Source organism: Hemitrygon akajei, unplaced genomic scaffold, assembly GCF_048418815.1.
Source record: "Hemitrygon akajei unplaced genomic scaffold, sHemAka1.3 Scf000075, whole genome shotgun sequence".
In the NCBI taxonomy this organism is placed as follows: Eukaryota; Metazoa; Chordata; class Chondrichthyes; order Myliobatiformes; family Dasyatidae; genus Hemitrygon; species Hemitrygon akajei.
Genome location: NW_027331961.1, coordinates 3,419,008 through 3,491,096, shown reverse-complemented (window position 1 = coordinate 3,491,096; position 72,089 = coordinate 3,419,008). Strand labels below are relative to the sequence as shown.

The window sequence follows — 72,089 nt, the reverse complement described above, 5'->3', positions numbered from 1 at the left end:
GATGGGGGAGAGAGATCCCACAGGAGGAAGGGGGATGGGGAAGAGAGATCCCACAGGAGGTAGGGGGATGGGGAAGAGAGTTCCCACAGGAGCAAGGGGGATGGGGAGAGAGATCCCACTGGAGGAAGGGGGATGGGGGAGAGCGATCCCACAGGCGGAAGAGGGATGGAGGGAGAGAGATCCCACAGGAGGTCGGGAGATGGGGCAGAGAGATCCAACAGGAGGAAGGGGAATGGGGGAGAGCGGTCCCACAGGAGGAAGTGGGATGGGGAGTGAGATCCCACTGGAGGATGGGAGATGGGGGAGAGAGATCGCACAGGAGGAAGGGGGATGGGGGAGAGAGATACCACAGGAGGAAGGGGGATGGGGGAGAGATATCCCACAGGAGGAAGGGAGATGGGGGAGAGAGATCCCACAGGAGAGAGGGTGCTGGGGTCAGAGGTCCCACAGGAGGAAGGGGGGTGGGGGAGAGAGCTCGCACAGGATGAAGGGGATTGGGAAGAGAGATCCCACAAGAGGAAGGGGGATGGAGAGAGAGATCCTACAGGAGGAAGGGGGATGGGGGATTGAGACCCCACAAGAGGAAGGGGGATGGGGGAGAGAGATCCCACAGGAGGATGGGAGATTGGGAAGGGTGAGCCCACAGGAGGAAGGGGGATGGGGGAGAGAGATCCCACAGGAGAAAGGGTGATGTGGAAGAGAGATCCCAGAGGAGGAAGGGGGATGGGGGAGAGCGATCCCACAGGCGGAAAAGGGATGTAGGGAGAGAGATCCCACAGGAGGACTGGAGATGGGGCAGAGCGATCACACAGGAGGACAGGAGATGGGGCAGAGAGATCCCACAGGAGGAAGGGGGATGGGGAACAGAGATCACACAGGTGGATAGGGGATGGGGGAGAGAGATCCCACAGGAGGAAGGGGGATGGGGAAGAGAGATTCCACAGGAGGAAAGGGATGGGGGAACGAGATCCCACAAGAGGAACGGGGATAGGAAAGAGAGATCCCACAGGAAAAGGGGGGATGGGGAAGAGAGATTCCACAGCAGGAAGGGGTATTGGGGAGAGAGATGCCACCGGAGTAAGGGGGATGGGGGAGAGAGATCCCACAGGAGGAAGGGGGATGGGGAGAGAGAGATCCCACAAGAGGAAGGGGGATTGGGAAGGGTCAGCCCACAGGAGGAAGGGGGATTGGGGAGAGGTATCCCACAGGAGGAAGGGAGATGGGGGAGAGAGATCCCACAGGAGGAAAGGGATGGGGGAACGAGATCCCACAAGAGGAAGGGGGATTGGATAGAGAGATCCCACAGGAGGAAGTGATGGAGAATAGAGGACCCACTGGAGGAAGGGGGATGGGGGAGAGAGATCCCACAGGAGGAAATGGATGGGGGAACGAGATCCCACAATAGGAAGGGGGATAGGGAAGAGAGATCCCACAGGAGGAATGGGGATGGGGAAGAGAGGTCCCACAGCAGGAAGGTGGATGGGGGAGAGAGATCCCAGAGGAGGAAGGGGGATGGGGGAGAGAGATCGCGCAGGAGGAAGGGGATGGGGAAGAGAGATCCCACAAGAGTCAGGGGGATGGAGAGAGAGGTCCCACAGCAGGAAGGGGGATGGGGGAGAGAGTTCCCACAGGAGGAAGGGAGATGGGGGAGAGAGCTCGCACAGGATGAAGGGGATGGGGAAGAGAGATCCCACAAGAGGAAGGGGGATGGAGAGAGAGATCCTACAGGAGGAAGGGGGATGGGGGAGTGTGACCCCACAAGAGGAAGGGGGATGAGGGTGAGAGATCCCACAGGAGGATGGGAGATTGGGAAGGGTGAGCCCACAAGAGGAAGGGGGATGGGGGAGAGAGATCCCACAGGAGAAAGGGTGATGTGGAAGAGAGATCCCAGAGGAGGAAGGGGGATGGGGGAGAGCGATCCCACAGGCGGAAAAGGGATATAGGGAGAGAAATCCCACAGGAGGACTGGAGATGGGGCAGAGCGATCACACAGGAGGACGGGAGATGGGGCAGAGAAATTCCACAGGAGGAAGGGGGATGGGGAGAGAGATCCCACTGGAGGATGGGGGAGTGAGATCCCACAGGAGGAAGTGGGATGGGGATCAGAGATAACACAGGTGGAAAGGGGATGGGGGAGAGAGATCCCACAGGAGGAAGGGGGATGGGGAAGAGAGATCCCACAGGAGGAAGGGGATGGGGGAGAGCGGTCCCACAGGAGGAAGGGGGATGATGAGAGAGATCCCACTGGAGGATGGGGGAGAGAGATCCCACTGGAGGAAGGGGGATGGGGGAGAGAGATCCCTCAGGAGGAAGGGGGATGGGGAAGAGAGATCCCACAGGAGGAAGGGGGATGGGGAAGAGAGTTCCCACAGGAGCAAGGGGGATGGGGAGAGAGATCCCACTGGAGGAAGGAGTATGGGGGAGAGCGATCCCACAGGCGGGAGGGGGATTGAGGGACAGAGATCCCACAGGAGGATGGGAGATGGGCCAGAGAGATCCAACAGGAGGAAGGGGAATGCGGGCGAGCGGTCCCACAGTAGGAAGGGGGATGGGGAGTGAGATCCCACTGGAGGATGGGAGATGGGGGAGAGAGATCCCACAGGAGGAATGCGGATGGGGGAGAGAGATCCCACAGGAGGAAGGGGGATGGGGGAGAGATATCCCACAGGAGGAAGGGAGATGGGGGAGAGAGATCCCACAGGAGTGAGGGTGCTGGGGGACAGAGATCCCACAGGAGGAAGGGGGATGGGGGAGAGAAATTCCACGAGAGGAAGGGGGATGGAGAGAGAGATCCTACAGGAGGAAGGGGGATGGAGGAGAGAGATCCCACAGGTGGAAGGGGGATGGAGGAGAGAGATTCCACAAGAGGAAGGGAGATGGGGGAGATAGATCCCACAGGAGGAAAGGGATGGGGAAACGAGATCCCACAAGTGGAACGGGGATAGGGAAGAGAGATCCCACAGGAGGAAGGGGGATGGGGAAGAGAGATTCCACAGCAGGAAGGGGTATTGGGGAGAGAGATTCCACGGGAGGAAGGGGGATGGGGGAGAGAGATCCCACAGGAGGAAGGGGGATGGGGAAGGGTGAGCCCACAGGAGGAAAGGGGATGGGGGATAGAGATCCCACAATAGGAACGGGGATAGGGAAGAGAGATCCCACAGGAGGAAGGGGGATGTTGTAGAGAGATCCCACTGGAGGAAGTGATGGAGAATAGAGGACCCACTGGAGAAAGGGGGATGGGGGAGAGAGATCCCACAGGAGGAAAGGGATGGGGGAACGAGATCCCACAAGAGGAACGGGGATGTGGAAGAGAGGTCCCACAGCAGGAAGGGGGATGGGGGAGAAAGATCCCACAGGAGGAAGGGGGATGGGGGAGAGAGATCGCACAGGAGGAAGGGGATGGGGAAGAGAGATCCCACAAGAGGAAGGGGGATGTGGCAGAGAGATCCCACAGGAGGAAGGGGGATGGTGAACACAGATCACACAGGAGGAAAGTGGATGGGGGAGAGAGATCCCACAGGAGGAAGGGGGATGGGGGAGAGAGATCCCACTGGAGGACGAGGGATGGGGGAGAGAGATCCCACTGGAGGACGAGGGATGGGGGAGAGAGATCGCACAGGAGGACGAGGGATGGGGGGAGAGCGATCCCACAGCCGGATGGGGGATGGGGAAGAGAGATCCCACAGGAGGAAGGGGATGGGGGAGAGCGGTCCCACAGGAGGAAGGGGGATGGGGGAGAGATATCCCACAGGAGGAAGGGAAATGGGGGAGAGAGATCCCACAGGAGTGAGGGTGCTGGGGGACAGAGATCCCACAGGAGGAAGGGGGATGGGGGAGAGAGATTCCACGAGAGGAAGGGGGATGGAGAGAGAGATCCTACAGGAGGAAGGGGGATGGAGGAGAGAGATCCCACAGGAGGAAGGGGGATGGGGGAGAGAGATTCCACAGGAGGAAAGGGATGGGGGAACGAGATCCCACAAGAGGAACGGGGATAGGAAAGAGAGATCCCACAGGAAAAATGTGGATTGGGAAGAGAGATTCCACAGCAGGAAGGTGTACTGGGGAGAGAGATCCCTCAGGAGGAAGGGGGATGGGGGAGAGAGATCCCACAGGAGGAAGGGGGATGGGGAAAATGATCCCACAAGAGGAAGGGGGATGTGGCAGAGAGATCCCACAGGAGGAAGGGGGATGGTGAACACAGATCACACAGGAGGAAAGTGGATGGGGGAGAGAGATCCCACAGGAGGAAGGGGGATGGGGGAGAGAGATCCCACTGGAGGACGAGGGATGGGGGAGAGAGATCCCACAGGAGGACGAGGGATGGGGGAGAGCGATCCCACAGGCGGATGGGTGATGGGGACAGAGATCCCACTGGAGGAAGGAGTATGGGGGAGAGCGATCCCACAGGCGGGAGGGGGGTGGAGGGAGAGAGATCCCACAGGAGGAAGGGGGATGGGGGAGAGATATCCCACAGGAGGAAGGGAGATGGGGGAGAGAGATCCCACAGGAGTGATGGTGCTGGGGGACAGAGATCCCACAGGAGGAAGGGGATGGGGGAGAGAGATTCCACGAGAGGAAGGGGGATGGAGAGAGAGATCCCACAGGAGGAAGGGGGATGGAGGAGAGAGATCCCACAGGAGGAAGGGGGATGGGGGAGAGAGATTCCACAGGAGGAAAGGGATGGGGGAACGAGATCCCACAAGAGGAACGGGGATAGTAAAGAGAGATCCCACAGGAGGAAGGGAGATGGGGGAGAGAGATCCCACAGGAGGAAAGGGATGGGGGAACGAGATCCCACAAGTGGAACGGGGATAGGGAAGAGAGATCCCACAGGAGGATGGGGGATGGAGAGAGAGATCCTACAGGAGGAAGGGGGATGGGGGAGTGAGACCCCACAAGAGGAAGGGGGATGGGGGAGAGAGATCCCACAGGAGGATGGGAGATTGGGAAGCGTGAGCCCACAGGAGGAAGGGGGATGGGGGAGAGAGATCCCACAGGAGAAAGGGTGATGTGGAAGAGAGATCCCAGAGGAGGAAGGGGGATGGGTGAGAGCGATCCCACGAGGAAGGGGGATGGGGGAGAGAGATCCCACAGGAGGAAGGGGGATGGGGAAGAGAGATCCCACAGGAGGATGGGAGATTGGGAAGCGTGAGCCCACAGGAGGAAGGGGGATGGGGGAGAGAGATCCCACAGGAGTAAGGGGGATGATGAGAGAGATCCCACCAGAGGATGGGGGAGAGAGATCCCACGAGGAAGGGGGATGGGGGAGAGAGATCCCACAGGAGGAAGGGGGATGGGGAAGAGAGTTCCCACAGGAGCAAGGGGGATGGGGAGAGAGATCCCACTGGAGGAAGGGGGATGGGGGGAGAGCGATCCCACAGGCGGAAGAGGGATGGAGGGAGAGAGATCCCACAGGAGGACGGGAGATGGGGCAGAGAGATCCAACAGGAGGAAGGGGAATGGGGGAGAGCGGTCCCACAGGAGGAAGTGGGATGGGGAGTGAGATCCCACTGGAGGATGGGAGATGGGGGAGAGAGATCCCACAGGAGGAAGGGGGATGGGGGAGAGAGATACCACAGGAGGAAGGGGGATGGGGGAGAGATATCCCACAGGAGGAAGGGAGATGGGGGAGAGAGATCCCACAGGAGAGAGGGTGCTGGGGTCAGAGGTCCCACAGGAGGAAGGGGGGTGGGGGAGAGAGCTCGCACAGGATGAAGGGGATTGGGAAGAGAGATCCCACAAGAGGAAGGGGGATGGAGAGAGAGATCCTACAGGAGGAAGGGGGATGGGGGATTGAGACCCCACAAGAGGAAGGGGGATGGGGGAGAGAGATCCCACAGGAGGATGGGAGATTGGGAAGGGTGAGCCCACAGGAGGAAGGGGGATGGGGGAGAGAGATCCCACAGGAGAAAGGGTGATGTGGAAGAGAGATCCCAGAGGAGGAAGGGGGATGGGGGAGAGCGATCCCACAGGCGGAAAAGGGATGTAGGGAGAGAGATCCCACAGGAGGACTGGAGATGGGGCAGAGCGATCACACAGGAGGACAGGAGAAGGGGCAGAGAGATCCCACAGGAGGAAGGGGGATGGGGAACAGAGATCACACAGGTGGATAGGGGATGGGGGAGAGAGATCCCACAGGAGGAAGGGGGATGGGGAAGAGAGATTCCACAGGAGGAAAGGGATGGGGGAACGAGATCCCACAAGAGGAACGGGGATAGGAAATAGAGATCCCACAGGAAAAGGAGGGATGGGGAAGAGAGATTCCACAGCAGGAAGGGGTATTGGGGAGAGAGATGCCACCGGAGTAAGGGGGATGGGGGAGAGAGATCCCACAGGAGGAAGGGGGATGGGGAGAGAGAGATCCCACAAGAGGAAGGGGGATTGGGAAGGGTCAGCCCACAGGAGGAAGGGGGATGGGGGAGAGGTATCCCACAGGAGGAAGGGAGATGGGGGAGAGAGATCCCACAGGAGGAAAGGGATGGGGGAACGAGATCCCACAAGAGGAAGGGGGATTGGATAGAGAGATCCCACAGGAGGAAGTGATGGAGAATAGAGGACCCACTGGAGGAAGGGGGATGGGGGAGAGAGATCCCACAGGAGGAAATGGATGGGGGAACGAGATCCCACAATAGGAAGGGGGATAGGGAAGAGAGATCCCACAGGAGGAATGGGGATGGGGAAGAGAGGTCCCACAGCAGGAAGGGGGATGGGGGAGAGAGATCCCAGAGGAGGAAGGGGGATGGGGGAGAGAGATCGCGCAGGAGGAAGGGGATGGGGAAGAGAGATCCCACAAGAGTAAGGGGGATGGAGAGAGAGGTCCCACAGCAGGAAGGGGGATGGGGGAGAGAGATCCCACAGGAGGAAGGGGGATGGGGGAGAGAGATACCACAGGAGGAAGGGGGATGGGGGAGAGATATCCCACAGGAGGAAGGGAGATGGGGGAGAGAGATCCCACAGGAGAGAGGGTGCTGGGGTCAGAGGTCCCACAGGAGGAAGGGGGGTGGGGGAGAGAGCTCGCACAGGATGAAGGGGATTGGGAAGAGAGATCCCACAAGAGGAAGGGGGATGGAGAGAGAGATCCTACAGGAGGAAGGGGGATGGGGGATTGAGACCCCACAAGAGGAAGGGGGATGGGGGAGAGAGATCCCACAGGAGGATGGGAGATTGGGAAGGGTGAGCCCACAGGAGGAAGGGGGATGGGGGAGAGAGATCCCACAGGAGAAAGGGTGATGTGGAAGAGAGATCCCAGAGGAGGAAGGGGGATGGGGGAGAGCGATCCCACAGGCGGAAAAGGGATGTAGGGAGAGAGATCCCACAGGAGGACTGGAGATGGGGCAGAGCGATCACACAGGAGGACAGGAGAAGGGGCAGAGAGATCCCACAGGAGGAAGGGGGATGGGGAACAGAGATCACACAGGTGGATAGGGGATGGGGGAGAGAGATCCCACAGGAGGAAGGGGGATGGGGAAGAGAGATTCCACAGGAGGAAAGGGATGGGGGAACGAGATCCCACAAGAGGAACGGGGATAGGAAATAGAGATCCCACAGGAAAAGGAGGGATGGGGAAGAGAGATTCCACAGCAGGAAGGGGTATTGGGGAGAGAGATGCCACCGGAGTAAGGGGGATGGGGGAGAGAGATCCCACAGGAGGAAGGGGGATGGGGAGAGAGAGATCCCACAAGAGGAAGGGGGATTGGGAAGGGTCAGCCCACAGGAGGAAGGGGGATGGGGGAGAGGTATCCCACAGGAGGAAGGGAGATGGGGGAGAGAGATCCCACAGGAGGAAAGGGATGGGGGAACGAGATCCCACAAGAGGAAGGGGGATTGGATAGAGAGATCCCACAGGAGGAAGTGATGGAGAATAGAGGACCCACTGGAGGAAGGGGGATGGGGGAGAGAGATCCCACAGGAGGAAATGGATGGGGGAACGAGATCCCACAATAGGAAGGGGGATAGGGAAGAGAGATCCCACAGGAGGAATGGGGATGGGGAAGAGAGGTCCCACAGCAGGAAGGGGGATGGGGGAGAGAGATCCCAGAGGAGGAAGGGGGATGGGGGAGAGAGATCGCGCAGGAGGAAGGGGATGGGGAAGAGAGATCCCACAAGAGTAAGGGGGATGGAGAGAGAGGTCCCACAGCAGGAAGGGGGATGGGGGAGAGAGTTCCCACAGGAGGAAGGGAGATGGGGGAGAGAGCTCGCACAGGATGAAGGGGATGGGGAAGAGAGATCCCACAAGAGGAAGGGGGATGGAGAGAGAGATCCTACAGGAGGAAGGGGGATGGGGGAGTGTGACCCCACAAGAGGAAGGGGGATGAGGGTGAGAGATCCCACAGGAGGATGGGAGATTGGGAAGGGTGAGCCCACAAGAGGAAGGGGGATGGGGGAGAGATATCCCACAGGAGAGAGGGTGCTGGGGGACAGAGGTCCCACAGGAGGAAGGGGGGTGGGGGAGAGAGCTCGCACAGGATGAAGGGGATTGGGAAGAGAGATCCCACAAGAGGAAGGGGGATGGGGAGAGAGATCCTACAGGAGGAAGGGGGATGGGGGATTGAGACCCCACAAGAGGAAGGGGGATGGGGGAGAGAGATCCCACAGGAGGATGGGAGATTGGGAAGGGTGAGCTCACAGGAGGAAGGGGGATGGGGGAGAGAAATCCCACAGGAGAAAGGGTGATGTGGAAGAGAGATCCCAGAGGAGGAAGGGGGATGGGGGAGAGCGATCCCACAGGCGGAAAAGGGATGTAGGGAGAGAGATCCCACAGGAGGACTGGAGATGGGGCAGAGCGATCACACAGGAGGACGGGAGATGGGGCAGAGAGATCCCACAGGAGGAAGGGGGATGGGGAACAGAGATCACACAGGTGGAAAGGGGATGGGGGAGAGAGATCCCACAGGAGGAAGGGGGTTGGGGAAGAGAGATTCCACAGGAGGAAAGGGATGGGGGAACGAGATCCCACAAGAGGAACGGGGATAGGAAACAGAGATCCCACAGGAAAAAGGGGGATGGGGAAGAGAGATTCCACAGCAGGAAGGGGTATTGGGGAGAGAGATCCCACAGGAGTAAGGGGGATGATGAGAGAGATCCCACCGGAGGATGGGGGAGAGAGATCCCACGAGGAAGGGGGATGGGGGAGAGAGATCCCACAGGAGGAAGGGGGATGGGGAAGAGAGATCCCACAGGAGGAAGGGGGATGGGGAGTGAGATCCCACTGGAGGATGGGAGATGGGGGAGAGAGATCCCACAGGAGGAAGGGGGATGGGGGAGAGAGATCCCACAGGAGGAAGGGGGATGGGGGAGAGATATCCCACAGGAGGACGGGAGATGGGGGAGAGAGATCCCACAGGAGAGAGGGTGCTGTGGTCAGAGATCCCACAGGAGGAAGGGGGGTGGGGGAGAGAGATCCCACAGGAGGAACGGGGATGGGGAAGAGAGATCGCACAGGAGGAAGGGGGATGGGGAAGAGAGATTCCACAGGAGGAAAGGGATGGGGGAACGAGATCCCACAAGAGGAACGGGGATAGGAAATAGAGATCCCACAGGAAAAGGAGGGATGGGGAAGAGAGATTCCACAGCAGGAAGGGGTATTGGGGAGAGAGATGCCACCGGAGTAAGGGGGATGGGGGAGAGAGATCCCACAGGAGGAAGGGGGATGGGGAGAGAGAGATCCCACAAGAGGAAGGGGGATTGGGAAGGGTCAGCCCACAGGAGGAAGGGGGATGGGGGAGAGGTATCCCACAGGAGGAAGGGAGATGGGGGAGAGAGATCCCACAGGAGGAAAGGGATGGGGGAACGAGATCCCACAAGAGGAAGGGGGATTGGATAGAGAGATCCCACAGGAGGAAGTGATGGAGAATAGAGGACCCACTGGAGGAAGGGGGATGGGGGAGAGAGATCCCACAGGAGGAAATGGATGGGGGAACGAGATCCCACAATAGGAAGGGGGATAGGGAAGAGAGATCCCACAGGAGGAATGGGGATGGGGAAGAGAGGTCCCACAGCAGGAAGGGGGATGGGGGAGAGAGATCCCAGAGGAGGAAGGGGGATGGGGGAGAGAGATCGCGCAGGAGGAAGGGGATGGGGAAGAGAGATCCCACAAGAGTAAGGGGGATGGAGAGAGAGGTCCCACAGCAGGAAGGGGGATGGGGGAGAGAGTTCCCACAGGAGGAAGGGAGATGGGGGAGAGAGCTCGCACAGGATGAAGGGGATGGGGAAGAGAGATCCCACAAGAGGAAGGGGGATGGAGAGAGAGATCCTACAGGAGGAAGGGGGATGGGGGAGTGTGACCCCACAAGAGGAAGGGGGATGAGGGTGAGAGATCCCACAGGAGGATGGGAGATTGGGAAGGGTGAGCCCACAAGAGGAAGGGGGATGGGGGAGAGAGATCCCACAGGAGAAAGGGTGATGTGGAAGAGAGATCCCAGAGGAGGAAGGGGGATGGGGGAGAGCGATCCCACAGGCGGAAAAGGGATATAGGGAGAGAAATCCCACAGGAGGACTGGAGATGGGGCAGAGCGATCACACAGGAGGACGGGAGATGGGGCAGAGAAATTCCACAGGAGGAAGGGGGATGCGGAGAGAGATCCCACTGGAGGATGGGGGAGTGAGATCCCACAGGAGGAAGGGGGATGGGGATCAGAGATAACACAGGTGGAAAGGGGATGGGGGAGAGAGATCCCACAGGAGGAAGGGGGATGGGGAAGAGAGATCCCACAGGAGGAAGGGGATGGGTGAGAGCGGTCCCACAGGAGGAAGGGGGATGATGAGAGAGATCCCACTGGAGGATGGGGGAGAGAGATCCCACTGGAGGAAGGGGGATGGGGGAGAGAGATCCCTCAGGAGGAAGGGGGATGGGGAAGAGAGATCCCACAGGAGGAAGGGGGATGGGGAAGAGAGTTCCCACAGGAGCAAGGGGGATGGGGAGAGAGATCCCACTGGAGGAAGGAGTATGGGGGAGAGCGATCCCACAGGCGGGAGGGGGATGGAGGGACAGAGATCCCACAGGAGGATGGGAGATGGGCCAGAGAGATCCAACAGGAGGAAGGGGAATGCGGGCGAGCGGTCCCACAGTAGGAAGGGGGATGGGGAGTGAGATCCCACTGGAGGATGGGAGATGGGGGAGAGAGATCCCACAGGAGGAATGCGGATGGGGGAGAGAGATCCCACAGGAGGAAGGGGGATGGGGGAGAGATATCCCACAGGAGGAAGGGAGATGGGGGAGAGAGATCCCACAGGAGTGAGGGTGCTGGGGGACAGAGATCCCACAGGAGGAAGGGGGATGGGGGAGAGAAATTCCACGAGAGGAAGGGGGATGGAGAGAGAGATCCTACAGGAGGAAGGGGGATGGAGGAGAGAGATCCCACAGGTGGAAGGGGGATGGAGGAGAGAGATTCCACAAGAGGAAGGGAGATGGGGGAGATAGATCCCACAGGAGGAAAGGGATGGGGAAACGAGATCCCACAAGTGGAACGGGGATAGGGAAGAGAGATCCCACAGGAGGAAGGGGGATGGGGAAGAGAGATTCCACAGCAGGAAGGGGTATTGGGGAGAGAGATTCCACGGGAGGAAGGGGGATGGGGGAGAGAGATCCCACAGGAGGAAGGGGGATGGGGAAGGGTGAGCCCACAGGAGGAAAGGGGATGGGGGATAGAGATCCCACAATAGGAACGGGGATAGGGAAGAGAGATCCCACAGGAGGAAGGGGGATGGTGTAGAGAGATCCCACTGGAGGAAGTGATGGAGAATAGAGGACCCACTGGAGAAAGGGGGATGGGGGAGAGAGATCCCACAGGAGGAAAGGGATGGGGGAACGAGATCCCACAAGAGGAACGGGGATGTGGAAGAGAGGTCCCACAGCAGGAAGGGGGATGGGGGAGAGAGATCCCACAGGAGGAAGGGGGATGGGGGAGAGAGATCGCACAGGAGGAAGGGGATGGGGAAGAGAGATCCCACAAGAGGAAGGGGGATGTGGCAGAGAGATCCCACAGGAGGAAGGGGGATGGTGAACACAGATCACACAGGAGGAAAGTGGATGGGGGAGAGAGATCCCACAGGAGGAAGGGGGATGGGGGAGAGAGATCCCACTGGAGGACGAGGGATGGGGGAGAGAGATCGCACAGGAGGACGAGGGATGGGGGAGAGCGGTCCCACAGCCGGATGGGGGATGGGGAAGAGAGATCCCACAGGAGGAAGGGGATGGGGGAGAGCGGTCCCACAGGAGGAAGGGGGATGGGGGAGAGATATCCCACAGGAGGAAGGGAAATGGGGGAGAGAGATCCCACAGGAGTGAGGGTGCTGGGGGACAGAGATCCCACAGGAGGAAGGGGGATGGGGGAGAGAGATTCCACGAGAGGAAGGGGGATGGAGAGAGAGATCCTACAGGAGGAAGGGGGATGGAGGAGAGAGATCCCACAGGAGGAAGGGGGATGGGGGAGAGAGATTCCACAGGAGGAAAGGGATGGGGGAACGAGATCCCACAAGAGGAACGGGGATAGGAAAGAGATATCCCACAGGAAAAATGTGGATTGGGAAGAGAGATTCCACAGCAGGAAGGTGTACTGGGGAGAGAGATCCCTCAGGAGGAAGGGGGATGGGGGAGAGAGATCCCACAGGAGGAAGGGGGATGGGGAAAATGATCCCACAAGAGGAAGGGGGATGTGGCAGAGAGATCCCACAGGAGGAAGGGGGATGGTGAACACAGATCACACAGGAGGAAAGTGGATGGGGGAGAGAGATCCCACAGGAGGAAGGGGGATGGGGGAGAGAGATCGCACAGGAGGACGAGGGATGGGGGAGAGCGATCCCACAGGCGGATGGGGGATGGGGAAGAGAGATCCCACAGGAGGAAGGGGATGGGGGAGAGCGGTCCCACAGGAGGAAGGGGGATGGGGGAGAGATATCCCACAGGAGGAAGGGAAATGGGGGAGAGAGATCCCACAGGAGTGAGGGGGATGGGGGAGAGAGATTCCACGAGAGGAAGGGGGATGGAGAGAGAGATCCTACAGGAGGAAGGGGTTGGAGGAGAGAGATCCCACAGGAGGAAGGGGGATGGGGGAGAGAGATTCCACAGGAGGAAAGGGATGGGGGAACGAGATCCCACAAGAGGAACGGGGATAGGAAAGAGAGATCCCACAGGAAAAATGTGGATTGGGAAGAGAGATTCCACAGCAGGAAGGTGTACTGGGGAGGGAGATCCTTCAGGAGGAAGGGGGATGGGGGAGAGAGATCCCACAGGAGGAAGGGGGATGGGGAAAATGATCCCACAAGAGGAAGGGGGATTAGGAAGGGTGAGCCCACAGGAGGAAGGGGGATGGGGTAGAGAGATCCCACAGGAGGAAGGGAGATGGGGGAGAGAGATCCCACAGGAGGAAAGGGATGGGGGAACGAGATCCCACAAGTGGAACGGGGATAGGGAAGAGAGATCCCACAGGAGGATGGGGGATGGAGAGAGAGATCCTACAGGAGGAAGGGGGATGGGGGAGTGAGACCCCACAAGAGGAAGGGGGATGGGGGAGAGAGATCCCACAGGAGGATGGGAGATTGGGAAGCGTGAGCCCACAGGAGGAAGGGGGATGGGGGAGAGAGATCCCACAGGAGAAAGGGTGATGTGGAAGAGAGATCCCAGAGGAGGAAGGGGGATGGGTGAGAGCGATCCCACAGGCGGAAAAGGGATGTAGGGAGAGAGATCCCACAGGAGGACTGGAGATGGGGCAGAGCGATCACACAGGAGGACGGGAGATGGGGCAGAGAGATTCCACAGGAGGAAGGGGGATGGGGAGAGAGATCCCACTGGAGGATGGGGGAGTGAGATCCCACAGGAGGAAGGGGGATGGGGAACAGAGATCACACAGGAGGAAAGGGATGGGGGAACGAGATCCCACAAGAGGAACGAGGATAGGAAAGAGAGATCCCACAGGAAAAAGAGGGATGGGGAAGAGAGATTCCACAGCAGGAAGGGGTATTGGGGAGAGAGATCCCACAGGAGTAAGGGGGATGATGAGAGAGATCCCACCGGAGGATGGGGGAGAGAGATCCCACGAGGAAGGGGGATGGGGGAGAGAGATCCCACAGGAGGAAGGGGGATGGGGAAGAGAGATCCCACAGGAGGAAGGGGGATGGGGGAGAGCGATCCCACAGGCGGAAGGGGGATGGAGGGAGAGAGATCCCACAGGAGGACGGGAGATGGGGCAGAGAGATCCAAAAGGAGGAAGGGGAATGGGTGAGAGCGGTCCCACAGGAGGAAGGGGGATGGGGAGTGAGATCCCACTGGAGGATGGGAGATGGGGGAGAGAGATCCCACAGGAGGAAGGGGGATGGGGGAGAGAGATCCCACAGGAGGAAGGGGGATGGGGGAGAGATATCCCACAGGAGAGAGGGTGCTGGGGGACAGAGGTCCCACAGGAGGAAGGGGGGTGGGGGAGAGAGCTCGCACAGGATGAAGGGGATTGGGAAGAGAGATCCCACAAGAGGAAGGGGGATGGGGAGAGAGATCCTACAGGAGGAAGGGGGATGGGGGATTGAGACCCCACAAGAGGAAGGGGGATGGGGGAGAGAGATCCCACAGGAGGATGGGAGATTGGGAAGGGTGAGCTCACAGGAGGAAGGGGGATGGGGGAGAGAAATCCCACAGGAGAAAGGGTGATGTGGAAGAGAGATCCCAGAGGAGGAAGGGGGATGGGGGAGAGCGATCCCACAGGCGGAAAAGGGATGTAGGGAGAGAGATCCCACAGGAGGACTGGAGATGGGGCAGAGCGATCACACAGGAGGACGGGAGATGGGGCAGAGAGATCCCACAGGAGGAAGGGGGATGGGGAACAGAGATCACACAGGTGGAAAGGGGATGGGGGAGAGAGATCCCACAGGAGGAAGGGGGTTGGGGAAGAGAGATTCCACAGGAGGAAAGGGATGGGGGAACGAGATCCCACAAGAGGAACGGGGATAGGAAACAGAGATCCCACAGGAAAAAGGGGGATGGGGAAGAGAGATTCCACAGCAGGAAGGGGTATTGGGGAGAGAGATCCCACAGGAGTAAGGGGGATGATGAGAGAGATCCCACCGGAGGATGGGGGAGAGAGATCCCACGAGGAAGGGGGATGGGGGAGAGAGATCCCACAGGAGGAAGGGGGATGGGGAAGAGAGATCCCACAGGAGGAAGGGGGATGGGGAGTGAGATCCCACTGGAGGATGGGAGATGGGGGAGAGAGATCCCACAGGAGGAAGGGGGATGGGGGAGAGAGATCCCACAGGAGGAAGGGGGATGGGGGAGAGATATCCCACAGGAGGACGGGAGATGGGGGAGAGAGATCCCACAGGAGAGAGGGTGCTGTGGTCAGAGATCCCACAGGAGGAAGGGGGGTGGGGGAGAGAGATCCCACAGGAGGAACGGGGATGGGGAAGAGAGATCGCACAGGAGGAAGGGAGATGGGGGAGAGAGATCGGACAGGAGGAAGGCGGATGGGGTAGAGAGATCCCACAGGAGGAAGGGGGATGCTGAGGAGAGATCCAACTGCAGGAAGTGGGAGTGGGAACAGACAGCCCAGAGGATGAATGTGGGATGGGAAAGTGAGATCCCACAGGAGGATTGCTACCCGTGCCACGTGCTATTGAGGCTAGACATAATGCAGCTAAATACGTGGCTGAGGGGATGGTGCATGAGGGAGGGGTTCATGTTTCTGGACAATTGGGCTTTCTTCCAAGGGAAGACCAGTTCGAATTGGGCAGTTTGCATCTGAACTGGAGGGGGACTAACATCCTTTGCCGGTAGGTTAGCAAGTTCTGCTCCGGGGGTTTTAAACAAGGTTGCAGGGGGAGGGGGCAGAGTGTTAGAGCAGATAGCGATGTGGAGGGGGATAATGGTCATGCGAGGACTGCCTGTATAGACAGATATCAATGGTTTGTCCGAGATAGAAATGTTCTCAGGTGCATCTATTTCAATGCAAAGAGTATTGTAGATGAGTTTAGGGCGTGGAATGGCACATGATGATTTCGACATTTTTGCTATTAGTAAGACTTGTTTTGCAGGAGGGGCAGGACTGGCAGCTTCATGTACCGAGGTTACGTTGTTTCAGACGTGATAGAGGGGGAGGGATGAAAGGGGGAGGAGTGGCATTACTAGTCAGGGGAATCTCACAGCTGTGCGTAGACGGGACAGCCCGGAGGGCTCGTCTACAGAGGCCGTATGGGTGGAGCTGAGGAACGGGAAAGGAGTGACCACACGAATAGGGTATTATTATATACGGCCCAATAGTCAGAGAGAATTGGGGGAGCAAATCTCTAGAGAATTAGCACACCAATGTAAGAAACAGAAAGTTGTAATCATAGGGGATTTTAACTTCCCACATATTGACCTGGACTCCCACTCTGTGAAAGGGTTAGATGGCGTGGAGTTTGTCAAATGTGTTCAGGAAAGTTTTCTAAATCAATATATTGATGTACCAACGAGGGAGGGTGCAGTACCTGATCTATTAGGGAATCAGACAGGTCAGGTGACAGAAGTATGTGTAAGTGAACATTTTGGGTCCAGTGACCATAATGTCATTAGTTTCAAGATAATTATGGATAAGGACAGGACTGGTCCACCAATTAAGGTTCTGAATTGGAGAAGGGCCAATTTTGTGGAAATGAGAGAGGATCTGAGAAGAGTGGATTGGGATAAGCAGATTGGGTGTTTAGCAGGTATAGGCAACAAGGAACAAATGAGATACTTGAAGAATATAGAGAATGTAAGTGACTACTAAAGAAGGAAATCAGGAAGGCAAAAAGAAGACATGAGGTTGTGTTGGCAGATAATGTGAAGGTAAACCCAAAGGGTTCCTACGAGTATATTAAGAGTAAAAGGTTAGTAAAGCACAAAATTGGTCCCCTAGAAGATCAGAGTGGTTGTCTATGTGGTCTATGTGTGGAGCATCACGAGATGGGGAAGATCTTAAACAGTTTTTTTGCGTCAGTGTCTACTCAGGAAACTGGCATAGCGGATATGGAATTAAAGGAAACAAACAGTAGTGCCATGGAACGCGGCCAGTGAGTGAGGGGGCCAGTGAGTGAGTGGAGATTTGAGGCTTTGACAGGTCTTTACAATGCCTCCTGAGACGGTGATGTGCCTCTCCTGTGAGATGTGGCAGTCTTGGGGGAACTCCCCTCTCCCGCAGAGTCACATCTGCCAGAAGTGCTTGCTGCTGGGCGATCTGGAAGACCGTGTGAGGAATCTGGAGCAGCAGCTGGATGACCTTCGACTCATAAGGGAGAATGAGGCAGACATAGATGAGAGCTACAGGGAGGTAGTCACACCTAGGCTGCCGGAAGCAGGTCGTTGGGTGACAGTCCGAGGGGGGAAAGCGAAGGAGAGGAGACAGGTAGTGCAGTACACCCCTGTAGTCATTCCCCTGAATAATACGTTTACCGTCCTGGATGCTGTTGGTGAGGACGACCGACCAGGTGTGAGCTACGGTGGCAGGGCCTCTGTCACTGAGTCTGACCCTGTGATGCAGAAGGGTGGGACGGAGAGGAGGAGAGCTGTCGTCATTGGAGACTCTATAGTCAGTGGAGCAGACAGGAGATTTTGTGGGCGTGAGAAGGAAACCCGCATGGTTTGTTGCCTCCCGGGTGCCAGGGTCCGGGATATGTCTGACCAAGTACATGACATTCTGGTACGAGAGGGAAAGCAACCAGAAGTCGTGATACATATTGGTACCAATGACATAGGCAGGAAGAGGGTTGAGGTCCTGAAGGGTGAATTTCGGGAACTAGGCAGAAGGCTGAAGAACAGGACCTCAAGGGTGGTGTTCTCAGGATTGTTGCCAGTACTACGTGATAGTGATGGTAAGAATTGGAGGAGATGACAGTTGAATGCGTGGCTGAGGAGTTCCTGCAGGGGACAGGGTTTTAGATTTTTAGACAATTGGGATCTCTTCTGGGGAAGGTGGGACCTGTACAGATTGGATGGGTTGCACCTGAACTCAAGGGGGAGCAATACCCTTGCTGGTAGGTTTGCTAGCATGGTTCGGGAGGGTTTAAACTAATTTGCAAGGGGGATGGGACCCAGAGCGATAGAGCAGTGAAAGAAGTGCATGGAGTAAAGCCAGATCTGACACATAGAGAGGCTTTGAGGAAAGTGCAGCAGAATAAAGGCTATAAAGGCAGTAAGGTAGAAGGGCTAAAGTGTGTGTACTTCAATGCATGAAACATCAGGAACAAAGCTGATGAACTGAGAGCTTGGATACATACATGGAATTATGATGTAGTGGCCATTACGAAAACTTGGCTGGCACCAGAACAGGAATGGATTCTCAATATTCCTGGATTTAAGTGCTTTCAAAGGGATAGAGAGGGGGGAAAAGGGGAGGACGGGTGGCATTACTGGTCAGGGATACTATTACAGCTACAGAAAGGGTGGGTAATGTAGCAGGATCCTCTTTTGAGTCAGTATGGGTGGAAGTCAGGAGCAGGAAGGGAGCAGTTCCTCTACCGGGGGTATTCTATAGGCCCTCTGGTTGCAGCAGAGATACCGAGGAGCAGATTGGGAGGCAAATTTTGGAAAGGTGCAAAAATAACAGGGTTGTTATCATGGGTGACTTTAACTTCCCTAATATTGATTGGCACTTGATTAGTTCCAAGGGTTTAGATGGGGCAGAGTTTGTTAAATGTGTCCAGGATGGATTCCTGTCTCAGTATGTTGACAGGCCGACTAGCGGGAATGCCATACTAGATCTAGTATTAGGTAACGAACGGGGTCAGGTCACAGATCTGTCAGTGGGTGAGCATCTGAGGGACAGTGACCACCGCTCCCTGACCTTTAGCATTATCATGGAAAAGGATAGAATCAGAGAGGACAGGAATATTTTTAATTGGGGAAGGGGAAATTATGAGGCTATAAGTAGAACGCGGGTGTGAATTGGGATGATGTTTTTGCACGGAAATGTACTATGGACATGTGGTCGATGTTTAAGGATCTCTTGTAGGATGTCAGGGATTAATTTGTCCCGCTGAGGAAGATAACGAATGGTAGGGTGAAGGGACCATGGGTGACATGTGAAGTGGAAAATCTAGTCAGGTGGAAGAAGGCAGCGTACACGAGGTTTAGGAAGCAAGGATCAGTTGGGTCTATTGAGGAATATAGGGTAGCAAGAAAGAAGCTTAAGAAGGTTCTCCGAAGAGCAAGAAGGGGGCATGAGAAGGCCTTGGCAAGTAGGGTAAAAGAAAACCCCAAGGCAATTATGTGAGGAACAATAGGATGACAGGGATGATGGTAGGACTGATTAGAGATAAGAGTGGAGAGGTGTGCCTGGAGGCTATGGAAGTGAGCGAGGTCCTCAATGAATACATCTCTTCGGTATTCACCAATGAGAGGGAACTTCATGACGGTGAGGACAATATGAGTGAGGTTGACGTTCTGGAGCATGTTGATATTAAGCTAGAGGAGGTGTTGGAGTTGTTTGGACGGATAAGTCCCCGGGGCCTGTCGGAATATTCCCCAGGCTGCTCCACGAGGCAAGGGAAGAGATTGCTGAACCTCTGGCTAGGATCTTTATGTTTTCGTTGTCCACGGGAATGGTACGGGAGGATTGGAGGGAGGCGAATGCTGTCCCCTTGTTCAAAAAAGTTAGTAGGGATAGTCCAGGTAATTATAGATCAGTGAGCCTTACATCTGTGGTGGGAAAGCTGTTGGAAAAGATTCTTAGAGATAGGATCTATGGGCATTTAGAGTATCATGGTCTGATCAGGGACAGTTAGCATGGATTTGTGAAGGGCAGATCGTGCCTAACAAGCCTGATAGAGTTCTTTGAGGAGGTGACCAGGCCTATAGATGAGGGGAGTGCAGTGGATGTGATCTACAAGGACTTTAGTAAGGCATTTGACAAGGTTCCACATGGTAGGCTTATTCAGAAAGTCAGAAGGCATAGGATCCAGGGAAGTTTGGCCAGGTGGATTCAGAATTGGATTGCCTGCAGACGGCAGATGGTCATGGTGGAGGTAGAACAATCAGATTGGAGGGTTGTGACTAGTGGAGTCCCGCAAGGACCTGTTCTGGCACCTATACTTTTTGTGAATTTTATTAACAACCTGGATGTGGGGGTAAAAGGGTGGGTTGGCAAGTTTGCAGATGACACAAAGGTTGGTGGTGTTGTAGATTGTGTAGAAGATTGTCGAAGATTTCAGAGAGACATTGATAGGATGCAGAAGTGGGCTGAGAAGTGGCAGATGGAGTTCAACCCGGAGAAGTGTGAGGTGGTACACTTCGGAAGGACAAACTCCAAGGCAGAGTAAATGGCAATTTAGTTGGTAGTGTGGAGGAGCAGAGAGATCAGGGGATATATGCCCACATATCCCTGAAAGTTGCCTCATAGGTAGATAGGGTAGTTAAGAAAGCTTATGGAGTGTTAGTTTTCATAAGTCAAAGGATAGAGTTTAAGAGACGCGATGTAATGATGCAGCTCTATAAAATTATAGTTAGGCCACACTTGGAGTACTGTGCCCAGTTCTGGTCACCTCACTATAGGAAGGATGTGGAAGCATTGGAAAGGGTACAGAGGAGATTTACCAGGATTCTGCCTGGTTTAGAGAGTATGGATTATGATCAGAGATGAAGGGAGCTAGGGCTTTACTCTTTGGAGAGAAGGAGGATGAGAGGAGACATGATAGAGGTGTACAAGATATTAAGAGGAATAGACAGAGTGGACAGCCAGCGCCTCTTCCCCAGGGCAACACTGCTCAGTACAAGAGGACATGGTTTTAAGGTAAGGAGAGGGAAGTTCAAGGGGGATATTAGAGGAAGGTTTTTCACTCAGAGAGTGGTTTCTGCGTGGAATGCACTGCCTGAGTCAGTGGTGGAGGCAGATACACTAGTGAAGTTTAAGAGACTACTAGACAGGCATATGGAGGAAATTAAGGTGGGGGGTTATATGGCAGGCAGGGTTTGAGGGTCGGCACAACATTGTGGGCCGAAGGGCCTGTAATGTGCTGTACTATTCTATGTTTTATGGAACATATAGAGATTAAAGAGGAGGAGGTGCTTACTGCCTTACAGCAAATAAAGGTAAATAAATCCCCCAGGCCTGACATCATATTTTCTCGAACCTTGAGAGAGACTTGTGTAGAAATTGCAGGGGTCCTGGCAGAAATATTTAAAATGTCTTTTGCCACAATTGCTGTGCCGGAAGATTGGAGGGTAGCTCATGTTGTTCCGTTGTTTGAAAAAGGCTTCAAAAGTACACCAGGTAATTACAGGCCAATGAGCCTGACATCGGTATTAGGTAAATTATTGGAAGGTGTTCTGAGAGATCGGATATACAAGGATTTGGACAACCAAGGGCTGTTTAAAGATAGTCAGCATGGCTTTGTTCATGGCAGATCGAGTTTAATGAAATCTGTAGTGTTTTTCGGGGAGGTTACCAAGAATGCACATGAAGGAAAGGCTGTGGATGTTGTCTACATGAACTTTAGTAAGGCTTTTGACAAGGTTCCACATGGGAGGTTAGTTCAGAAGGTTCAGACAGTAGGTATCCATGGAGAGGTTGTAGATTGGATTCAAAATTGGCTCTGTGTGAGAAGACAGAGTGGTAGTGGATCATTGCTTCTCAGACTGGAGGCCTGTGACTAGTGGTGTGTCTCAGGGATCTGTGCTGGGACCATTGTTGTTTGTTGTCTATATCAGTGATCTAGATGATAGTGTGATAAATTGGATCAGCAAGTTTGCTGATGACACTAAGATTGGAGGCGTTGTGGACAGCAAGGAAGGCTTCCAAAGCTTGCAGAGGGATCTGGACCAACTGGCAACATGGGCCAGAAAATGGCAGATGGAATTTAATGCAGACAAGTGTGAGGTGTTCCATTTAGTAAGGACAAGTCAAGGTAGGACATACACAGTAAATTGTAGGGCACTGAGGAGTGCGCAGGAAGAAAGGGATCTGGGAGTTCAGATACGTAATTCCCTGAAAGTGGCGTCACAGGGAGACAGGGTTGTAAAGAAGGCTTTTGGCATCCTGGCATTCATAAATCAAAGTTGAGTATAGGAGTTGGAATGTTATGGTGAGGTTGTATAAGACATTGGTGAGGGCAAATTTGGAGTATTGTGTGCAGTTCTGGTGACTGAACTATAGGACGGATATCAGTAAGACTGAAAGTGTGCAGAAAAGATCTGCGAGGATGTTGCCGGCTCTTCAGGAGTTGAGTTACAAGGAAAGATTGAACAGGTTAGGACTTTATTCCTTGGAGCGCAGAAGAATGAGGGGAGATTTGATAGAATTTTACACAATTACGAGGGGTATAGACAGGGTAGATGCGAATGGGCTCTTTCCAAACGGATTAGGAGAGATAAATTACAAAAGGACTTGGCTTCAGGGTGAAAGTGGAAAGGTTTAGGGGGAACGTCTTCACTCAGAGAGTTGTGAGAGTGTGGAACGAGCTGCCATCTGATGTGGAAAATGCGGACACACTCTGAAGATTTAAGAATAAATCTGATAGATGCATGGATGGGAGAGGTCTGGAGGGCTATGGACTGGGTGCAGGTCAATGGGACTAGCGGAATAAAGTTTTGGCACAGAGCAGAATGGCCGAATGGCTTGTTTTCTGTGCTGTAGTGTTCTATGATTTTACGATTCTATGAAGGAATATGGGGAGGTCAGTTCCCACAGGAAGAAGGGGGATGGGGAAGAGAGATCCCACAGCAGGAAGGGCGATGGGGTAGAGAGATCCGACTGGAGGAAGGGGAATGGGGAGGAGAGATCCAACAGGAGGGAGGGGGATGGGGCTGAGATCCCACAGGCGGAAGGCGGATGTGGAAATGAGATCCCATAGGCGGATGGGGGATGGGGAAAAGAGATCTGACAGAAGGAAGGGGGGATGAGAAGGGATACCACTGGAGGGAAGTGAAATGGGAAGAGAGAACCTACAGGAAGAAGGGGAATGTGGAAGAGAGATCCCACGGGAAGAAGGGGGATGGGGTAGAGAGATCCCACAGGTGGAAGGGGAATAGGGAAGAGAGATTCCACAAGAGGAAGGGGGATGGGGAAGAGAGATTCGACAGGAGGAAGGGGAATGGGGAGGAGAGATCCAACAGGAGGGAGGTGGATGGGGAAGTGAGATCCCACAGGATGAAGGGGGTTTGCGAAGAGAGATCCCGTAGGCGGATGGGGGATGGGGAAGAGAGATCCCACGGGAAGAATGGGAATGGGGAAGAAAGATCCCGCAGGAAGGGGGGTGTGGAAAAGACATTCCACTGGAGGGTGAGAAAAGGGTAATAGAGAGCCCACAGGAGGAAGGGGGATGGGGACGAGAGCCCTAAGAATCGAAGGGGGATTGGGATAAAAAGTCCCACAGGAGGATTCCAAGGGTAAACGATAATCCTACAAGACGAGAGGATGCAGAAAATTTATGTACGTGTGTGCTGGGTCTGAACAGAGACCCAGAGGAGATGCGGCCTCGCTCTCTGTGTATCTGGTAGTGAGCAAAGTTACACACTATCAAGGGCAGGGGAGGACAATCTCACAATGGTATTTCTTTCCTTCTCACTGGGACAGTCTGCAGACGGTCTCTTGTCCCTCACTGGGAAGGGGGTGTGAATCTCTGACCCACCTGCTGCATTCAGTGTCGGTCTGGGTGTCAGTAACAGTGAGAAGGAACATTGTCAATGGACGTGTCACAGGCAGCAGGAAACACGGCCATTCCTGTGATTTACTACCATTAAACCAATGGTCGTTATTCACTGATCTGATGAAGTCTCCAACATCCCTTCACAAGGAACCACAGAACCCTCCTGTCCTTGGGGAATTACTGACCGATCCCCTGGGCATTTGTCACAATTCTTCACAATCTGATTTATCACAGTTTAACCCAAATCCCTTTACATTGAAATGACACAATAGAACAGTTTCACAGTTCAGAGTGAGAGTTAAATCAAGTTACCTCAACTCCTGGCACTTGTGCAGCCCGGGTCCCAGCCGCTGGATTCCTTCACACTGAATGTGGCATTTCTCCAGGTTGAGGTGTTTTATTGTATCACAGAGTCCGATGGCATGAGACAGGACCGCGCAGTCAATCGGGGTCAGTGTTATTCCACTGAATGAAAGTGTTTCCACAGATCCCAGTGCGGCCTGAGCCACTCCACGATTCTGAGACTCAAACAGGTAGTGCAATGTGTTCAGGAGGCTCCTTTTACCAGCTTCACTCCCTGTGTTTCCACTCTTGCGTTTAACCTCCTCCTTCACCCAGTCAATCACCCGGCAGGTTGTGTCATGATGAAATGGACCCAGAATGTCCACCAGGCCCCGAGCTGTCATTGGGGAGGAGAGACCAGCAACAAAACGGAGAAATACCTCAAATCGCCCATCTGTCGTGTTGTGGGCTTCAGTGAGGAATTTCAGGATATCCCCGGGATGTGGATTCAGGAATTGTGCGACTGCAGCTACAAACTCTTGGATGGTGAGGTGTGGGAATGTGTACACCACGCTCTGGGCAGAATCCTCTCTCTCCAAAAGCTCCATCAGGAACCCGGTCAGGAACTGGGAAGGCTGCAGACTGTAGTTGACCAAATCTCCATCTGTAAACACAATATTCTTCTCCAACACTCCTCTGAAGGCCATCTGACCAACCCTGAGTAACACATCACGGGGATTCTCAATCTCACGGCCGTGGTTTTTCAGGATGTTGTAAATATAGTAGGTGTACAGTTGGGTGATGGTCTTGGGAACTCGCTGTGGGTCCCTGACTCTTTGTGTGAAGAAGGGGCCCAGTGCCAGAGCGAGGATCCAGCAGTAGGAGGGGTTGTAGCTCATGGTGTACAGGATCTCGTTCTCCTTCACATAATTGAAAACAGCTTCGGCCACCGTCTGATCTTCAAAATGTCTGATGAAATATTCCTTCCGTTCCTTATCAACAAATCCCAGGATTTCAGCCCGGACAGCGATCTCTGCCTTTTCCAATAAATGTAACGCAGTGGGTCGGGTGGTCACCAGCACTGAACACCCTGGGAGCAGCTTGCCCTGGATTAAACTGTACACAATGTCAGACACTTCACACCACCACTCGGGATCTGGGCACTGGTGCTTGGGTTCTGTATCTCTCCGACTGTCCGCAAAATCGATTTTGTGTTTGAATTCATCTAAACCATCGAATATAAACAGTAATCCCTTTGCGTTCTTCCAGACTTCTCTCAGGATATTCCCAAAGTAAGGATACTGATCCAGAATCAGTTCCTTCAGGTTTATTAGACAGTTAATACTGTTTAAATCTCGGAATTTGAAACTGAAGACAAACTGGAATTGTTGGTATATTCTCCCCATGGCCCAGTCATAAACAATCTTTTGTACCATCGTTGTTTTCCCGATCCCCGGGACTCCGGCCACTGCTGCTGAACTCCCAGATTTGGATTTAGTCCGGGAAAAGCTGCTCTGTAATAACTGATCAGTACGGATTTTTTCCAGCTGTCTGCGGAGTTGTTTCTCTCTATAATCCTCATGGTCTCTGCCTCTTGCCAGCAGCTCATGTTCCACCAGTGTCCGATCTCGAACAGTAGAAATGACCGTGAGCTCAGCGTATCGATCAGCCAGCTGGAAAACCTTCACCTTCTCCGTCATCAGGATCGTGTTCACTCTCAGTGTTTCAGTTTGTGTCCGCAGAGTCTCCTTGTGTTTCTGTTGAACATCTTCCATGGGAACAGAGAACATATTCAAAACGTTAAATGGCTCATCTGACAAAGAACTTTATAACGGTATTTCAGTGTTTGAGATTACATGAATAAATTCAATGCTTCCATGGATATTAGGACAGAAAGTAAAATTCTGTTCGCAGACACGGAATTGACAGCAATGGATGTCCCGGAAAATGTCCAATCCTCATGTTCTGGTTCTAGTTATTTGTGAAGGTGAACATTCCCCTGATTGCACCTTCTGAGGAAGCTTAAAGAAGCATCACTCACCACTAACATCTTAACTGCTTTCTACAGAGGCGTGGTTGAGAGTGTGCTGACCTTTTGCATCACAACCTGGGACTCCAGCTGCAGTGCTGCCGACAAAAAAGCCTTGCAGGGGGTGGTTAGGGGAGCAGAGAAGGTTATTGGGGTCTCCCTACCTTCTGTCTAAGACCTCTTTCAACGTCGATGCCTCCAGAAGACACGGTACATCATTAACAAACCCTCACACCCTCTCCATGAACTGTTTGTTCTTCTGCCATCAGGCAAACGTTACAGGAGCATCAAAACTAAAACCACAAGGCTACTAAACAGCTTCCTCCCACAGGCAGTCAGACTGCTAAATAGCTGCTCTATCTGACTCTGCTTTGGACACTTTTAACTTCCACCGGACACTTATAAGTTGATTTAAAGCGACATGTGGCTGTTGTGTTTTACGATTTATTGTTGTGTTTATTATTTAGTGTTGCGTTTGTTATGTTATGATTGCACTGCTCCTGGGAAACGCTGTCTCATTCTACCCTGCAGAGCTGATGTACGGTTGGAACGACAATAAAGTTTTTGAATCTTGAATATCCTATTGCAATCCTGACTGCATTCCCGTTACAACAACATTTCACCATATTTAAAGCATTGTTTGCATCATTAACAGACGATGTTAATGTTGATCTGGTGTGGAACTATGGAGAGCAGGACACTGTGCATTTTGGCCAATCTGCACACTGGGGAGTCACAGGTGTCCACTGCTCTTGCATCAAAACAGAGGCAGAATACGCGGGAAATACTCAAGTCGGGCAGCGTCTGGGGGAGAATCACAGTGAAGTTGCGGATCGATAACCCATCGGAATGACAGGAATGAAAGTGGGTAGTTTTCAATCGCAGTGATGGAGGATTGGTGGAAAGGTGGAATCTGTGTTAATGGCAGAAGCCACAAGGGTCTGTCTCAGTGATGTACATCGTGTCTGTGGGAGAGGGTGGTGAAGTCTTGGCAACTGCTACTCATTAGTCTTGCTGTGGGGGTGTGGGGCTCTGTCTAATGAGGCCTCCGTCTGTCAGAGTCGACCATGGATGTCCTGCCCCTGCAAGCCGGGACACTCCGATATGGAGAGGAAGCTTCTGCCGATGTAGCAAGCTCCCTCTCTCCATGCATCTGATGTACACAAAGGAACGGCAGAGACTGACACAGCTTGGCACCAGAGGTGTCGCAGGAGATGCCAGTCTGCGCTGAACACTGTTTAACACTGACTCAGGGACTCCAGCTCCAGGCTTTTCCCATTGGGTTTACTCCCAAACTCTCCCCCATGAGGGGTTACAGTTACAAGGCAGTGGAGTTTTGAGATCAGAGTTTTCTTGTTCCTGGGTGAGCTGCCAATCACTGCCGACAAGCCCCATCTGCCCAAAGCGACTGGTTGTAAGGCACCAGTAACCCACCTCTGCCCCTTCTCCTGTCAGAAGAAACGGTTCCACCGGGATTAGTGGCTAAACCGCACGTGAAGGCCAAGAGCTGGACAGAGGCTACTCGCCACTGGGAGCATTTAATAGGTCGTGGCAGCTCATCCGCACTGACACCCCCCCTCCCCCCGGTTATAACTATCTTAAGCAAATAAGGGGCTCTGTATTATTGACAATGAATCGGTAAATTGGTTTATTATTGTGACATGCACCACTGTAAAATGGAAAACTTTTCTGCATACGATCCAAATAGATCATTACATCACATCGGTGCAATGCGGTTGTACAAGGAAAAATGGAACAGAATAGTTCAGGGAAACAGTGTTTCAGTTGCCGAGAAAATGCAGTGCAGGCAGACGATAAGGTAGAAGGCCAAAGGATCATTGGGAGGTCAGCGTTGAGTTTTTTTGGGACTATGTTCCTAAACTGTAGAATTCAACACCTTAAACTACAGTACTGTGCAGAAGTCTGAGGTGTATATTAGGACTGACACATTTTGTCTTTTATTTTCTAGTTTGCACTTTATCCCGTTGTGATGCAGTTTGAACGGCATCGTCTGGATGAAAGGTGCTTTATAAATAAGTCATTATTATTATTATTATTTTTTTTTTTTTTTTTTTTAGCCTAAACTGGTAAAACTTGAGGTACAGGTATAGCCAAGCACACTCATGTCTCAATTGATAGGAGATTTCAGACTATTCTCGTGGTGTATAGTGTTATGGGTTTTCGAAGATTTACACAAGTATCGCCGTGTGGGCCTAATTTATTAATACTATTTTGTAAAGCCTTTAGGATGATACCAGTTATTGATGTTACGATTGGGATAAATAATACCCTGTTCGTGTTCCATAGTCTTTCATTTTGCCCTTTCAATTCAACATATTTCTGGTATTTTTTTTACTAATTCATTTCTGTAAGTTATGTGTGTTTGGAATGGCTATATATATTTAAAATTTGCTTTTGCTTGTTTATCCTGTAAAATTACATCCGAACGCAGATCCTGTATTATCCTATCCGAAATAATGATCGGACGCAGTATGATATGAAGGACTCTAACTCTAAAAGTGGAAGAGGCTTGTACGTTTAGTAAATGATGGTGTTTTTCGTCAGTTGTAGTTTAAGCAATGTTTTTGTGAATGTTGTCCACCATTTCATTGTGCTTGTGCAAGTAATGAGATTCAGTTGAACTACTGCAGGATCTTGTAAAGTCGGATTGTTTGTAGTTTCTCTTATAATTTTCAGCATATCGTCTTGGACCTGTTAGTCGTTTATTCTGTATTATTGATAACTACATGTGTCAACAACCTTGTCCTGTATTGCTACAATGATCCCTTCTGTTTCTGGGAAGAGGTCTCCAACTCTGAGCCAGGGGCTCGACGCTTCCTTGTCGACGTCTAATCGGCTCAGATCGTGGGGATGTCCTCCGTGGGGAGTCAGACTCTTCCATTGGTTAACGTTTTCTACTATTATGATAGTTTCTTCACTTTTATGGGTTATGCTTTCATTTACGTTCAGTGATGTGTACCCCTTATTGGATTTGCATATGCTTGTACGGAGTGCTGAATCCTGCTTGCGTTATGAAAGTATGTCAATAGAGCTAATTGTAGATTTCAGAAAAGGCGAGATGAGGGAACACGACACACCAGTCCTCACAGAGGGATCTGATGTGGAAAGAGTGAGCAATTCCAAATTCCTGGCTGTCAATATCTCCGAGTATCTAACCTGGACCCAATATATCGATGCAACTACAGAGAAGGCACAACAGTGGCTATATTTCATCAGGAGTTTCCAACATCACTTGAATATTTCTACAGATGTAACTTGCAGAGCATTGTAACTGGCTGCATCACCGTCTGGTTCACGAGGAACGGAGTAAGGCGCACACTCAACGATTCAGGAGCAACTTCTCCTCTACCATGCAGTTTCCGAATGGACATTGAACCCATCGATACTGCCTCACTAATCTCTTTTTAAATTTCTATTTCTGCACTACTTATTTAGTTTAATATTTCATATAATCACACAGACATGCACAGCTATATATGTTCAACCTCCAGGCCCTGAGGCCACTTCGCTGCTCAGCCAGATCCACCGTCTGACAGGCCACATGTCTCGCATGGATAACTCCGGGTTACCGAAAGCAGTACTCTACGGAGAACTCTCTCAGGGCAAGAGAGATCGTGGTGCCCCGCGCAGGAGGTACAGGGACCAAATTAAGCAGAGGCTCTCTCAGGTAAATATGGAGGTCAACGAGTGGCAGCCGCTGATCCACGGAAAAGCCAGGAATTCTGAGGAACCCAGAAGAGCGACTGCTGAAACGAACAGGGGATGCAAGAAGGATCCAACTACCCAAGCGCCTGCATCCCAGCTGTCCCTCTGTCCCAACTGCTCCCGAGTCCACAGATCCAGAATTGGCCCCTACCGTCACCAACAATCGTGTCGTCATCCAGTACCACCACCCCCCCCAACCGCCCCCCCCCCCCCACACACACACACACACACACACACACACACACACACACACACACACACACACACACACACACACACACACACACACACACACACACACACACACACACACACACACACACACACACCCCTATTTGGGAAGAGAACAGGATTTAGGGTATGTTTCATGATCATTAATGCTTGGTGGAACCCCGGAATGTCCATGCCCTCAAACCCTTTTGTTCCCCGGATCTGGAGTACCTGGTGCTGCTGTGTAAACCTTTCCGGCTGCCAAGAGAGTTCCCGGCTGTTATTATCACAGCTGTGTAATAACAACATCCCCCAGTTGTGTGTTATTGTCACAGAGGGGAGATGATTTCATTCAGAAATCGGTCAGGACTTCCCAAACCACAAAATTTGTATCAACAGTTCCGTGTGAACAGCACTAGCCGTGTGACCGACTGCTTACATTGCCGGTGATCAGCAGGAGCTCAAGAAATTCAGCTCCGATCTGTGCAAAGTCATCCAGGTAGCGAAACGACAATACAGAGATCGTATTCAGGCACAGCTCTCCACCAACAACACACACAGCTTATGGCAAGTTCTGCACCCCAATGCAGACTTCAGAGCTAAGTGCAGTGGTGCTGCCAACATCGCTGCCTGTCTCCCAGAGGATCGAAGTCTCTTTACGCTCGGTTCGATATCGCCAACACTGAGACCCTGAGGAGAGCCGACAAAGCGACCTGCACATTGGTCATCTCTGAGGCTGAAGTTCGCAGGTGTTTCCAACGAGTGGACAGTCGCAAGCCTGCGGGACCGGACGGCGTCCCAGGGCGGGTACTCAGGATGCGCGAGGCACAACTGGCAGGTGTATTTACGGATATTTTTAATCTCACCCTCTCCCAGTGTAGAGTTCCCTCCTGCTTCAAATCATCCACCATTGTTCCTGTACCTAAAACAACTAAGGCAACATGCCTGAACGTCTGGCGTCCTGTCGCACTCACCTCAATAATAAGCAAATGCTTTGAGAGGCTGGTCAAGGACTGCATCTGCAGCTTGTTACCACCCACACTGGACCCCTACAATTCACCTACCGACACAACCGATCAACAGATGACACAACCGATCAGCAGATGACACACCCGATCAACAGATGACACAATAGCCACTGCTCTGCACACCTCCTTAAACATCTGGAGAAGAGGGATGCTTATGTGAGAATGATGTTATTAGACTACAGTTCAGCATTCAATACCATCATTCCCTCCAGGCTTGACAAGAAGCTCAGAGACCTCGGCCTTCACCCTGCCTTGTGCAGCTGGGTCCTGGATTTCCTGTCAGATCACCAGCAAGTGGTAACAGTGGGCTCCCTCACCTCTGCCCCTCTGACCCTCAACACAGGAGCCCCTCAGGGCTGTATCCTAAGCTCCCTCCTTTACTCTCTGTATGCGCATGACTGTGTCGCTACCCACAACTCCAATCTGCTAATTAAATTTGCTGAGGATACTATATTTATTGGCCAAATCTCAAATAATAACGAGGCAGCCTACACAGAAGAAGTCACAGTGGTGACAAGAAAACAACTTCTCCCTCAATGTCGCAAAAACAAAGGAGCTGGATGCAATGTTGCAAAGACAAGAGGAATGGAGACGGGCTAACCCCTATTGACAGCAATGGATCTGGGGTTGAGACAGTGAACAGCTTCAAGTTCCTCGGCATTCACATCACTGAGGACCTCACGTGGTCTGTACACATCAATTGTGTGGTGAAAAAAGGCACAACAGCACCTCTTTCACCTCAGACAGAACCAGAGAACATTACAGCACAGAAACAGGCCTTTTGGCCCTTCTTGGCTGTGCCGAACCATTTTTCTGCCTCGTCCCACTGACCTGCACCCGGCCCATATCCCTCCATGCACCTCTCATCCATGTACCCGTCCAAGTTTTTCTTAAATGTCAAAGTGATCCCGCATTCACCACTTCATCTGGCAGCTCGTTTCACACTCCCACCACTCTCTGTGTGAAGAAGCACCTTTCCCAATGTTCCCTTTAAACTTTTCCCCCTTCACCCTGAACCCATGACCTCTGATTTCTTTGCTCCCCTAGCCTCAGTGGAAAAAGCCTGCTCGTATTCCTTCTATCTATACCCATCATGATTTTATATTCCTCTATCAAATCACCTCTCATTCTCCTACATGCCAGGGAATAAAGTCCTAACCTATTCAAACTTTCCCTGTAACTCAGTTTCTCAAGTCCCGGCAACATCTTTGTAAACCTTCTCTGCACTCTTTCAACCTTATTAATATCTTTCCTGTAATTAGGTGACCAAAACTGCACACAATACTTCAAATTCGGTCTCACCAATGTCTTATACAACCTCACCATTACATTCCAACTCTTATACTCAGTACTTTGATTTATAAAGGCCAATGTACCAAAAGCTCGCTTTACTACCCTATCTACTTGTGAAGCCACTTTTAGGGAATTATGTATCTATACTCCCAGATTCCTCTGTTCTTCTGCCCTGCTCAGTGTCCTAACATTTACCTTGTATGTTCTAACTTGGATTGACCTTCCGAAGTGTAATACCTCTCACTTGTCCGCATTAAACTCTATCTGCCATTTTTCAGCCCATTCCTCCAACTGGTCCAAATCCCTCTGCAAGCTTTGAAAACCTTCCTCACTGTCCACTACACCTCCAATCTTTGTATCATCAGCAAATTTGCTGATCCAATTTACTACATTCTCATCCAGATCATTGAGATAGATGACAAATAACAATGGACCCAGCACAGATCTCCGTGGCACACCACTAGTCACAGTCCTACACTCAGAGTAGCAATCCTCCACTACCACTCTCTAGCTTCTTCCATTGAGCCAATGTCTAATCCAATTTACTACCTCTCCATGTATACCTAGCGACTGAATCTTCCTAACTAACCTCCCATGTGAGACCTTGTCAAAGGCCTTACTGAAGTCCATGTAGACAACATCCACTGCCTTCCCTTCATCCACTTTCCTGGTAACTTCCTCGATAAACTCTAATAGATTGGTTAAACATGACCTACCACGCACAAAGCCATATTGACTTTTTCTAAAAAGTCCCTATCTATCCAAATACCTGGAGATCCTATCTCTTAGTATTCCTTCCAATAATTTACCTACTACCGATGTCAAACATACCGGCCTATAATTTCACGACTTACTTTTTGAGCCTTTTTTAAACAACAGAACTACATGAGCTATTCTCCAATCCTCTGGCACCCGATCCGTGGATATCGACATAATATTTATGCCAGGGCCACTGCAATTTCAACATTAGTCTCCTTCAAGGTCCGAGGGAATACCCTGTCAGGTCCCGGGGATTTATCTACTCTGATTTGCCTCAAGACAGCAAGCACCTCCTCCTCTTTAATCAGTATAAGTTCCATGACCTCCCTACTTGTTTGCCTTGTTTCCAGTTTCTCTAGTAAATACAGATGCAAAAAACCCATTTAAGATCTCCCCCATTTCTTTTGGTTCCATACATAACCAACCACTCTGATCTTCAAGAGGACCAATTTTATCCCTTACTATCATTTTGCTCTTAACATACCTGTAGAAGCTCTTAAAATTATCGTTCACCCTGACTGCCAAAGCAACCTCGTGTCTTCTTTTAGCCCTCCTGATTTCTTTCTTAAGTATTTTCTTACTCTTTTTATACTCCTCAAGCATCTTATTTCCTCCCTTTTGCTATACATGTTATACATCTCTCTCTTCCTCTTTATCAGAGTTTCAATATCCCTCGATAGCCAAGGCTCCTTATTCTTATTCATTTTGCCTTTAACCCTGACAGGAACATACAAACTCTGCACTCTCAAAATTTCTCCTTTGAAGGTCTTCCACTTACCAATCACATCCTTGCCAGAGAACAACCTGTCCCAATCTACGATTTTTAGATCCCTTCTCAGTTCTTCAAATTTGGCCCTTTTCAGGTTTAGAACGTCAACCCGAGGGCCAGATCTATCTTTATCCATGATCAAGTTGAAACGAATGATGTTATGATCACTGGAACCAAAGTGTTCCCCTACACACACTTCCGTCACCTGCCCTAACTCATTTCCTAATAGGAGATCTAATATTGCATCCTCCCTAGTTGGTTCATCTATATATTGATTTAGAAAACTTTCCTGAACACATTTTACAAACTCTAACCCATCTAGACGTTTAACAGTATGGGAGTCCCAATCAATGTGTGGAAAATTAAAATCCTCTACAATCACAGATTTCTGTCTCCTGCAGTTGTCTGTTATCTCTTTGCAGATTTGCTCCTCCAATTCTCGCTGACTATTGGGTAATCCGTAATACAACCCTATTAATGTGGTCATACCTTCCTGTTTCTCAGCTCCACCCATATGGCCTCAGTAGACAAGCCATCTAATCTGTCCTGCCGAAGCACTGCTGTAACATTTTCCCTGACTAGCAAAGCCACCACCCACCCTTCATCCCTCTGTCTCTATCACGTCTGAAACATCGGAACCCTGGAACACTGAGCTGCCAGTCCAGCCCCTCCTGTAGCCAAGTTTCAGTAATGGCTATGATGTCATAATTCCATGTGTCAATCCAGGCCCTCAGCTCGTCTGCCTTTCCCACAATACTCCACGCTTTGAAATATACACACCTCAGAAGATTATTACCACCACACACAACCTTGCTATTTGTGACTTTGCATGAATTACCAACATCATTTATTTTTACCCCCGTTCCACTATCTACTCTGGCATCTGGTTCCCCTCTAGTTTAAACCCTCCCCAATAACACTAGCAAACCTCCCTGCAAGTATATTGGTCCCCTTGTAGTTCAGGTGTAACCTGTCTCTCTTGTACAGGTCCCACCTGCCCCTGAAGAGGTCCCGATGATCTAGAAATCTGAAACCCTGCCCCCTACACCAGTTTCTCAGCCACGTGTTCATCTGCCAGAGCATCGCACTCTTACCCTCACTGGCACGTGGCACAGGCAGCAATCCGGAGATTACTACCCTCTGTGTTCTGTTTTTCAACTTCCTACCAAGCTCTCTGTACTTACTCTTCAGGACATCCTGACTCTTTCTACCTATGTCATTGGTACCGATGTGTACCACGACATCTGGCTGATCACCCTCCCACCTCAGAATGCTGTGCAGGCGATCAGAGACATCCCTGACCATGGCACCCGGGAGGCAACAAACCATCCGGGAGTCTCTGTCACAACCACAGTATCTCCTGTCTGAACCCCTGACTATGGAGTCCCCTATCACTACCGCTCTCCTCTTCCTCCTCCCTCCGTTCTACACTGCAGAACCAGACTCAGTGCCAGAGATCCGGCGGCCGCAGCTTGTCCCAGGTAGGCCATCCTCCCCCCCCCCCCCAACAGTATCCAAATTGGTATACCTATTTTGGAGGGTAATGGCCACAGAAGAACCCTGCATTAACTGCCCTTTCTCCTTCGCTCGCCTGATGGTAACCCAATTACCTGTGCCCTATTCCTTAGATGTAACTACCTCCCGGAAGCTACTATCTATAATCTGCTCAGTCTTCCGAATGATCCGGAGGTCATCCAGCTCCTGCTCCAGTTCCCTAATCCGGTCTGTTAGGAGCTGCAGCTGGATACACTTCTTGCAGGTATCGTTGTCAGGGACACTGGATGTCTCCCTGACTTCCCACATCCTGCAAGAGGAGCATTCCGACATCCTGCCTGGCATATTCTCTAGTCTGAACGAAAAACAGAAAAACAGATGGTTGAGATGGTTGAGAACGTTTGGGATGGGCCCCTAAATGCTAACGATTTTCTATAGGGGCACAATTTTGTGCATCCTGACTGGCTGCATCACTGCCTGGTATGGGAACTGTACTTCTCTCAATCGCAGGACTCTGCAGAGAGTGGTGCGGACAGCCCAGTGCATCTGTAGATGTGAACTTCCTACTATTCAGGTCATTTCAGAGATAGGGGGTAAAAAGTGCCCGAAGGATCATTCTGGACCCAAGTCTCACCAAGCACAAACTGTTCCAGCTGCTACCATCTGGGAAATGGTACCGCAGCGTAAAAGCCAGGACCAACAGGCTCCGTGACAGCTTCTTCCACCAGGCCATCAGACTGATTAATTCACGCTGATACAATTCTATTTCCACAATTGTATACATAAATACAGACTCACTGCACACACTTTACTGTAATCGTGCTGCTGGCGCAGAAAAACAATTTTCACGACGTCTGTCCATGATATTAACCCTGATCCTGAAAATTTTTATCTGGCTGTTGTCTCATTTTTTTAGATCTGTTATTCATCATCCTCATACTGTCCTCGTTCATATCAATTCAAGTGCGCTCCAGTGTACATGGGGTTTTCCAGAAATTGCTATTTAAGTTCTTATTTTTTTGCATATTTTCCAGATCTGTTTCAGACCAGGATATTTTACCAAAATTATACGTCAATATGGGCACAGTGAGTGTTTACTACCTTCGTTATATTTTTACTGTTCAGCTCTGTTTGGCAGATTTTCCTGATCCTTGATGTAAATTCAAAGTTTGTTCAGCCAAGCAGTAAATTCAGATTTTCTTCAGCCTTGAAGTAAATTTTGTTGGAAGGTTTTCCTTTATCACACTATTATCTATTTTCTTTGCTTATTGATATCCTAAATATCCGTTTCATATTCTGTTGCATTGCATCCTGATGCTCTGTTTGATATTCTACCGGCTCTATTGCACCTTTCTTTATGTTTAATCATGTTCTGTACTTTTCTAGTCTAAAGTTCATGCTTATATATTTGGAAATTAGTTCCATTATTTCAATTGTTTGTTTCAGCTTTACTGATGCAAGAGCAAATAATTTCAAATCATCAATGTATAGCTGTGTCAAGGTATAATTCGTATATTTTTTCTGATTAGATACCTGATTTTTATCTGTTTCAGTAAATTATGAGTGGGCTTAAAGCTAGACAAAACCATAGTTGGGTAAGTGAGTCGCTCTGGAAATTCCCTCCATTTATTTTGATAATGGTCGTTGTTCCTCTGTGGTTGTTAATAGGACGATTATTGTACGCGAATGTTTCATCAGTTGTAGAAATTTCACAAGTATTGTATGAATTTTATATATATTTGGAACTTCTTTTAATCACACGAGGAACAGAATCAGATGTGTTTTTTTTGATTGACAATATAACACTGAAACTTTTCTGCTTTCCACAGCGTTTGAAATAGAATTACATAATCTGTTATCTGTTGTTCAAACCCGAATGGTATTCTGTCTGCTCTCCTGTGAGTATATTGTGGTTATCTAAGTTGTTATCTGAGTTTTTATTAGTTACGAGATGTACGATGCTATAATTTTAGATATAAAATTGTCTTATTATTATTAAGAGCCAATAATAACATAGTAGGTGAATATTTAGTAGTCTTATAAATGCAGAATAAAGCTGTCGTTGAGGCTGGTGGTACATGCCTTCAGCCTTTTATATGTTCTCCCCCATGGGAGTGTGACAGAGAGGATGTATGAGGTGGCTTGGGGTTCAGTAGCAAGGCTTTGGTTTGGGTTTGTGTCTTGCCAGCTTGATTGAGTTCCTCCAGGAGGTGACAAAGGAGATAGATGCAGTTACACATGGATATTGTCTACTTGTATATTGGTAGAGTGTTTGACAAAGTCCCACATGGGAGGCTCATACAGAATATTAACATGCTTGAGAACTGTGGGGAATTGTCCTGGCTGCCGGGGACACAAACTGGGAGAAATGTCTTGGCTGGCGGGTGGTGAATCTGTGAAATTATTGTCATAGACGGCTGAGGAAGACCCTTCATTGGATATATTTAAAATGCAGGTCGATATGTTCCTGATTAGGAAGAGTGTCAACGTTTACTGGGATGATAGGGGTAGAGAGGAATATGCAGGGTGTTGCCTGGGTTCGGTGACATGTGCTACTGGTAGAAGTTTGATAAACTTGGTTTGTTTATTCTGGAGTTAGAATAGAGATCTGACTGAGGTGTACAAGTTTGAGAGATATGAGTCTGGGTCGACAGCCTGTATTTTGTTGGTTTTTTTATACATATGACTGGTGTCTGGTACCAGAGGGCATTTGGTTAAGGTGAGATGGGGTAAATTTACAGCAATTGTGGGTAGTTTTTTAACAGAGTTGTGGGTGCCTGGAATTTACTGTCTGGGTCAACATGGCTTTGTGAAGGGAAGGTCGTGCCTCACGAGGCTAATTGAGTTTTTTGAAGAGGTAACAAAAAGCAATTGATGAAGGTACGGTAGTAGTTGTGGTCTACATGGATTTTAGCAAGGCATTTGACAAGGTCCCTCACGAGAGACTCATCCAGAAAATCATGAGGCACGGGATAAGTGGAACCTTGGCTGTTTGGATAAATAATTGGCTTACAGGAAGAAAGCAGAGGGTAGTAGTGGAATGAAAGTATTCTGCCTGGGGGTCGGTGACTAGTGGAGTGCCGCAGGGATCTGTCCTGGGACCCCTGCTATTTGTGATTTTTTATAAATGACCTGGATGTAGAGGTGGAAGAATGGGTGAGTGAATTTGTGGATGACATGAAGATTGGAGGAGTTATGGATGGGGCTGTAGATTGTCGAAGGTTACAAGAGGATATAGACAGGGTGCAGATTTGGGCAGAAAAGTGGCAGATGGGGTTCAATCCGGATAAGTGTGAGGTGATGCATTTTGGAAGGACAAACCAGAATGCTGACTACAAGTTTAATCGTTGGTTACTTAAGAGTGTGGATGAACAGAGGGACCTTGGGGTTCAAATCCATATATCCCTTAAAGTCGCGGCACGGGTTGATAGGATAGTTAAGAAATCCTATGGGATGCTAGGTTTCATTAATAGGGGGATTGAGTTCAAGAGTAGAGAGGCCAAGTTGCAAATCTACAAATCTCTGGTGAGACCGCACTTAGAGTATTGTGTTCAATTCTGGTCACCTCATTATAGGAAGGATGTGGAAGCTATGGAGAGGGTGCAGAGGAGATTTACCAGGATGTTGCCTGGTTTGGAGAATAAGTAATGTGAAACAAGGTTAGCGGAGCTGGGACTTTTCTCTTTGGAGCGTAGAAGGATGAGAGGGCACTTGATAGAGGTCTAAAAAATTATGAGAGGCATAGATAAGGGTGGATTGCTAGTACCTGTTTCCCAGAGCACCAATAGCAAACACTAGAGGGCATATGTACAAAGTTAAGGGAGGGAAGTTTAGGGGAGACATCAGGGGTAAGTTTTTTACAAAGGGTTGTGGGTGCCTGGAACAACTTGCCAGGGATGGTGGTTGAGGCTAAAACATTAAGAGTATATAAGAACCTCTTGGACAGGCACATGGTTGAATGAAAAATAGAGGGTCACGGGGTAGTGTGGGTTTAGTACTCCTTTTAAAGGAATACATGGGTCGGCACAACATCCGGGGCGGAAGAGCCTGTACTGTGCTGTAGTATTCTAGTGTCTAGAGTCTAGTGACTAGGGTCATGTCGGAGGCAACTATGTTATAGATGCTCCTAGTTATACATGAATGTGCAGGAAATGCAAGGAAATGGTCAATAATATAAGAAAGGATACCAAAGTTCTTTTTTTTTCTTTCCCAGATATATAAAGAGTGAAAAAAGGGAGAGGGTCGATATCGGGCCACTAGAAACTGCTGTTGTAGTTGCAGTAACGGGTGAAAAGGAAATGCCAGACAAACTCTGTGCAAGTCACTAGCAGAATTCCAAAAGGTAAAGATAATCAGCAAACAGAATTGCGTGTAGTGCTATTACAAAGGAAAAGGGGCTTGGAAGATGAAAGGTCTGAAGATAGAAAAGTCACCTGGACTGGGTCATAGAGTGTATCAGGAGCCTGCCTAGGGTGTGTTGGGATTCCCAGAGCGTTAGGACCTGGAGTGAAGGCTTCAGCAGAACCAACAGCTGGATTAATAGAAAAATATATTGTAGAATATTCAGGCTGCAAAGAGAGATTCGTTGAATTGTTACTTGAATCCAGAGATCAGTGAATGATTAATGGCGAATTTTGATTCCCGGGTTTTGCCAAGTCACAAACTAACACTTGAGATGTGGTTTGAACTGTGCATTTGATCACTCACCTATCAGCTGAGTGGGTAATTCAGATAAACCTTGGCCGATGTTCATGTATTCCTGTGGATCAGGACCTGTTTAAATATTTAAAAAAATCCATGGAAACAGAGCTAAAATAATTAAAATAACTAAAATGTTTATCTCAATGTGCCTTTGTGTTCAGTGCGTGGTTTTAACATACCGAGTTCCTGTATTTCCTTCAGTATTCTGTCCAACTTCGGTAACTCAGTCCTCCACATCAGAAAGGATTCCCACATCACCCTCCGGGCCTGGGAGCCTTTGCCATTCACCAAACTGAGGAAGAGTCTGGAACTCTCTGCCCGGTTTCCCTTCTCTGTCATTTCAGTGACTTTCTACAAAAGGAAACAATGAATTTATTGTGGAGCAGACAAACAGACATGGAGAATGTGCAGGAAAGTATCTGTTCATGGCACCAGTAGCTTCAGAACAGATGCAGTCACTGGGCTGTTGCCTCATCCTCTCTGGGTTCAGTCATTAACAGAGAAACAGTAACTGAAGGAAATTCTAAATCAATAGTGTGTAAGAATAAGGATTTCCTGACACCCTGCAGTAGATACAATGTGATTGATTTCCTCGATCTGTCAATGTGCAGCATTACATCAACAAGATGTGACAACAAGAACGGGAGAGAGGGGAGAGAGAGCAAAAACAAATGGATGGCGGGCATCACTGAATCGTGGCTGACAAAAGTTTATAGTTGGGTGCTTAAATCCAAGGATAAATATTGAATCGAAAGGATACACAGGTAGGTGAAAGTGTTGCGTCGAAGCTGCTGTCATTAAAAATGAAAAGTCCTGAGAAAGAGTTGATGTCGGATTAGACGATGAGGATGTTAAGAAACTGCGTAGGTAAAATGACCCTGATGGAAATTATATACAGGCATGTTAACAGTAGCCAGGATGTGGGCTACAAATTACAATGGGGGAGAGGAGAGGCATGGAAAAAGGTCAATGCTAAAATTGTCACGGGGAGTTTCAATATGCAGGTAGCTTTGGAAAATCAGGTCGGTGCTGAATCCCAAGTGAGGGAATTTATAGAATGCCTATGAGATGGCTTTTGAGAGAAGCCTATGGTTGAGCCCGCTATAGGAAAGACGGATCTGGAGTCTGTGTTGTGTATTGAACCAGATTTGATTAGGGAGCTTCAGCTAAATAAACCCTTAAGAGGCAGTGATCATAAAATAGCAGAACTCAGCCAGCAGGTTGAAAGGGAGAAAGTAAAGTTAGAGGTATCAGTGCTACAGTTGAATAAAGGAATTACCTCGGAATGAGAGAGGAACTGGGCAATAATAAATTCGAAAATGACACTAACAGGGACAATGGCAGAGCAGGAATGGCTGAAGTTTCTCGGAGGACAAACAATCACAATGATGAAGAATTATTCTAAAGGGAGGATGATCAACCATGGCTGACGAGGTAGTCAAAGCAGCACAAAGGCAAAGGAGAGGGCACAGAATATTACAAAATATCGTAGAAAGCTGGAGGACTGGGATGTTTCTACAAACCAACAGAAGGCAATTAAAAAGCCGTAGATAGAGAAAATATGAAATATGAAGCTAGGCTAGAGAATAATGTAAAATAGCTTACCAAAACGTCCGTCTGATATATGAAGATTGAAAGAGAGGAGAGTGGATATTGGACCACCGGAAAATGACAGTGGAGCGGTCCTGTCAGGGGACAAGGAAATGCCGGAAGATATTGGTCGGCATTTTGCGTCAGTCCTCACTGTAAAAACACTAGAACGTGCCAGATATTTGAGAATGTCAGGTGGCAGAAGTGAGTGTATTTGCAATTATTGCGGAGAAGGCGCTTGGGAAGCTGAAAGTTCTGAAGATAGATGAGTCCAGATCAACTCACCCGATTGCTTCTGAAGGAGGAGGCTGAAGAGATTGTGGAGACATTAGTAATGATCGCTCAAGAATCACTAGATTTTGGAATGGTTCCGGAGGACTGATCATTTTAAACTATAGGCCAGTTAGTCTGATCAGCGTTTGGGAAGATGTCAGCAGTCGATAATTAGGTTTCGGGGTATTTGGACGCACATGATAGGAAAAAGGCCAACATCCATGGAAGGGAATCTTGCCTGACAGAACTGTTGGAATTTTTTGAGAGAACAGCATGCTGGGTCGACAACAGAGAGTCAGTGCAAGTTGTTTACTTGGACTTCCTGAGGACCTTTGACCAGGTGTCCCACATGATGCCGTTTAACAAGGGCCGACAGTAGGACAAGAAAGGCACTGGCATGGATAGAGGATCCAAGATTTTCTCCAGACAGATTTGTCTGACTGCCAGGAAGCACAGAATGGGAACAAATAGGGCTTTCTCTGGTCGAATGTTGGTGACCAGTGGTGTTATGCAGTGGTTGGTTTTGGGACAGTTTCTTTTTCCGTTATGTCAATGATTTGTAGGCTTTATGGCCATTATTGTGGGCGTTACGAAGATATGGGGAGGGAAGGGAAGTGTTGAGGAAGCAGGGAATTCGCGGGAGGACATGGAGCTATGAGAAAATGGACACATCAGTGGCAATTGAAATGTAGTATAGTGAGGTACGTGGCCATATACTTTAGCAGAAATAATGAAGACGTAGACTATTTTTGAATCTGGGAGAAAATTCAGAAATCGGAGTTGTAAAGAGTCTCTGGAGACCTGGTGCAGGATTCCGTGCAGGTTGAGTCTGTGTTCGGAAAGGCAAATACAATGCTAGCATTCATTTCGAGAGGATCAGAATATAAGAACAAGCACTGGCCAGACCGCACTCGCATATTTTGATCCCCTAATCAGAGAAAATATGTGATGGCGTTGTGAAAAATCCAGAGAGGAATCTAAACGAACAGAACCAGTGATATTAAACCAGATTTTGATGGGAATGGATCCTGGATGCACCTGTACTGGCTGGAGTGTGGAAGAATGAAGGGGAATCTAATTGTAACCTGTGGAATATCGAAAGACATTGAGAGGATGTGGAGAGGTTGCTTTTACGTGGGAGAGTCTAGAACCAGACGGAACAGCCTCAGATTAGAGGGACGTCCATTTGGAATAGAAATGAGCAGATTATTTAGCCTAGGAGTAGTGAATCTGTAGAATTCATTGGCACTGACAGCTGCGGAGACCAGGTCATTGGGTACATTTAAATCAGAGGTTGGTACCTTCTTGACTAGTCAGGTCAGCAAAGTTCACTGGGAGAAGGCAGGAGAATGGGGTTGAGAGGGATAGTAAATCACCCATGATGTAATGGCAGAGCAGAATCGATGGGCCTAATGGCCAATTGTGTTCTGATGCCCTATGGTCTTATGATGTGTAAAGACAAAAGAAGATTAAGAAATGTCAGTGCGGCTATCTTATAATGGAGATGGTTACTGCCTGGCACTGATACCGTAAAATGGTAATGACTTCCTGAATGCAGGCATGGGCTTCCTGATTAACTGAGGAATTATGAATTAAACATTGAATAGTCTTCAAGCAACATACACCTATGATGGAATTAAGGTAACTGAATATGGATGGACTTAGGACATTGCTCTGAGAAATAAGAGAGGCAGCGTTTAAGGGTAAGCACAACATTGTGGGCCGAAGGACCTGTACTATGCTGTACTGTTCTATGTTCTATGTCCCGGATTTGAATGATTGATCTCCTAGAACAGATATCAGTAGGGAATAATGGACAACAATTATGAAATAAATCAGCATAATTCCCTGATGGCCCACTGCACTGTGAAATAATCCCTCAGTTTCACTGCTACCAGGTCCGAGGAGTTACAGTTGTGAAAGAAATTTAACCAGTAAAGCAGTCGTCTCCAGATGATGAATTTATAGATCAGCATCATATTTACAGATTACCTCTTGCCTTTGGATAATGCCTGTGTGATTCATTACAGACAGCGCCAATGAATCCCAACGAGAACAGAGTTACTCACGGGTGTAACACACTTGATTTTCTAATACCACTCATGGCTGAATAGGTCAGATCTAGGACAAGACAATCACTGTTTGTGAGCTCCAAGGAGAGTGACCTGAAATGGTGTGTCCCTGTCTCTCATTAGTCAGATATTCAGCAAGTTAGCAGTTTTTATTTTGTTTGCCCCTTCCCTTTCAGGAAATCCTACTGATCTTCTTCCCTTTCAGGACAACCTGTTGATTTTTTGGGATCATGAGATATCAGCTAGATTACCAGATTTATTTTATGTTTTGTGCTTTCTTCTGCCCTTTTAGATCAAACTATTGATGTTTGTGGTCATAAGATATCAGCTTTGTGCGTGATCTTTCACATCTATTCAATCTCAGAGTTTTTCGAGGAAGTTACCAGGAAAGTTGATGAAGGCAAGGTTGTGGATATTGTCTACATGGACTTCAGCACGGTATTTGACAAGGACCCGTATAGGAGGTCGGTCTAGAAGATTCAGTTGCTTAGCATTCAAAATAAAGTAGTAAACTGGATTAGACACTAACTTTTTGGAAAGAATCCGGACTGTCACTATAGACTGTTGCATTTCTGTTTGGCGCCTGTAGCTCGTGCAGTGTCATGGGGATCGGTGCTGTGCTATTGTTGTTTGTCATCTATATCAATGATCTGGATGAAATTACAGTTAAGAGCATCAGCAAATTTGCTGATGACTCCAACATTGGGAAGGTGCAGTTGACAAAGAGGTAGATTGCAAAAGCTTGCAGTGAGGTCTGGACCAACTGGAGAATGGGTTTAAAAAGGGCCGATGCAATTTAATGCTGACAGGTGCAAGATGTTGCACTTTGGATGGACCAATCAGGGTAGATCTTACACAGCGACCGGTAGAATAAAGTGATTTGGGAATACAGGTGCATAAGCCATTGAAAGTGGCAGCAAATGTTGATAGGCTCTGAAAGTAAGTTTCTTAGCACATTATCCTTGGTAATTGAAAATATCGTGTACGATATGATGTTGTATAAGACGTTGGAGAGGCCTAATTTGGATATTATGTGCAGTTCTGCACACCTACCTGCAGGACAGATGGAAATGTTTGAAAGAGTACAGAAAAAAAAACATTATAAGGATGTTACCTGGACTGGAAGACCTAAGTTATAAGAAAAGAGTGAACTGATTAGGACTTTATTCATTGGGACATGAAAGATTGAGCGGAGATTTGATAGAAGTATACACAATTACATTGGGATATAGATGGGAAAAATGCAAGCAGGCATTTTGTACTGAGGTAAAGAGGTACTACAACAAGAGGTTATCACTAAAGGGTGAAAGGTGAAAAGTTCAAAGGGTACAAAAGTGAAACCGGTTTACTCAGAGGGTGGTGAGAGTGCGAAACTAGCTAGCAGGGCAAGTAGTGCAAGTGCTGAAGAGAATTCTGAAAAGATGCTTGCGTAATGAGCGTATAGAGCGCCATGGCCCGGTGCAGGTCAATGGGAATAAGTAGATTCTGTAGTCTGGCATGCAATAAATGGGCCAAAAGGCCTGTTTCTGTACTGTACCTTGCTGTGACTATGACAAGTCAGCCACACATTGTTTGGGAACTCACGGAACCAAGACAAGCTGTGGTTAGCTGGTTTCCCTCCCTCAGGTACCGCAGTGAAGCCGGTTGGCCCAATTGACAGTTTACTACTCATCCTGGATTAATGAGATGAGGGGAAGCTACCCGACGGTTCAGCCAAGATTTGAAATTAGTTTCAGACCGAATGCCTTTTGGAAGTCCAGATATGCAGCCACTGCTCTTACTTCACACTGATAAATACAGCAGGTGATACAAGAAAAGGTGATGCTAAACCTGCAGTTCCCAGTGCTCCCCACCTTAAAAACTGAAACCAGATCTGCGAGAGACAAGTCAGTGATCAAAGTCTCCATTCCCAAGTCGATCTCCTAAAACGTGCAGGAGTTTAATGTTGATCCCTATTCCCTCTGATACCAGCAGATCAGTGACAATACACGGACTGCACTCACCGCATTTTCTTCTCTACTGAAATGTCCCTCCTTTGTCAACATCCAACCCAGTCTCTCAACCTTTTCTTCAATTGCTTGTTTGAGTCTGTCCCTGTAGAACTTTGTCAGTTGGTACAGTCGATATTCCTCCCCATGTGCCAGGAGGTCGGAGATTGTAAACTCTGGCTCTGTGAATATAAAAAGGGAAATGTAGGCTTGAACTCAGATATCCCTCGTCTCCACCGCTCTCACCCAACTCAACCAAAAACCGTGTCTTGAACCTGCCTACAGATACAAAATTGGATTAATTCTCCATCTCCAACACCATCACACTGAGCACGGAGTCCCCCTAGGGCTGTGTGCACAGACCACTGCTGTTCACTCTGCTGACCCACGACTGTGCTGCAACACACAGCAAGAACGACGAGTCAGCTTACAGAGAGGAGGTGCAGCAACTAACGGACTGGTGCAGAGCCAGCAGCCTGTCTCTGAATGTGAACAAAACAAATTTCTTGGTGTTCATCTAGCGGAGAATCTCACCTGGTCCCTCAACACCAGCTCCATAGCAAAGAAAGCCCAGCAGCGTCTCCACTTTCTGCGAAGTCTGAGGAAAGTCCATCTCCCACCCCCCATCCTCATCACATTCTAAGGTGGTTGTATTGAGAGCATCCTGAGCAGCTGCACCACTGCCTGGTTCGGAAATTGCACCATCTCAGATCGCAAGACCCTGCAGCGTATAGCGAGGTCAGCTGAGAAGACCATCGGGGTCTCTCTTCCCGCCATCACGGACATTTACACTACACGCTGCATCCGTAAAGCCAGCAGCATTATAAAGGATCCATGCAACCCTCATACAATCTCTTCTCCCTCCTGTCATCTGGGAAAATGCACCGAAGCATTCGGGCTCTCACGGCCAGACTATGTAACAGTTTCTTCCCCCAAGCTATCAGAATCCTCAATACCCAGAGCCTGGCCTGACACCTTACTGCCCTATTGTCACGTATATTATTTATTGTAATGTCTGCACTGTTTTGTGCACTTTATGCAGTCCTAGATAGGTGTGTAGTTTAGTGTAGTTGTTGTGTGTTTTTTTCTTTTTCTCTGTTGTTTTTTACGTAGTTCAGTCTAGTTTTTGTAATGTGTCATGCAACACCATGGTCCTGAAAAGCGACTCATTTTTCCTGTGTACTGTATCAGCAGTTATGGTCGAAATGGCAATAAAAAAGTGACTTGACTTGACTTGAATGTAACACTTGCCTTAAAACCCAACAAACAATGTCCGAGGTTAATAGAAGGGCCAGATTTAATGCAAACCAGTCATCCCCCATCCCACCCACTCACCTATTTCAGTTTTGGATGGGCAATAAATGCTGGGACGGTAGGTAATATTCACTTCCCAGAGATACCCTTTCCATCCTGGCGAATACATTTCCCCTGATTCACATCCTGGAAACACTCTTCTCATCTGCTCAGTTGCATTTCCTCCATTGCACATTCTGGAAATCCTCAGAGCAGGTAGTGCATTTCCTGTAGTGGGGTAACGGCTGCCGACTACACCACATGTACCACACCCACACATTCCCTCTCTCATCTGATCAGCCCTCGAAAAAGGCCTCACCTTTGTCCTCCTCCCTGCCACATTCTGAGAACCCGTCAGTCTCATATTTCACTCACCTGCTCCTTGTTGAGGACTGGACAATTCCATGTTTAATGAGCGTCCGAGCCGACAGACGGTCGCCTCCCTTGTGCCGGTTCCAGGGTCCTGATCGGTGTCTCTGACGTCACTGTCTCTGAGCTGAATTTGCTCCTCCTCCTCTGCGGCCGGACCGCATTCCATTGGGACATCGCTCTCAATCTGACCCTGCTTTGGTACCTTGCTTCCCGTGTCCCGATCATCTTCCCTCGATGATTCGCCTGGTAAAGTCCTCTTCAGTACTTTCCATACTAGTTTCAATTTTCAACATGAAATAAATAATGAATTGCAGGTTATACAAGTGATGCACCATCAATAACCCACTCTGAGACGTAAGAAGCGAGATATCGGCTTTTATTGACTGGAAGAATGAACAACACTACATCCTGGAGAATGAGGCCGGGCATCAGGCCTCAATCGCCTTTATACAAGGGTCTGTGGGAGGAGCTACAGGAGCAGTCCAGACAGGTATATGTAGTTCACCACAACAAGTATGATATAGATCTGAGCAAAACTGATTCAGATTGCAATGGAGCCGAGACTCTGGCTGACCAGATTTGGAGTGGAACTGTGCTGATTAATGTGAATCGTACATCCTGTCAGGTGATCATCCCGATAAGCCGGTGACCGGACACATTTACTCCCAGTAAAATAGCACAATAAGCACAGTAATACTAATCACAGCAGTTGAACACACGGATGACCACGGGATCATAATACATCGGTGTCCGGTGATGCTGGGAAATATCACTGTGATTATCTTCCACAAGTTAAAATCTCCCTCAGTCACTAACTGTCCAGTAGTCTGTGTCACACAAAGACCAGCAACGGGATTACACATGGTCCAGTCTGCTGGATCACACATTCTCCAGTTGCTTTGTCACACGAGGGGCTGGAGACTGGACAAGGGGACTGGAGTTGCTTTCTCCAGTGCCCTTGGTCACAGACTGACTATTCCCTTGAGACGCACGTCGTCCGGTCCCCGGGGTCGCAGGCTGATCATTCCCTTGAGATCTATGCTGACCTCTCCCCTGGTTCCCATCTTATCCCCCACCTGCTGATCATCATGTAACAACTATGCATGTCATTGGCTAAGTCTTGGTTATAGAGCTTTGTGTGTAGTTGCAGTTGCTAATCTATAGGATGGAGGTGATGAAGCTGGAAAGTGTTTAGTGAAGAATGAACACTACGGTACTGGGCTAGGGTGTTGTTTTTTGTGTTATATGGTTGGGCTGGGACAGCTTGCCCTGGAGCTCAGGAGCTTGAAGGGAAACCTTACACACACACACACACACACACACACACACACACACACACAGTAATCGTGTGCAGATAGGGTAGATGGTCACAGACTTTTTCCCCGGGTAGGGGCGTCTGAGACTCGAGCGCAGAGATTTAAAAGGGACCAAACGGGCATTTTTTCACGTGGTTGCTGATGGGTATAAATGACATGCATCCAGAGGAGGCCGCAAACACAAATAAAATTACAAAATTGAGAGCATGTGGGCAGGAAAAAGGGGAGAAGAAGTTTACGAGGGAAGTTTGGGAAAACTGCAGGAAAATGGGACATTTAGATCAGCATGAATTATATGGGCCGAAGGACCCGTTTCCAGGCTGGAGCATCGTTTTTATTCCAGCTGGAATCTCAGATTTGAGCACAATCGCAGTGTCTACAGGTGACACAGACATTTGGTCATTGGTTATGCCGGGTTTCCCAGCCAAGATCCTAGGAATTTAAATTCATGTGGAAGATCATATCAAGAGGGAAATAGTTAGAAACTCAGGGTCACCATTTCTCCACATCCCAGACATTCAGTGGGGTGTTAGAACTCCGAAGCAGATCACAAATGTATCTACAATGAGCTGCCTCCTGATCCTCAGCCATTCCCAGCACCGGCAATGATCTCCGCTCCGCTACAGAAAACAGATTTCGGTGACACCCCTCCTCCTTTGCGTAGCAGGCAAGAAAAACCAGGGGGGAGTTGGTAGCTTTCCTTCCAAAACCTGAAATGCTGTGTTATCATAGAATCTCGGAAATCCCGGAAATGCTCCTATCATCTGCTTCTGAATTTTATAAATGAAAGTTGAAGATGTCTTACATATCAGGGCCTGTCTGGAGGTAAAACGGACCCTGACCCTGAACATTTACATAAACCACGAGATCTCTGTCACATTCTTGTCTGTGTTTCACTCACGACCACCTGATTCAGGAGCCCCTGCTCCTTTCACACAGCTGAAGCTTTGTATGATGAGCGGAGTGATTCGACCATTACTGGTGTCAGGTCCCTGCGCTGGAACTGTTGGGTTGATCAATTACTCAAGGCCGCTTTACCAGTGGGATAAATGACACTGCTTGATGAAACTTTTCTATCCACTGTTAACACCTGTGTCAGTTTTTTTCACCTGAACTAGTGTGTACAAACGCGATAAAAGTTTAATTCAAAGATCCCTGTGATCATACCTTTGTCCATTTTGATTCTGACTGGCGATTGTTGATTGTCGTCGTCTTGATAACACTTTGGTCGCTCTGCAGGACAGCTCCACCTGCTGGTGAGGCTCTAAATTTCACAACAAGCAGACAGTGAGTCAGAGAGTACGACTACTTTGCAAATATGACAGTATTTCCATCCCCTGTAGCATTTGGCATGGGGACCAAACATTTCCTGTTAGTAACCACTTCCACACCATATCTGTCCACTGATACCTGGCGCATCTGCTGACAGAGTCACAGAGCAATAGAATGCAAATTCAGAGCGTTCAGCCCAACGAGACAATGCCAACCACAGTGCCCACTGAGCTGGTCACAAATTCCTGTGATGGGGCCATCTCCCTTCTGGCCTCTTCACTCCATCTACTCACCCCAACTGCTTTTTGAATTTTGCAACTGCACCTGCCTCATCCACTTCCTCTGGCTGTTTCCTCCACATGATCCCCAACATCTGCATGAATCCGCTGTTGATCAGATTGGGTTTGCAATCTCTTTACCAGCCCCTGTCCATTTAGATCCCCTAGATGCTACGATAATCTTCACTGTGAACAGCAACTACTAATGTTGTGCATTCTGCGAACTTACCAGTCAAGTAATCCTTGTGTAATCGCATCCAAATCATTGCTATAAAATAACGAATATCAAAGGCCCAATTGTAGCCTCACGGCACACCGCTAATTACTCGCCTCCATTGCGAGGAGAAACCTTCAACCAGCACTCTTTGCTTGCTACCTTGAAGCTAATTTTGAATACATCCAATTTATTCACTCCGGACAGCATGGGACCTAATCATCGGGGCCAAGCTGTCATGTGACACCTTGTCAAAGGCTTTGCTGAAGTCCCATGCACAACGTCCATTGGAACATAACTTTGAATTTCCACCTCTGCTTAATGTCACCTTCACAGGTTCTGACAATGTAATTAGCAGAAAAGTACCTGATGAGGCCAAGGTATGTCAATGTAAATTATAGGTTGCCATGTGCTGGTGAGGACTGAATAAAATGCAGAGTTGGGATATTTTGCTTTATAAATGGTCTGTTCTCAGCAGAGGCCTACGCGACGATATATTCGAGGGTAAGTATATCACTGCAGATTGCAATAGCCAGTGGGATCAAGGGCATGTTGCTCCAGTTCATGGTAGTTCCACATTTCTACAATCACTACAACACGACGCACTTGGGGCTTCTTATAAAGGGAGGAAATTGTCAACGCATTTTAAGATGATTATAACGTAACAAGGAAACATCAGAACTAACCAAAAGCTTCTTCAGATGATGCAGCATCTTCAAAAGAGCAAACACTCAGAGAATATGAGTGACTTTAAAGAGCTGGGCTTCTGAAAGCACATTATCAGACCTGGAGTGATTGCAACTTGGTCTGACCGAGGCATTCCACCTAATTTGTACCTTCCTTTGTAAAGATATGTAATGTTTACAGGACCAGTGTTCGAGTGAATGAGACTCACCAAACTTTCTCCTGACTGAATCAATGAAAACTCTGAGTCAGAGGGTTCTCTTCAGTTGATACTCTCAGTCCTCGGGCTGGTTCGCTCGTAGCTGTTCCCTCGTTCTCATTCGTGGCTTCTTTCCAGCTGTGGGCTTTTCTTCCAATAAATCTCTCACCGCAGGTCTAACTTTAACCAGAGAGATAATGAAGCACATTAACAATACAAAGGAGAAAAAATATTTCTGCTCAATTTTTTCAAAAGCGAATCTCACTGAAATTTAAACGCTGAAGACAAATAAAAGGATCTCATGGAACAAATCTGTAATTGTCCCTCACACGTCACAAATCCTGATACGGGATACGAAGGACTCATCATTCAGTCATGATAAGATATCAGAGCAGAATGAAGTGATTCAGACCATCGAGTCTCCTCCATCACTTATAAAGTGCTGGAAACTCCATTCGTGGGAGCATTTTGGTTATGCAGACGCGCAGTTTAGTGGGAACAGTGACGGGTCTCTCTCTCCAGATTATCCCCAACTTATAACAGTGTTTTATCCACTGCCTTGTCAGCGACAGGCTGTTGTTACAAACATGCAAATCATCAATAATCAGGCCCAGATCTCATCCGTGTTCATATTCGAGATGGGTGAGGGTTTGCCTAAATGGGAAATGCACTAAATGGCCTCTTTGTTCGGTACAACTCTATACCAGCTCATTAATACGAATCTGTTAATCATCTGCTTGCAACTCAAAGCACAAACACATGCAGATATGGTCACCGGGTTCAGTTGTTATTCAAGCCAAACATCTGAAGAGGAAATAAATGTGATGTAAGTGACGTTGACCGTGGAGTGATGGCTGGGGCCAGACCGGGTGGTCTGAGTGTTACGGAAACTGATCAGCAGCTTGGATTCTCAAGTATAAATCTGTCGGTTTACTGAGAATGGTCCGGAATCAAACCAAAGGGAAATTCAGTGAACAGCGGTTCTAAAGGCCGCGTTAATGAGAGAGGTCAGTGAGATTTGCCAGACTGATTAAATCCGACAGGAAAGCGGCAAGAACTCAAATAACCACGCACTCCGACAGAGGCGTGCAGAAGAGAGTCACTGAGCGCCGAACAGAGAATGTGGACGGGGTGCAGCCGCAGTAAACCCCGAGCATTCACTCAGTGTCACATCATTAGGTACAGGGGTACATAAAAACGTACCCCCTGAGTGTAGACTTCCATACTTTTATCAACTGTCAGTGAGATTTATTACAGGAATTTTTATCCTAAATATCACTGCCGGATATATAAAGTATTTGTTAAAAAACAAAACACACAAACAGAATAAAACACACACATTCGTTAATCCGCGCAACCCTAAGGACAATATTGAACTGATAGAAACAATAGCATTACTAGGGCGACCAGTGGGCGTAATAAAGCACCATAGCATTTCCCCTATGACCCTGTCCTTACCTGGTGCTGGGCTCCTGATTCTGTTTCCAGCGAATCCGAACATCTGAATTTTATGGCGCTACCAGTAAGTGAACACACCCTGAGCAATGTTCAGTTGATAACACGCTCATAAACCTGAGCTTCAGTCTATTCAGCATGTAACGCAACAGCTCGTTCCACAACGCCTGTAGTGAAAAACGCCAAAACTCGTATCTAACATGTGGTTCGAGCCAAAAGTACGACTTCACTGCCCGATGCAATGATTACCTTTCTCTCGAAAATTTGATCTGCTCCAGGGAGGGAGCACAACCCGTATCCTGGTTCGGTTCTGTTGGTGTCGTCCCTTTGATTTATTGTTCGCCTTGGGACCAGTTTATTGCCGGGTTATAAACTCCAGGTACAGCTCAGGACAAAGATCGCTGTGGGTTTATTGCAGAGAGAGAGCAGAAGGAAGGGCGATTGTAAAATATTATGCATTTGGAGCCATTTATATATATATATATTTCCTTTTGAACACTGGACATTCCCTAAGTCTGCCCCGGCTGCCTGGAACTGACTTGAAGGTCAGCCTGTTCAGAAAGAACCATTTTTAACAGAAGTCCACAGTTGGTCCATTACAATAATGGGCCGATTGAGGAGCAACTGTGCCGAGATAACCATCTCCCAGAGATAACAACCGGTCAAAGTCAACAGCGAGATAAGAACGCCCTTCCCCTTCAGATTATTGCTCGCTTACTGGAAACAAGTTACCATGGCAACGTAGAACCATATGAAATTATGACCATGTCCCGCCGGCCAATTTGGCAGGTACTGCACTTACTTTACAAATACATCTACCGTTCCTCGTCTGAGATCGAAGGAAAAACATCAAATGTTAAATACACCGGGTCTCATATTCGTCAGAATGTGCTACTGGTCTATTGAAGTAGTAACAGGACATTCGTCCCGTCAGTCCTGTTCCGCCATTCTCTATGATCACAGCTGCACCGTGATCTCAGTGACACATCCCTGCGACCGGCTGCAACACTTCACTCCGTTGCCTGTCGAGGATCTGTGCGCTGCCGAATTAACCACATTGAAAGAAAACTCTTCTTCTCTTTCCCTTTGAGGAAAAGAGACACTAGTTCCACCTCAGTGGGGAAAAAAAACTGTTTCCCCTTACAGCAGCAAACATGTTCCCCACATTCCTGTTCGGAATCCAGGTGATGTTCGATGTCTCCAGCATAAGCTTAATTCATTTATGTAACCACCAGCGGATAAAATCTCCTCACCTTCATCTAAATGACAGCGAATACAATCAACTCCCCGTCTTTATCGAGTTCCAGCGAACACAGAGTAGAGGTCAGCATTGAAGCGAACGGGTAACAGCAGCAGATGCTCCCGGACATGCACTCAGTGGCCACATTATTAGGTACAGTAGGTACATAGTAAAGCGCCCACTGAGTGTAGAATCTGCTATTTTCGTCTACGGCCAGTAAGAATTATCACATTATTTGTTAATATAAATATCACTGTCAGATCTACCTCGTCTTCGCTGAAAAAACACACATACAGAATAATCGAGCGCGCAGATCCGTAAAGCCGCGCGATTTCAATGGTAATATTGATATGGTAGAAATATTAGAACTACTGCCGTTAGAAGTAGGCTTATTAAAACACCATAACATTCCCGAATACAGTCCATGTTCTTACCTGATGCAGGACTCCTAGGTCTGGTTTCAGTGAATCCGAGTGTCTGAATTTTATGTCCCTACCAGTAAGTGAACACACCCTGAGCAATGTTCAGTTGATAACACGCTCATAAACCAGAACTTCAGTCTATTCAGCATGTAACGTCACACCCTGTTCCACAACGCTTGTGTTAAACCACACAAAGACTCACCTTGCTTGAATGAGTCTTTCTAACTTCTAGTCCGAACTAGAATTAATACTTCAGTGCGCGACATTTTACCACCTCCAGAGAGGAATCATAACCCGCATCCTGGTTCCGTTCGGTTGGTGCCGTCGCTTTGAGTTATTGTTCACCTTGGGACCAGTTTATTGTCAGATTATAAACTCCAGCGACAGCTCAGGGCAAAGATCGCTGTGGGTTTATTGCACAGAGACAGCAGAAGCAAGGGCGCTCTCAACTCTGATGGAATATTATGCATTTGGAATAATGTTCTCTTTTGATCAGCGGACATTCCCTTTCTCCAGATTTAATTGGGCCACCGTTAGCCTGGGCTTGCACTGATTTAAGTTGGTCCATTTAAAAGCCATCTTTAACAGTTGTCCGCAGTTGTAAACTTCGGGTAATGGGCAAAGGGGAGCGGCTGTGGCGAGATTGCTAACTCCCAGAGATAACAACCGGTCAAAGTCGACAGCAAGATATGGATGCCCTTCCCCTTCAGTGTATTTTTCACTGACTGGAAGCAAATTGCAGGATCACAGCGCCATCATTTGCATTTCAGACCATTTCCCGCTGGTGAATTTGCCTGATATCGCATTTACTTTGCACGTACATCAATCGTTTCCAATCAGTGAGCGATGGAAAAACTCGAAACATTAAATTCAGGGGGTCTCTTATTTGTCGGAGGTTGTTGCTGGCATATTGAATTAGTAGCAGGATATTCGGCTATTTTTATTTGAAGAAAGAACAAGCAGGATAGAGAGAGGTGAATACGTTGATGTTGGGTACTTGGATTTTCGAAAGGCCTGTGACAAGGAGCCACACTTGAGGCTGTTTAACAAGCTAGGAGCCCATGGTATTACAGGAAAGATTCCAGCATTGATAAATCAGTGCCTGATTGGAAGGAGGTCTTATGGTCATATGGAAATGCAGCTTCCCTGGAGGTGGAGGAAAGAGGTGGAAGAGCCAGTGGGAAGACACGGTTTGTCAGGGCTGGAGGGGGAGGAAAGAGGTGGAAGAGGCAGTGGGAAGACATGGTTTGTCAGCTCTGAGAACGAGTTGAATGGACCATAACCTTTAGACTGAATCAGAAAACCATTCTGAGGGAATTGGAAATGTCAGAAGCAGGGGAGATGTGATCACATGTGTTGACGGCAGGGGTTGTGTCTCCATCAGACCCTCAGTGAGATGGTTCAAGTTACAATGTGCAGGGAAATGTGCAGATGAAAGCATAGTGTTTGGAGCAGGTTTAAATCACTGATTCTGACACAATGAGAGGGTTAGTTTTGCTGTAAGGAAGCAACATTAATGGAAGAAGACTAAGGAACTTCATCAATTGCCAGTTGTTTAGCTGAAGTGTTCAATCTGTATGTTACCTTGACAGAAACGGATATTCGCAGTGGTAACAAAGGGGTTCAGTCTGGTTTATTTCAAATTGGAGAGGGATGTGGAGTTTTGAAATCAATGCCTTGTGGTGCCACCATCTTTAATTCAGCGTGTTCGGAGTGGTGGATCACACAGCACGGGAACAGTCTTTGGCAGGCCTTACCTGTTCTGACCATCCAATTACTGTCTGCACTGGTCCCATTTATCAGCACTTGGTTCATAGCCGACTGTCTCTTGGCAGTTTCAATGTTCATCAGGATTATTCCCTGGATCATGTCTTGAATAATGCATCAACATGAGGTTTGCTTGTGGCTTGTGGCTAGGCTGGTCACAAGTGTATTGGTCAAGGCCCCAGCAATCTCTTCACTTGCCTCTCTCTGTAACGTGTGGTATATCCCATCAGGGCCTGGAGACTTTTACGCCTTAATGCACTCTAAGAGACCCAACACTGTCTCCTCCCTTACTTCAAAATGCCTGTGTATACTTGTACTCTCCGCACTGGTCTCCCTATCCTCCTTGTCTTTCTCCTTGGTAAATATTGATGTAAGTTACTCATTAAGGACCTCACACACATTCTCGAGGGCTCTGTTTGATTCGACCTTCCTGAGCTTTACATACTTTTCCTTTTCCTCCTTGACTAAATTCATCACTTCTCACGATATTTAAGGTTCTCTGACGCTGCCGATATTGTCATTTCATCATACTGGAATATACGCGTCCTATACTCCGTACAGATGGACTTTAAACACCCTCCACATGTCAGATGTAGACGCCAGTGTTACGAAGGATGAACAGCTCTGATGGGCAGAATGGTACAAATTTGCCAATGTCCCTCCCCTTTGGAGAATCACAAACCATTACTTTTGCTATGCTGCTAATGAGAGAGAGAGGTGTAAGAGAAAACATGCTGGAATTGGAGCATCTGCTACAGATAAGAGAGAGATAAAGCAGGTGAGTGAGACTTGTTGATCCACCATATTATGACTTCTGAAAGACTTATAGCTTCTGAGAGGGTTGTTTACCTTGTACCATTCTGTTCATTAAAATTCCTCAGTGGACAGCTGGAGTGGGCTGGTTTGATGGACACAGCCATTCAAAATTGATGGACAACTGAGACCGCGTGAGAAGGGATAAAAGTGAGGTCTGGTGAGACTCCCTTCAGACAGACCTGGAGACACACTATTGAGCACTGCTTGAGTGTTGGAACACACGTGAAGGTGTGGGGCATCGGAGACCGAACAAAGGGATCGGTCAGTTTAACTCACGGTGTTATAGCAGGACCGGTGGGGGCTTGTGTGTGTGTCCACTCATGCCAGAGTGACGAGTCCACCACAGAAGAACGGTCTAGTTGAAGTACAGAGGGGTCATACCTGAATGGCCACAACACATCAACGGATCAGGAACGTAAATGAAGGTTTGCCTGCCTGTAGCTGTTACATCTTGCTCGCTCTCTCTCTCTCCAATAATTACAACACAACGACCAACATCTACCTCAGCACGTATGAACTGAACTGAACATTATACTCACATATTACAATTCATTATCGACTAGACATTGATAGAGCTTGTTTATTATTGATTATTATTATACCCACACTTTTAGGTTTAGTATTGCTAACATGTATTATATATATATTTGCATTATTGATATTGATTTGTATATTTTACTAATAAACACTGTTTGAAAATAGTACCACCAGACTCCAACGGATACTTCCTTCTCTGCTGGTTAGACACCCAGTTACGGGGTACGTGACAAATTGGGGGCTCGTCCGGGATTTTAATATCTAATTGGGGGTCCAGTGAATTTGGCTATAAGTCCAGTATCTGATCTGGTTGCGTAGGTAACCAGACGGGAAACAAAGGAGATGGAAATAGACAAATTTATAAAGAACCCCACTTTGGAGGCATTGGAGAATGCCAGGAAGGTGGAATTGGTGAGTGTTGCGAGACGATTAAATCTCTCGGCGGTGAAATCGTCGATGAGAAAGTGGGAGATACAGAGGGCCATAGCCCAGCATTATACATCCAAGGCTGTGTTCGCGCTTGATGCATTGAACCCGTTCCCTGAGAAGAAACCAGTTGATGGGGCGGCTCAGTTAGAGATGGAAAAAATAATGTTGGAGATGGAGAAGAGGAAAATGGAGTATGAGATCCTGCTAAAGGAGTTGGAGTCGAAAAGGAAGAACGAAAGAGCTGAGTTGGTTGTGAAGGAGAAGCAGAGGCAGCATGAACTTCAGATGAGGCAGCTGGAAACAGAGGAGGAAGAAAGGAAAGCTGAAAGGAGGAAAGAGGAAGCTGAAAGGAGGATGGAGGAGGAAGAGAAACAACGGCAGATCGAGAGGGAGAGATGGCAACACGTGGGTAGCGGGGCAGACTGAGCGGAGAAGTTTAATGTTAGTAGGGAGTTTAGGTTAGTACCTCCGTTCGAGGAGATGGCATTGATAGTTACTTCTTGCATTTTGAAAACGTGGCCGTGAATTAGATGTGGCCCAGAGATCAGTGGGTGGCGCTGTTACAAAGTGTATTAAAAGGAAAGGCTCAACGGGCATATGCGGCATTCTCCATGGAAGAGTCTGAGGATTATGAGGAAGTAAAACAGGCTATCCTTCGGGCCTACGAGTTGGTACCTGAAGCGTATACACAAAACTTCAGAGATTTAAAGAAACTGTGGAATAAGACGTATACAAAGTTTGCCTATGAGAAGGGTGTGCTCTTGGATCGCTGGTGCGCTGCAGAAAGGGTGGAGGAGGATTTCCATCGTTTAAGAGAGCTAATTCTGATTGAAGAATTTAAAGGTTGTGTTTCGGATAATATCCGGACGTATCTGAACGAAAAGTCGAATAAGTCTATAACGGAATTTGCCAGGTTAGCAGATGAATATGCCCTAACCCACAAGACAAAGTTTCCCCCACATAAGAGTTACCAGAAAGGCAGTAGGGACGGTAGGGAAAGTCCACCGGCTAAGATAGAGAATAAGCTGGGAGCTAGTGGTAAAGGTAAGGAGGAGGACAAGCAGGCTGGCAGGAAGGTTCCTGGCTTGACCTGTTATAATTGTGGAAAGGTTGTTCATATTGCATCTAAGTGCTTTGCTCCGAAGAAGGAGACAGGAATAGGGAAAACGGCGATCCCTACAGGTTGCATTGAGTCGATCAGCAGATCGATGAGGGAGGTCAAGGTGGATAGAGTACGAGAGGGCCGTCAGAAATTTATTTCGGACGGGACGGTGTCTGTGAAAGAAGGAGAAACCCCAGTTCCAGTGAGAATCTGGAGGGATACTGGGGATGACCAGTCATTGATCCTAAGTAAGGTGCTAGGTTTCGGTCCTGAAACTGGAGAGGTGGTATTAAATGACATAGGAAAAGGGACAGAAGTTGTACCTTTGCACAGAATCATTTTAAAATCTGACCTGGTATCTGGACCTGTTTAAGTAGGGGTGCGGTCAGAATTACCGAGAGACGGCGTGGACGTCCTTCTTGGTAATGATTTAGCAGGTGGTGACGTGTGTTCAGCAGTGAAGCTGACAAGTAAGCCTGTGAGTGCTGAGGACCCGCCCCTAGATTCTAAGATCTATCCCGCATGCGCAATCACTCGCAGCATGTCGAGAAAGGCGGCTGAGAAAGAGGACAGTTTAAATGAGTCCAGTGTTGATTTGGCTGGGACGTTTTTACCGACCCTTTACCTAGAGGGGTTAGGGGATGGTAAAGCGGAGAATAGGGAGGTGAAAGAAGGTAAAGGAGAGGAGGTAGATTTACCCTTAGCCAAAAGGGAATTTATAGAGGCACAGAGTAAGGATGAGAAACAGATGAGGCAGTTAGAAGGTCCAGGGTTGGACACCGATGATCTGTCTGACTTGACAGAACTGTTTGAAGAAGTAGAAAAATTTTAATGTGTTCCCGATAATGATGTAAGGGCAGTCCTAGATGAAAAGGATGCCATTACCTTGAAGGAGACTGCTGGGTTAGCAGATGAAGTTGTTTTAACCGGCAGGGTTGAGTTTACTGCGGATGGGAGTTGCCCAGAGAGTAACTGGGAGGATCAGGGGAACTTACAATTTGAAAAGGGGACTGGTATTGGAAGCCTAGAAGAGGCAGATGTCCCGTTTGCTTGTGTTCAGGTTGTTGAAGTGCCTGTGGAGTCAGAGGATACTGAACCTAGTGTTGAAGATCAGAAAAAGTCTGAGGTATCTGATTTAGTTGAAAAGGAATGCAGTCCTTTTGGGTCAGATGGACTTGGTTTAGTGAAGAAGGGGTTAACCTTGGTACCAGTGGAAAGTGAGAATTCTCAGTTGCTTGTATTAAAAGGTGTGTTAAAACTTAGTGAGGAGATGAAAGCTGGTGATGTGAACATTATTGAAGGAGAAGGGAAAGATGTTGTTCCTAAATTGAATAAAGAAAATTTAAAGTCTGGATTGGTTTTAGAAGCAGTAACCAGGCTGAAGGAAAAATGGCTTGTTAACAACGTGCCTGTGAATCAATTACAGTTTGTTTTGGAATTTAAAGTTAAACAGTTGCCTGATGTAATTCAAGGAGGTGATTTGGAGAGACAGAACCAAAAGTGTTGTTTTGACGAAGAGGGATGTTAAACTGAAAACTAATAGAATAAAGGGTCCTGAAATAGAATTAATGACTTGCTCAAAAAATAAAGAATTGTGTGCAAGTTCAGAGAATGGGCTAAGTTTGGAAAACATTGGTGATAAGATAACTCCTATGAAAGGAGTATGTGAAGGCCTATTCCACACTGGTGAGCAAGCTAACCATGTGAGAGTTAAGTAGAAAAGGGGCAAAGGTTGACAAGGTGCCACGTTGAATGGCAGGATCTGGTTTTGAGGGAATTTGACAAAGCATGTGAATAATCAAGACAACACCATGGAATATTGACTGTTGGGTTTGAAAGTAAAATGGAGATTGGTATTTGCACAAACTGCTGTAATGTACCACAGTATAGTTACACAAGCATTGGTTCACATTTTGTAGTGTGCACTTGGGCTAGGATCACAGCCCTTTGGTATTTTGTTTTTGCTGACGAAAAGAAAGGAGGTGGGCGGTTGTTGGATTGGAGTCTGATGCTACAGGAATTTGATGTTGAGATACAACATATTAAAGTTGATGCTAAGTTAAATGTATAATTGTATTATCTTTATAGTTAAGAACACTTCTGTATTTTTGATAAACTCTGTAATCCTGTAAGACGCTGTATTCGTTCATTTTCACAATGAAAATTCTCAGAAGAATGGGGGTGTTACGAAGGATGAACAGCTCTGATGGGCAGAAGGGTGCAGAGTTGCCCATGCACCCCCACCCCCCCCCCCCCCTGGAGAATCACAAACCGTTTTTGTTGCTATGCTGCTAATGAGAGAGAAAGATGTAAGAGAAAACATGCTGGAATTAGAACATCTGCCGCAGATAAGAGAGAGATAAAGCAGGGGAGTGAGACTTGTTTATCCACCATATTATGACTTCTGAAAGACTTATGGCTTCTGAGAGGGTTGTTTATCTTGTACCATTCTGTTCATTAAAATTCCTCAGTGGACAGCCGGAGTGGTTTTTTTTTGATGGGCACAGCCATTCAAAATTGATGGACAACTGAGACCCTGTGAGTAGGGATAAAAGTGAGGTCTGGGTAGACACGCTATTGAGCGCTGCTTGAGTGTTGGAACCCACGTGAAGTTGTGGGGCATCGGAAACCGAACAAAGGGATCTGTCAGTTTAACTCACCGTGTTATAGCCGGGCCGGTGGGGGCTTGTGCGTGTGTCCACTCATGCCAGAGTGACGAGTCCACCACAGAAGTACGGTCTAGCTGAAGGACAGAGGGGTCATAGCTGAATGCCATTTGCATTATTGATATTGATTTGTGTATTTTACTAATAAAAACTGTTTGAATATAGTACCACCAGACTCCAACGGATACTTCCTTTTCTGCTGGTTAGACACCCAGTTACGGGGTACGTAAAATATTGGGGGCTCGTCCGGGATTATAAAATCAAATTGGGGGTCCAGTGAATTGAGCTATAAGTCCATTATCTGATCTGGTTGCGTAGCTAACCAGACGGGAACCAGAAGAGATGGAAATAGACAAATTTATAAAGAACTCGACTTTGGGGGCATTGGAGAATGCCAGGAAGGTGGAATTGGTGAGTGTTGCGAGACGATTAACTCTCGGCGGTGAAATCGTCGATGAGAAAGTGGGAGATTCAGAGGGCCATAGCCCAGCATTATATATCCAAGGCTGTGTTTGCGCCTGATGCATTGAACCTGTTTCCTGAGAAGAAACCAGTCGATGGGGCGGCTCAGTTAGAGATGGAAGAAATAATGTTGGAGATGGAGAAGAGGAAAATGGAGTATGAGATCCTGCTAAAGGAGTTGGAGGCGAAAAGGGAGAAAGAAAGAGCTGAGTTGGTTGAGAAGGAGAAGCAGAGGCAGCATGAACTTCAGATGAGGGCAGCTGGAAACAGAGGAGGAAGAAAGGAAAGCTGAAAGGAGGAAAGAGGAAGCTGAAAGGAGGATGGAGGAGGAAGAGAAACAACGGCAGTTCGAGAGGGAGAGATGGCAACATCTGGGTAGCGGGGCAGACTGAGCGGAGAAGTTTAATGTTAGTAGCGAGTTTAGGTTAGTATCTCCGTTCGAGGAGACGGACGTTGATAGTTACTTCTTGCATTTTGAAAAGGGGGCGGTGAATTAGAAGTGGCCCAGAGATCAGTGGGTGGCGTTGTTACAAAGTGTATTAAAAGCAAAGGCTCAACGGGCATATGCGGCATTCTCCATGGAAGAGTCTGAGGATTATGAGGAAGTAAAACAAGCTATCCTTCGGGCCTACAAATCTGAGATTTAAAGAATCTGTGGAATCAGACGTATACAGAGTTTGCCTATGAGAAGGGTGTGCTCTTGGATCGCTGGTGCGCTGCAGAATGGGTGGAGGAGGATTTCTATCGTTTAAGAGACTTAATTCTGATTGAAGAATTGAAAGGTTGTGTTTCGGATAATATCCGGACGTATCTGAACGAGAAGTCGAATAAGTCTATAACGGAATTTGCCAGTTTAGCAGATGAATATGCCCTAAACCACAAGACAAAGTTTCCCCCAAATAAGAGTTAGCAGAAAGGCAGTGGGGACCGTAGAGAAAGTCCACCGGCTAAGGTAGAGAATAAGCCGGGAGCTAGTGGTAAAGGTAAGGAGGAGGACAAGCAGGCTGGCAGGAAGGTTCCTGGCTTGACCTGTTATAATTGTGGAAAGGTTGTTCATATTTCATCTAAGTGCTTTGCTCCGAAGAAGGAGACAGGAAAAGGGAATACGGCAGTCCCTACAGGGTGTATTGAGTCGATCAGCAGATCAACGAGGAAGGCAAAGGTAGATAGAGTACGAGAGGGCCGTCAGAAATTTATTTCTGAAGGGACGGTGTCTGTGAAAGAAGGAGAAACCCCAGTTCCAGTGAGAATCTGGAGGGATACTGGGGCTGACCAGTAAGTGATCCTAAGTAAGGTGCTAGATTTCGGTCCTGAAACTGGAGAGGTGGCATTAAGAGACATAGGAAAAGGGACAGAAGTTGTACCTTTGCACAGGATCATTTTAAAATGTGACCTGGTATCTGGACCAGTTGAAATAGGGGTGTGGTCAGAATTACCGAGAGACGGCGTGGACGACCTTCTTGGTAATGATTCAGCAGGTGGTGACGTGTGAGCAGCAGTGAAACTGACAAGTAAGCCTGTGAGTGCTGAGGACCCGCCCCTAGATTCTAAGATCTATCCCACATGCGCAATCATTCGCAGCATCTCGAGAAAGGCAGCTGAGAAAGAGGACAGTTTAAATGAGTCCAGTGTTGATTTGGCTGAGCTGTTTTTACCGACCCTGTACCAAGAGGGGTTAGGGGATGGTAAAGCGTTGAACAGGGAGGTGAAAGAGAATAAAGGAGTGGAGGTAGACCTACCCTTAGCAAGGAGAGAATTTATAAAGGAGCAAGGACGTGAAAAGGAGCTTGTGGCATTGAGAGAGTCAGTTCTTTCTGAGACAGAACTGGATAAAGAAGCAGAGGGCTACTACCTGAAGGACGGAGTATTGATGAGGAAGTAGAGGCCGACCAGGGTGCCAGACGATGAGGACTGGGCGGTGGTACATCAGGTGGTAATACCGAAGGGGCATCGGGATAAAATTTTGAACTTAGATCACAAGGGACATCTAGGTGGACATTTGGGAGTAAGAAGGACTGTGGATAGGGTTATAAAAGATTTCTGTTGGCCAAAAATGAGGAAGGATATAGCTGATTATTGTAAAAGGTGCCATACGTGTCCGTTAGTAGGAAAGCCGAACCAGGTTATCCCTAAGGCACCTCTCAGACCGACACCCGCTTTTGAGGAACCTATCTCCCGAATCATTGTGGATTTTGTGGGTCCTTTGCCCAGAACAGCGAGTGGGCGGCAGTACGTCATGACCATGCTGTGTGCCGCTACACGATATCCAAAGGCTGTGCCTTTGCGGAATATGAGGACCCCTGCGGTGGTGAAGGCCCTCATTGAATTCTTTTCCACAGTGGGGCTACCTAAGGAAATACAGTCGGATCAGGGGAGTACATTTACATCCAGAGCATTTCAGCAAATGATAACACAGATGGGAGTTAAACAAATTTTAGCGTCTCCATACCACCCGGAATCTCAAGGAGCGTTGGAAAGATCCCACGCTACACTAAAGACCATGATTAAAACTTATTGTCAGGAAAACGTTCGAGACTGGGATGATGCATTACCACTTCTGTTATTTGCAGTAAGGGATACGGTTCAGGAATCTCTGGGGTTCAGTCCGTTTGAGCTCGTTTTTGGTCACAAGCCCAGAGGACCTTTAACCCTACTTAAAGAGAAGTGGTCCAGCCCGAAAGTTCAAGTCAGTGTGATTGACTATGTTTTAAAATTCCGGGAAAGACTCCATAAGGTATGCGCCTTGGCAAAGGAAAATTTAAAAGACTCCCAGACGAGAATGAAACAATGGTATGACAAACGTACCCGAGAGCAAGAATTTCACGTGGGCGATAAGGTCTTGGTCCTATTCCCTGTAGTTACCAACCCCCTACAGGCAAGGTTTCAAGGGCCATACAAAGTAGTTAAGAAAACAGACTCGCTGAATTATGTGATTGAAACCCCTGATAGACGCAAGCCGAACCAATGGGTTCATGTAAACCTGCTGAAAGGTTATCATGAAACGACCCCCGCGGTGGTCGGTGCAGTCACGGAAACTGATGAGGCAGAGAGGAGTGTTGAGGAGGAACCAAAGCGTTTTGAAAAGGTAAGTATAATACCCACCAGACTAGAGAACTCAGCTATTCTAGCCAACCTTGCTGATAGTCAATCACTTAGAGCCTGAACAAAGAGAGCAGTTAACACAGCTCATTAAACGGCAGACAGATTTATGTCCAGATGTTCCAAGGAGGTGTAAAGGAACAGAGCATGATGTCGTCGTTACCTCGACCCAGCCTATTAAACAATCCCCTTATCGGATGAATTTGCAAAAGAGCAAGCTAGTAGAAAAAGAAATTGAGCATATGCTAGCTGTTGGTATAATTCGTGAATCCTCTTCTGCGTGGGCCTCTCCCTGCTTGGTAGTACCGAAACCGGACGGTACCCTAAGATTCTGTACCGATTACAGAAAGGTGAATGCTGTCACGCAGACAGATGCTTACCCTATCCCTAGGGTGGACGTTTGCATTGATAAAATGGGGAAAGCGAGCTACATCACGAAGATTGACTTGTTAAAGGGATACTGGTGAGTCCCTTTAACGGACAGGGCTCGAGAAAGTTCGGCCTTTGTCACCCCATCCGGGTTTTACGAGGACAACGTCTTGCCGTTCGGAATTAAAAATGCACCAAGGACATTCCAGAGGATGATTGACATGGTGATAAAAAGGTTAACAAATACCAAGGCTTATATTGACGATGTGGTAGTTGGAGAATCACAAACTGCTACTGTTACCACGCTGCTAATGAGAGAGAAAGAGAGACAAAGGGAAAACATACTGGGACTAGAACATCTGTATCAGATAAGGGAGAGATAACCACCGGGAGAGAGAGACTTGTTGACCCACCATATTATGACTCCTGAAAGACTTATGGCTCCGGAGAGGGCTGATTACTTGGTACCATTCTGTTCATTAAAATTCCTCAGTGGAGGCCGGAGTGGGCTGGTTTGATGGACACAGCCATTCAAAACTGATTGACACCTGAGACCCCGTGAGAAGGGATAAAAGTGAGCTCTGGGGAAACACCCCTCAGACACACCAGGAGACACACTAGTGAGCACTGCTTGAGTGTTGGAACCCACGAGAAGGTGTGGGGTATCGGAGACCGAACAAAGGATTGGTCAGTTTAGCTCACAGTGTTTATAGCGAGGTCGGTGGGGGCTTGTGTGTGTGTCCGCACTTGCCTGGGTGACGAGTGCACCACGGAAGAACGGTCTAGCTGAAGGACAGAGGGGTCATACCTGAATGGCCACCACAAAACATCGATGGATCAAGACCGTAAAGGAAGGTTTGCCTGGCAATAGCTGTCACTGTTTGTTTGTTTTTTCTCTCTCTCTCTCCCTCCCCCCCCCCTATCTCTCTCTCTCCCTCTCTCTCTCTCTCTCTCTCTCTCTCTCTCTCTCTCTCTCTCTCTCTCTCTCTCTCTCTCTCTCTCTCTCTCTCTCTCTCTCCTCTCTCCCTCCTCTCCCCCTCTCTCCCTCTCTCTCTCCCTCTCTCTCTCCCTCTCTCTCCCCCTCTCTCCCTCTCTCTCTCCCTCTCTCTCTCCCTCTCTCCCCCCCCTCTCTCTCCCTCTCTCTCTCTCTCTCTCTCGCTCTCCCGATTAAAACACAAGAACCAACAACTACCTCAGCACATATGAACTGAACTGAACTTTATATTCACATATGACAATTCATTATCCCCTAGACATCGATAGAGCTTGTTTATTATTGATTATTATTATACCCACACATTTAGGTTTAGTATTTGCTAACGTGTATTATCTATATATTTGCATTGTTGATATTGATTTGTATATTTTACTAATAAACACTGTTTGAAAATAGTACCACCAGACTCCAACGGATTCTTCTATCTTTGCTGGTCCGACACGCAGTTACGGGGTACGTAACATGGGATATTTTGCTTCAGAAATGGTCTGTTCTCAGCAGAGGCCTACGCGACGATATATTCGAGGGTAAGTATATCACTGCAGATTGCAATAGCCAATGGGATCAAGGGCATGTTGCTTGCAGTTCATGCTAACTCCACCTTTCTACAATCACCACAACACGACTCACTTGGGGCTTCTTATAAAGAGATGAAATTGTCAACGCATTTTAAGATGATTATAACGTAACAAGGAAACATCAGAACTGACCAAAAGCTACCTCAGATGATGCAGGACCTTCAAATGAGCAAAGACTGAGAGAATGTGATTGACTGTAAAGAGCTGGGCTTCTGAAAGCACATTACCAGACCTGGAGTGATTGCAGCTGGGACTGACAGAGGCATTCCACCTATTCTACCAGATCTTTAGTGATTGGAGCTGGGTCAGGCAGAGGCAACCGGTATCTCTGGGCACATTCAGTCCATTCCACCTATTTCGTACCTTCCTTGGTACAGGTATGTAATGTCTAAAGGACCAGTGTTTGAGTAAATGAGACTCACCAAACTTTCTCCTGACTGAATTAATGGAAACTCTGAGTCAGAAGAGTTCCTCTCCTGTTGATGCTCTCAATCCTCGGGCTGGTTCATTGTTGCTGCCCCCCTCGTCTTCAGTTGTGGTTTGCTTCCAGTCGTGGACTTTTCTTCCAATAAATCTCTCACCGCAGGTCTAACTTTAACCAGAGAGATAATGAAGCACATTAACAATACAAATGAAAGCAAAACGTTTCTGCTCAATGTTCCAAAAGCGAATCTCACTGAAATTTAAACGCTGAAGACAAATAAAAAGAATCTCATTGAACAAATCTGTAATTGTCCCTCACACGTCACAAATTCGGCTACGGGATACGAAGGACTCATCATTCTGTCATAATTAGATATCAGAGCAGAATGAAGTGATTCAGTCCATCGAGTCTCCTCCATCTTTCAATCATGGCTGATTATTTTTTCGCCCCAATGCCATATTCCTGCGTCCTCTTATAAAGTGCTGGAAACTCGGTACATCAGATTGGATCTGTGGAACAAGGCACTGTGGAAGGCCCAGTATCAGAACTGGGATTGTCCAAGATGCTGCGTGATATGCTGACGCCTAATTTTGCAATTAGGCCCAGATGTCATCATTGCTCATACCTATAATGGGGGAGGTACTACACCTAATGTTCTTAAAAGGTAGTAAAAGTGATTATCTGGGCATTAATTGTGATATTTCAAGAAACGAAAACGAAAAGCTCTTGAATTTATAGTAAATGGACCTTCTGTGTATTCGCTGCTCAACGTTATCTCTGTATTGTTAAGCACTTGAGCCTCGTTGCCTCACAGTACGCTCCCTCGGTCAGGGCGAAATTTTATTAATTTTTCTTGCGTTATTCAATACTATTTCCTAGACACCAGAGAGGCTCCCAGTGAAACTCCCAGTTTCCCAGCTCCCAGAATCCCAGTTTTGTCCACTCTATTGACTTTTAACATCTCCTCTATAACAGGAAGCACGATAATGTACCATATTCAATCGTGATTAATATGCATAGAATGTAACGTGGTTCGGTCGCCAGTGTTCCCTCTAATTACTATTTTTGCAGCTACATGGATCAACCATTGCTCTGAGCCGGAAATTTTCACACGGACTGAGAAAAGCACAGCATCGTAGATGTGTCCTCTTTTGTAAAATGCATCTATGAATATTTAAGGATGAAGACAGGCAAGAGAAAAAAAAAAACATTCTATTGATTTTAATTAGTAACTAAAGGACAGGATAAAAATGCAGTACAGCAAAGAAAAACTTTCAGGTTTCATAAACGTTTGTCCGACCGTGTTTAATTCCATCTGCGCTGCAACAAAGGCTCCGTTCGCGGGAGCATTTTGGTTACGCAGACGCGCAATTTAGAGGGAACAGTGACGGGTCTCTCTCTCCAGATTATCCCCACCTTATAACAGTGTTTTGTCCACTGCTTTGTCAGCGACAACCTGTTGTTACAAACATGCAAATCGTCAATAATCAGGCCCAGATCTCATCCGTGTTCGTATTCGAGATGGGTGAGGGTTTGCCTAAATGGGAAATGCACTAAATGGCCTCTTTGTTAGGTACAACTCTATACCAGCTCATTAATGCGAATCTGTTAATCATCTGCCTGCAGCTCAAAGCATAAACACATTCAGGTACGGTCAACGAGTTCACTTGTTATTCAGGCCAAACATCTGAATAGGAAATAAATGTGATGTAAGTGACGTTGACCGGAATATACACTGGAATTTAGAAGGATGAGAGGGGATCTGATTGAAACATATAAGATTATTAAGGGATTGGACACGCTAGAGGCAGGAAAATTGTTCCCGATGTTGGGGGAGTTCAGAAACAGAGGCTATAGTTTAAGAATAAGGGGTAGACCATTTAGAACAGAGTTGAGGAAAAACCTTTTCACCCAGAGAGTTGTGGATCTATGGAATGCTCTGCCTCAGAAGGCAGTCGAGGCCAATTATCTGGATGCTTTCAAGAAAGAGTTAGATAGAGCTTTTAAAGATAGCGGAGGTAAGGGATATGGGTAGCAGGCAGGAACAGGGTACTGATGGTGGATTATCAGCCATGATCACATGATTGGTGTGCTGGTTCGAAGGGCAGGAACAGGGTACTGTTACGTACCCGTGACACATGACAGTGGTACCCTTGTCACGTGACTGGGGATGAAGCTATACTGGACTTGAGGTAATGGTCTTGTGATGGTGGAGTGACGTCATTTTCCCGCCAGTAGAGATCATCTGACAGGTTTTTTTTACAGGGTATAAGAGGAGGACCCCTCCCTGTGAGGTGGGGCAGGTTACTGAGAGGCAGAAGTAATACTAGTTGAACCAGTAATGGAGCAGTTCGTGGCTGGATTTGCCATGTTGACTTCATGCCACTGCGATGACGCAGTTTAGTTGGAAGATGAAGTTTTATCTCATGCCTAAAGTTTAAAAGGTCATTGCCAGCAGTTTCTTTAAAATACTGCTAGTTGAGAGTCAGTGGAAAGTGAAGATAGGAGTTCGGGAGTTAAAGATCGAGGAGAATCGATTTTCGACGGTGAAACAGGTTCGACCGTGTTTGATCCTTATTCGGAAGGATTTCGTTGACTATTCTCGTGTTAATCCCTGGGATGACCAGAAAGGATTTGAGAATGGTGATAAAGGAAAGGTCAGTGCCTTTAAGCCGTTACGTTTCATAAAATTCTTCGTGGGAAGAGTTCGACTTTGGAAACTGAAGAAAAACGACGTGAAAGAGAATTTAAATCGTCTTAAAAAGTCTCTCCTTTTAAATGGACTGTGAGCATTTTGAACTTTTGGCAATACCACTTTAAAGAACTGTGTTTGCAACATCGCTTTAAGAACTGTTTGAGCTGCATCGCTTTAAGAACTGTTTAAGCTGCCGCACAACAGCTGATTTCCTGTTACGTTAGTGTTTGTTTACTTTTGAGGGAGTTTGTTTTCAGTGTTTAATAAACGTGTTATTTGTTATGAAAACCCTTGCCTAACTCACATATATTTATTGTTGCCTGAATCCGTAACAGTACTGATGGTAGATTATCAGCCATGATCACATTGAATGGCAGTGCTGGTTCGAAGGGCCGTACGGCCTACTCCTGCACCTATTGTCTATTGTCTGTTGACCGTGGAGTGATGGCTGGTGCCAGACCGGGTGATCTGAGTGTTACGGAAACTGATCAGCTACTTGGATTTTCACGTATAAATATCTCGGTTTACAGAGAATGAACCGGAAACAATCCAAAGGAAAATCCAGTGAACAGCGGTTCTAAAGGCCCCATTCATGAGAGAACTCCGTGAGATTGGGCAGACTGATTAAATCCGACAGGAAAGCGGCAAGAACTCAAATAACCACGCACTCCGACAGCGGAGTGCAGGAGAGCGTCACTGAGCGCCGAACATAGAATGTGGACGGGGTACAGCCGCAGTAAACCCCGAGCATTCACTCAGTGTCACATCATTAGGTACAGGGGTACATAAAAACGTATGTTTTTATGTACCCCTGAGTGTAGACTTCCATACTTTTATCAACTGTCAGTGAGATTTATTATAGGAATTTTTATCCTAAATATCACTGCCGGATATATAAAGTCTTTGTTAAAAAAACACACACACAAGCAGAATAAAGCACACATATTCGTTAATCCACGCAATCCTAAAGACAATATTGAACTGATAGAAACAATAGCATTATTAGGGCGACCAGTGGGCGTAATAAAGCACCATAGCATTTCCCCTATGACCCTGTCCTTACCTGGTGCTGGATTCCTGATTCTGTTTCCAGCGAATCCGAACATCTGAATTTTATTGTCCCTAACAGTAAGTGAACACACCCTGAGCAATGTTCAGTTGATAACTCGCTCATAAACCTGAGCTTCAGCCTATTCAGCATGTAACGCCACACTCTGTTCCACAACGCTTGTGTTAAACCACATAAAAGCTTAATTTGCATGAACAAGTCACTCTTGCAAGCGGTCTGAACCAGAATTAATACTACAGTGCAAGCGGTGCAGTAATTTCCTCTCTCCAGAATACTTGATCTGCACTGGAGAGGAATCACAACCCGCATCCTGGTCCGGTTGGGTTGGCGTCGTCACTTCAATTTATTGTACCAGTTAGGGCCAGTTTATTGTCAGATTATGAACTCCAGCGACAGCTCAGGGCAAAGATCGCTGTGGGTTTATTGCACCGAGACAGCAGAAGGAAGGGCGCTCTCAACTCTGATGGAATATTATGTATTTGGAATAATGATCTCTTTTGAACAGGAGGCATTCCTTTTCTCCAGATTTAACTGTGA

General features: G+C 48.1%; 1 protein-coding gene across 1 annotated transcript; it reads right to left on the bottom strand.

Annotated features, from left to right (window-relative positions):
* Nucleotides 1-16,946: 16,946 nt before the first annotated feature.
* LOC140722361 (NACHT, LRR and PYD domains-containing protein 3-like) lies at nucleotides 16,947-56,411 on the bottom strand. The gene is made up of 8 exons (XM_073037124.1): nucleotides 56,310-56,411; nucleotides 49,946-50,042; nucleotides 47,466-47,735; nucleotides 45,813-45,979; nucleotides 40,054-40,141; nucleotides 39,881-39,946; nucleotides 24,186-25,633; nucleotides 16,947-16,958 (listed from the first exon to the last, which is right to left on the bottom strand). Exons 1-8 carry the CDS (start codon nucleotides 56,409-56,411, stop codon nucleotides 16,947-16,949), a joined length of 2,250 nt encoding a protein of 749 aa, XP_072893225.1.
* Between the last annotated feature and the right edge of the window lie 15,678 nt (nucleotides 56,412-72,089).

What these genes read in the sequence shown, in the direction of transcription:
- LOC140722361 (XM_073037124.1), bottom strand. Translation starts at nt 56,411, where the DNA reads ATGATCCAGGGAATAATCCTGATGAACATTGAAACTGCCAAGAGACAG. An exon ending in CAGAATCAAAATGGACAAAG is followed by an intron (nt 47,736 to 49,945) that starts GTATGATCACAG and finishes AATTGAAACTAG; the next exon opens with TATGGAAAGTACTGAAGAGG. An exon ending in TCAGTAGAGAAGAAAATGCG is followed by an intron (nt 40,142 to 45,812) that starts GTGAGTGCAGTC and finishes AAAGGCTCCCAG; the next exon opens with GCCCGGAGGGTGATGTGGGA.